At 43.8% G+C, this 72,089-nt stretch overlaps 1 protein-coding gene across 1 annotated transcript; it reads left to right on the top strand.

Moving 5' to 3' along the window:
* The first annotated feature begins 17,664 nt into the window (after window positions 1–17,664).
* Window positions 17,665–59,571, top strand: LOC124775881 (antifreeze protein Maxi-like). Its single transcript, XM_047250715.1, has 2 exons — window positions 17,665–17,838; window positions 59,089–59,571. The coding sequence occupies exons 1-2, from the start codon at window positions 17,665–17,667 to the stop codon at window positions 59,569–59,571; spliced, it is 657 nt and encodes a 218-aa protein (XP_047106671.1).
* Window positions 59,572–72,089: the final 12,518 nt, after the last annotated feature.

The raw sequence follows: 72,089 nt of genomic DNA, 5'->3' as shown, positions 1-72,089 counted from the left end.
CGTTCGTTGTTGGAGGGGCGTGGCAGCGAGTCGAGATGGCGGCGGCGGCTTTTGATGTTGCAGATGCAGTTATTACAGCAACTTCGTTGTCGTATTTCCACGGATAAGTATGCCGTGGAGTCTCTTCTCGGTTATGCTGTAAATTATATGCAATGGCCTTTAACAGTCCACTGGCTGAACATATGTAACTCTTGGTGGTAACCCACAGGTTCAGCATGTGCATGTTTATTACTAGTTATACACATCTAGTTCTCATTTCAGTATTTTATACACTGTTACTGATAATTTCCGACCGCGATATAACTATTCGTCAAATCTGCATATGACTACCGTAATTCACTAAAACCGTTCTTACACCTGATTCACAACTATAATTTAGTTCACCGCGACAGTACGGCTTCAAACACTCGGCTGTTCGCTTAGAAGTTAAATACAATGCACAATTTGACGAAGACTTGGCTGTTATGGTGTGGTTAAATGTAAAAACAGTTTCATTTAAATCATAGCAATAACTATTTGCCTATTCGCTAAAGCACTGTCAGTAGCGGTTGAGGCGCAGTACATTTCGCAATACTCAATCTGCACTGTGTTTATGTTCATAATTATCACTTTAACTTCCATTATGCACAGCGACGGTAATCCCAATCGTCAGTCGAAAGTTCTACGATTCACGGTCTCCGCAATCTCAAATCAACATCGCGCCTCCCGCCATACTACCGCACACACACACACACACACACACACACACACACACACACACATACACTGACTAGCGCTCCCTCACTGTATATCGCAGCTACACTGTTACTCTCGATTTAGCTCTCGGTGTTTTCATGCCTACGATTTACATAGACCCGGAGACCAGTTAGGTCATATTTACTCAGCGCGGGCATTAACTGTTGATTGCAAGGAGAAGAGATAGGGAGTTTTAGCGGGGAGTCGTAGACGTAAGCTTGTACAGAAAGGACGCAGAATATGGTGCTCTTGGGAACTGCTTTATTCATATAATGAAAGATATTATTATCACAAAAGGTTCAAATGGTCATCAGTCACCTACAACTTAGAACTACTTAAACCTAACCAACCTAACAACATTACACACATCCACGCCCGAGGCAGGATTCGAACATGTGACCGTAGCGGTCGCGTGGTTCCAGACTGTACCGCCTAGAACCGCTCGGCCACCCCGGCCGGCTATCAGAAAAGGAGTAACATCATTATGCCCTGAATGAGGCACATTTATTATGGTAGACACTATAATGACAAGATTGAGGTTTAAGGTAACAAAAGAACATGTCAGGAATTTCTTGCTATTTTTCTAAAGTTTTGTCACAGTCAACGTTAATGGATCTGAAAAGATGAAAGGAATTTAATCATTAGTATAAGAACTTTCGCGCTAGAAGAAATATTACTGTTGGCCTACTACTTTGTATTTATACAGCGTTGATCTTACGTAATCGTAATTTTTAGTGAAATATTTTGTCATTCCTTCTGAGCTTCCGCTGGCGAAATTTTGTACTTGGGGTATGTCAAGAAATTTTTTCGCGATGATTTTTTAACACAGCTTCAGCTACAGCTGACGGCCTCCTACATCCGACTAGATGACTGTTGGGCTGCTACCCAAGTCCCGCGTCAGTTGCACAATTCTCAAACATTTGAAAACATTTCGCACGCTTTCACGTGGGTAACACTACACACAGACGGTTGGGATGCACTAATTTCGTCCCTGGGGTAAAGTTGTGCTGCCATACGGTCACCCTCAGGCAGTAACAACGCGAAATTCGATAACAGAAATGCCGACTCCGTGTAAGTATAGGATAATGGAAAAAGAAGTAAGTAATACTAGCTAATTTCTTTTTGCGAGCAATGTCCTGTTCATCTATGATAACTACTGATATCATAGATACCACTCTTGCTTCACATTTCACCAGTTACTTTGTTACCAAAGTAACAGAATTCTTTAACTTTTTCTACTTCGTCATCACCAGTTTTGATAAGTTCGACGCTAGTCTCATTTTTGCTACCTCTCATGCCTTTCCTCGCTAAATATTATCTACTAACTGACTATTTATTCCGTTCAACAGGTCCCGTACTATATCTTCACTTTCACTGAGGATAGCAGTAGCATCAGCGAATCTTCTTATTGATAACCATTCACCTTGAATTTTATTTGCACTTCCGACACTTTTTTATTTTCGTCACTGCTTCTTTGATGTCCATATACAACAGTAGGAGATAATTATCGTCTCTTTCTGTTACACCTCTTTTAATTCGAGCACTTCGTTCCTTGTCCTCCATTTTTATTGTTTCCTCTTGGTTCTTGTAGAAGTTTTGCAGTTGGCACGATACGGTCATTTATCTGTAAGTCACGGCAGTGAAGTGGTTAGTAAGTGGCAGTTGGTTGAACAGAACCGGTGCAGTAAGAGAGGTGGATGTGGAGACGCGACAGAATGCCAGAAAGAGCTGTCGCACTTCAGAGTGCCCATGATCACTCCATGCCGATTTGTTACTGTATCAACGCGGACTGTTCAATCATTTTACTGCGAATGATGTACCCTAGAAAACAGGAACAGTGACGGTAAAAAGCTCCTAAATTACAGGACCGACAATGAGCATCATTTTTGTCAGTGACAATCGGCCTAAAATCCAGACGAAATTCTAACAGTCTCTGAATGCAGTTTATCTCAACCAACTTCCGAACGAACATTACAAAGGAAACGGCATTCAGTTTACAATTGGATTCGGGTGCCTCGCAAGAGATCATTGCCCACAGCAGTTCGTAAGGCTATAGTTCAGTGAACCAAACAATAACGTAGCTGCAGCGTCGGCTGGCGTGTAATCCTGCGAGTCAACATTTCTCCTCTTTTCAAATGGAGAAAGAGTAGAGTAAAATGGTGACCCACTGATATGCCACACGCCCCCCCCCCCCTCACATCTCGACTTCCTCTCCTGCACCGACCTCTATATCTAAGAGTACTTCTACATAATGTCGTCAGTGATTTGTTTAATATATTCCAATCTCTGTCTTTTCATACAGCTTTTGTCGTCTATTGCTCCCTCTAGTCCTATGGAAGGTATTCCCTGATAGGAGTGGGACAAACCGACCGGTGAAAACCGATACCGGTATTTTAGTTATATATAACAGGTATGTTTCGATTTTGTTTTGTCACGGTTATAACAGATGTTTATTATTTTGGACTAATAACAGAGTTAAAAGAGAGAAAATATCTATTAGCCATAGCACCTGTGGTAAAAAATTTTATATTTATATGAACCTTTTCTTAAAAACAAAAAAAAAACAAAAACAAAAAATCTTTGTAAAATTTGCATTGATTTGAAGCGTTATTATAGAAGAGCGATCAGTACTATGTTAATAACAATGCCTACAGATATGAGCAACAACCACGTATCGTAAACATTGGTACAGCCTTGCTCAGACAATAATGAGGTGGCTTAAGATACGCGTGTTCGTGCAGTGTGCGAGAGTTGCTCCTATCTCATTTCGCTGTGGCCGCCGTACATCCGTTTTATTGCAAAATGGCACCAACCCCATTCTGGAAATATTTTTACAAAGTAACGTAGCAATGAAGTACAACATTTTATTTGCTTTAAGAAATTAAAGATTTTTCTGCCATTGCTATGAAATAATAAAAGAGGAAGGAAATTATAGTAACAGTAATAAATTAAAAAACTTAATTCATTCATAGTATACAATAAAAATAGAAGGTAGCTGATATACTGTCTGTGGCTACATAATGTGCCTTTATCTGCTTTTCGCCCGTGAAAGCTGACGAATTAACACGGAACAAAGTTTTCCAACCTCAGTTTTCATCGATCAGCAATAACCCTTCTAACGGCCAAATAGTGATACTATTCCTGGTTACAAGATGATCTTTGAGCAGAGTTGCAAAAACTTAGAATCATTAGGAGAACACTGGTGATTTTTTGTAGTATTCAACCACTTATCACTTTTCGTGAAAAAACAGCAATGATGGACAGATCAAGTTTTTTTTCACTTACATATTTAATTTAATATTTTGATTATATGTTTCTTGAAACTGAGTGAGTAAAACTTCTTCACTCTTTGATCGATCTCTAAGTTTATTACAGGAAATAATAGGCATACAAAACAGAAAAGCGCTTATTTCAGAGACTTATTGCTTTGAGCAGTTTTAACTCATGGTAAACTGGCGTGAAAAAGAAACGGTGTAACTGAAAACCGGTTGTTTCAGCGGCAGTTGTCGTCCCTATTCCGTGTCGACACATACTCTCTAATTCTCCCCGTTTTCCTTGTCAGTGATTTCGAAATATTTCTGCCCCCCCCCCCCTCCCCGATCCTGCAGAGAACCTCTTCATTGGCCAAGCGGTTAACGGCGTTACAGTCTGGAACCGCGTCACCGCTACGGTCGCAGGTTCGAATCCTGCCTCGGGCATGGATGTGTGTGATGTCTTAGGTTAGTTAGGTTTAAGCAGTTCTAAGTTATAGGGGACCGATGACCTTATAAGTTAAGTCCCATAGTGCTCAGAGCCATTTGAACCATTTGAACCTCTTCATTTCTTATCTTATCAGTCGAATTAATTTTTAGCATCCTTCTGCAGTATCACATCTCAGACACTTCAATTCTCCTATTTTCTGGTTTCCAAACAACACAAAACTCTAGATGTACATTCCTAGAAATTTCTTCCTCGATTTAAGGCTAATGTTTGGTCCAACTCTTTTAGCAAGGAATGACTTCTTTGGCTGTCCTAGTCTGCTTTTTATGTCATCCTTGTTTCGTCCGACGTACTCTATTTTGCTTCCAAGATAGTAGAATTCCTTCACTTCGTCATCTTTGTGGTACCCCATTTATGTATCACTAATCCCTATTTTGCTACTTCCCATTAATTCCTCTTTCTCCCAGTTACTCTCAGTCTGTATTATGCACTAAGAAATTTGTTTATTACATTCGGTATATCCAGTGATTCTTATGTACTTTCAGTGAAGATAGCAATATTATCAGTGAATCTTATTATTGATATTATTTTAGCCTGAATTTTAATCTCACTCCTGAGACAACCTTTTACTTCCATCATTTCTTCTTCGATGTGTAGATTGAAAAGTTGGGCTGAAAGGCTACATCCCTTCCTTACACCCTTTTTAATCCGAGCACTTCATTGTTGCTCTTCCACTCTTTTTTGTACCCGCTTGGTTCTTATTCATATTGTACGTTATCGACCTTTCCCAGTAGCTTCCCCCTATTTTTCTCAGAATTTCGAACATCTTGCTCCATCTGACACTGTCAGATGCTTTTTCCAGGTCAACAAATTCTATCAATGTTTCTCAATTTTTTTCAGTCTTGCTTCCATTATCAACCGCGTCAGAACTGTCTCTCTGAAACCTGTACCTTTCCTGTAGCCAAAGTGATCAGCATCTAACATATCCTCAACTTTCTGTTCCATTCTTCCTATACTATTCTTCCCTATATTACACTTGTCAGTAACTCGGACGCATGACATTACGATATCTTCGGAATAGTGTGGATGGTTCTTTTCCGAAAGTCTGACGCCACGTCGCCAGTATCATAGATTCTGCACACCATCTTGTTTGCCATTTCTCCCCAACGAATTTAGTAATTCTGAAGGACCGTTGTCTATGAAATCTCCCTTACTTCACTGCAAGCCTTTGACAGCTTTGTCAAATTCTGACTGTAATACTGGATCTGCTGCGTCTTCCAAATCGACTTTCATTTCGTCTTCTATTACGGTTTCACATTCTCGTAGACGCCTGCAATGTGGTCTTCCCCCTATCCTCTCCTCACTCCCGTTTACAATGAAATTCCTCTTGAAGTCTTGGCTTATAGTTCCAACGAAGGTTGTTTTTATTTTTCTGTATGCTGAGTCTGTTCTTTTTTTCCATATCTTCACATTTTTCACGCATCCATTTCGCCTTAGCTTCACTGCACTTCGTATTTCAGTTCCTAAGTGCCATGTTTCTGTACTCCTGTCTTTTCCTAAGCATTTCTGCATTTTCTTTTCTTATCGATCAGTTGAACTATTTCTTCTGTTACCATCTTCGCCGTTAATTTACTTCCGTCTATGTCTGTACCACTTCTGTGATTAGAGATGTCCATTCTGCTTTAACTGAACTTCCTACCCTGGTATTCATTATCGCAGTATCTACAGCTTCAAAGAACTTCAGACATAGCACACAACCCATCATCATCACTAAATTGTGATCTGAGAGTACGTTTACCCTCGGGTACGGCATACAATCCAATATCAGATTTCGGAACGTTTCTTTGTCTCACGACGTTGTAATTCATCTGGTATCTTCCCGTGTCTTCAGACATTTTCCAAGTATATCTCCTCCTCTTGTGATTTTTCAACAATGTGTTCGCATTTATTGCAGAACTCTTTTCGTTGTTCTCTTCTCTCAGTCCTACTACCGAGCCTATATTCCTCCGTAAAATAATCTTCGATTTCTTTCCCTACTACAGCGTTCCATGGACTGCTTAGTTAACCGTACAATGCCTTCACGTCTTCATGTTCTGCCTGTGACGTAGGCATGTACAGTCGTGCTCAAAAGTATCCGAACGACTTAATTGCTTTTCGCCTGATTCGCATACAACGCTCATAACGCAGCTGTCTAACAGGTGCTCTAATCGCTCCTCGGTACAGTCGTTTGACTATTGAAAATGGTTCCAACAAATCACTACTAGAAAACACTGCTCTGTATCACAATAACTCAAGATGTAAAGTAATACCACGATACTACAAATATCAGGGAACACCTTACCACAATTTCAAGTGATATTGCGATAATTTTGAAGTTGGATAACTTAGAATGAAAATCCTTCGGTTTATTGCAAAGGAAAACAATTGATTTTCTAAAACTTTCTTGTCATACACAACTTGAAACGGGTCACGTCGACCAAATCTTATGGAATAACTGACAGTGACGTATATCGGAAGGCAGTAAGATCCCTTGCCTTTGGGTTGGCGGTATTCGACAGCCATTTCTAGGCGCAAGTAAATGAAGAAAGACAGCGCATTTTTGCTGTCAAAGACTTTTCATCAATTACTTTAGTTTTAATGCAATCTACGAGTAATTGATGATGTTTGATATTAACACGGAAAGAATTCCGTAGACAGTGAAAGAACCTGTTCTTGCGCAACTACTTCTATAATGACCAAAAGGCATTAAATGATGTTCAAGCACATGTGTTCCAGCAGCGGTATGAAGAAAACGATAGTAATAATGACGGTAATAGTCGAATTATCCGGTAACTTCACACTTAACAGTGGATTATCTAGAACTAAGAGATTTGCTGCCGGCCGAAGTGGCCGTGCGGTTAAAGGCGCTGCAGTCTGGAACCGCAAGACCGCTACGGTCGCAGGTTCGAATCCTGCCTCGGGCATGGATGTTTGTGATGTCCTTAGGTTAGTTAGGTTTAACTAGTTCTAAGTTCTAGGGGACTAATGACCTCAGCAGTTGAGTCTCATAGTGCTCAGAGCCATTTTTTTAAGAGATTTGCTGAATTAGTGAAAATTTCAAAATGGCTTCACATCGAGGCTATGATGCCTAGATGGGTCTTTACATCCTGCTGACATGAGAATAGCATAATCTCCACGTCAGAATCTTGCTTCTACCCAACCATTTAATACACTCGCATTTTTTCCACCGTGACTGATTTTGTAAGCTAAGCACATCATCCGTAACAGCACACTCCTGGGGCTGGGAAATGTGGCCACAATGGTCTGGTGGAACGAACTATCACAGGTGTAATGCGTGGGTTCAGGCATTTACTTTTAAGAAGCACAAACAGATTTACTTTACCTCTGGTAACATCGAGAGAAAGACGTTATAATTCAGAATCCGCATTAAACATCACGTTCCATCATTACCAACTGGGCAGAGCCGGTTTACGTTGGGAAATGGCATAGGCGGAAGTCATGATAAAGAGAAATACTGTCGCCAGCGTAAACTTACTTACATTAGAATGTTTTATTTTAGTTGATGAACTGATAGCCATTTAAAGGAACAGGGCTCTTATTTTACTTGTGCTTGATTGAACTACAGACGTTGAAAAATTTGGTGCTGGACTTTCATTTGAATTCGTATCTCCTCTCTCGAGGATCTGAAACTCTCGGAACAGTATAGTTCCATCATTTCGTTCTTTTTCCCAAGACTGCAATCTTCTATGGGTCTCCTCCAAAGGTAAGTATGTGGGTCCGAATACTGCTCCAGTACAGTTCATTTCAAGCCCTATTACGTGCACATCGGCCTGCTAGTGAAAATTAACATGCATTTTTAATGTCTGTTCACGTGTTGCCAACATTGGCAATAGATGTCGTTATTTCTGGTCAAACACGCACACATCTTACTGTTGGTGAGTAACCAATTGACACTTAAGCTATATTCGTTCATGATAAAGGACGGTAGGTGTGCGGTTCGATTGTCGCTCAGGCGTTATTACTTATTTTAGATTCAAACACCTAGCAGCTGGTAAGAAAAACCGATACATAACATTTGATTTTACTTAGTTAACAATCCGATTACGTGTTGGGTTCGTATCTCCATCACAGAACTTCACATCATGCACTTCATCTTTAAATGTATGCACACTTTGTTACTTCTGAATGGAGGTATATCAGACATCTTTCGTGGTTAGATAACAGGGTCGAAAGGGTCTTGATAAGAGTACCGGTTAATTACAAAAACTGTGGTCTTTTATTTTCAAGTTTAGATATGAGTTACTGATATTGGCGAAAATTTCGGTAATTCATGACTCTTCATGGTTAGTCAGAAATATGATATGATTAGATTAGATTAGAGTTGATTCGATTAATATATGTTCCATAGATCATGAATATGACACTTCGTAATGATGTGTAACGTGTCATTTTAATGAAAGATTTCTTTATACACCATGATGCAATTTCTTTACAACAATTATTTACTCTCTCTCTCATTCTTTTTTATATTTATCTCTCTCTCTCTCTCTTTCTCTCTCTCTCTCTCTCTCTCTCTCTCTCTCTCTCTCTCTCTCTCTCTCTTTTCTCCCTCATACACATACACACACACACACACACACACACACACACACACACACACACACACACACAGACAGGCACGAAAACGCCCATGAATGAGTTTCTTAGTTATGAGTACACTTACGAAAGAAATAAAAAAACAACTATGAGAATTACTGATTTATGATGCTTAGTTTACAGTCAGTTCTGAGTATTATTAGTAACTCTGCTCCAGTCCCTAAACCTAGTTACAGAAATGTGAATCAGACGCATACCGTATTCCAGGCCGTGTCAGCCGCGTCTTTGAAATGCCAGCTATGGTCACTTCCCAGCCCTCTGTAGGAACGCATCGGTTGGTCTTCTTCCTGCTGGTACTGTAACTGAGATTTGGCAACAAGGCAAGGTATGTTTGGCAACTCTGTGATCGACGAGTTACTTCCTGGTGTGTACTGAATTAAGCCTCAAAGTTCACTTGATTTTTCCTGTCATTTCCATTGAATAATTTGAGTTACTATCGCTTGAGGTGTAACAAAAGATTGTAAATTTACGGTTTTCAGCCCAGGAAAGTCGTTGCACGTGGAAATCGCAACTCATTTTCTCCTTTAAACAGCGATTTACGAGTTCTAGCCACTATTAGCCTCGGGATAGGAATCCCAGACACATACCTCTTCGTTAGTTGTGTGGTAACGTACTGACCTGGTTTGTCCTAGTTCGCGGTTCCAGTCTCGCTGACGATGACGTTTTTATCTCTTCTGTGAAAGAGCTACAAGCAGTCAGGTCAAACATCGATAAGGAAAACGCAAGAAAATACATTCGGCTCATAGTGCAATGGTGAAAAACTTACAATGCTGCACAACAGGTAACGCCTCTTTCCGTTGCTGACAAGCAAATTTTGGGTTTCTAGGAATACATAACTTTATTTATGAAATTTGCATACCTCTTGAATATGACACAGCATACCAGTTAAACACAGACCCAATCGAAATCTAAGTGAGTAGCATTTTACTAATTCAGTCCGACAGAGGCACGCTTGTGTACAGATACACAGCTTTATTAAAACAGACATTCGTCGTAAGGTTATCATGGGTAGTTTTATTTCATTTCTTATAATACAGTGCACAATTTTCGTAGGTTTTTTTAGTGTTGTTTAAACAATAGCAGACATGAGAGAGAAATTAATTATCAACGATATATGCGAATTCTCTGATGTTATCTGTAACAGTCTGACAATACACATGCAGTTTATTGATTGCATGCATGTAGAACACTTTTTCGGAGTTAAAGCTGCCAATCAAGGTTTGATGAAGAATAACATGCCATTACCACACGACAGCTAATGTAGAAAATACTTTTCTGACGTATTTTGGCACGATGCGCTCTCCCCATACATAATACAAAAGTTTCGAGATGCATCTGCTGCCTGGCCGTCTATTAAACCTGAAAAGAACAAAATGTCGCAGTAGCTGGCCCTTTTTCCAAATGCGAGCATTTTGGGTTGATAAGTAAGGGGATTTAAGTTCAAAGTTCCATTAGATTGATAACTTCAGCAGACAGCAGAATTGGGCTTTAAAAAGCGTAGCAGTGAATGTATTTGAACTCGCGACGTTTTGTCTACGGTGTACTACACTTACTGTTACACTGCTAGCTGAACCGTAGCTGCAGCAGCTCCAGAAGTCAACAACAATGCATCCAGATCTTCCGCATTCCATAGTGTTGTGAGATAATTCATAAGGAGAGACGTAGACGTCTGAGAGACCGACAGCTATAGCTTTTCTTTTGCACTTCACGACGTTTTCAACAAACATATAGCGCAATAGAGTAGCTCAAGTGGAAAGGAACACTTCCTATTTAAATTTCTGCATCCTACACTGTTGGCAGTTCTGTGTAGGTGGCAGTTACGTGATTTTATTTCGTTGGTTACAAAACAGTCGAATGTACGCACTGGGTAGCCGAGGCTGCTAGTTCATGGCGATTCGGTCAACCAAGTAAATGAATGTACTGAGCACGCTGCAAACCATTACAGGGAGCCCGTGTGTCAGAATTCTCGTCCAGTGTGGCGCAACGGCGTTACAATAGAAAAATGAGCCACAGAGAAGAGGATTTGGTGGTCTGTTGGATTGCTGTTAGATTGATATGCTCATGGTCTGGGTTCGATTCAAACTTCTGCTGATGATTTTTGATAGGGAGAGACAGATTCTATTCTCTTTTGGCTACACCAAGTGAAGAAGGTATAATGGCATTGTGGTCTGAAATTCAGATTAAACATGATATTCCTTCTCTACTAAGTAGACATTAGGTTGAACCACAATAAAGTCAGGAGTGGCGACATGTAGAATCTCTATCACCAGTAACATTTCTTATACTAGTTGTTTATTTCTAGTGACGAAACAAACGCTATGTAGAGTCACAGGACATTTATTCCATCTTTTATTTGAGCTTCTGTATGTCGATAAAATTGGTTCTGAACTCAGACTGCCCTTAACGCGGAATTTGATCCCTTCGTGACAATACAGCTCGCCTACAATTTGTTGTTTGTTCAAAACTGCAGATTCCTCAACATCTCCACATATTGCGCGTGAATGGGTTCGAATCCTGGCCCGGCACTAACGTTTTCATTATGTATTAATAAGCTCTAGCATGAGAACACCTTTCCGCTAGTGGATAATAATTTTGATTTTTAATTTATTTTCATTCGTTGTCAACGTAACGATATCTGACGTTTTTGACTCCCAGTGAGACACAGAATTATTTGCGAGATCACTGTAAGTACAAGGATGTTATTCCGAACTGCTGGTGGAGAAAAATTTGGCAGCTGACGTCTCTTTGTGCGTAGTCAACAACGATATGTGTGGGGTTCGATTACCAGTCAGCACTGAACTCTTCGTCATATTATTTCTAGTTCAAACATGCTCAGATGTCGCTGCTGGTGTACCAAATCCATATTTAACGTTCGTTTTCTCTAGAATATAACAGCGATAGGTGCCGGGTTGGAGTCCTGGGAAGGAAAAAATTAATGTTTCGTCTCGTCATTTCAGTTAGAATATCTTCCTACTGCCGAGAAAATCCGATAGGTCACAGTTGATTGTGCTTTGATAACAATCCGATTAGGTTCTGGGTTCGAATCCCTGTCCAACACAAAGCTTTACCTCACTGCATTTCAAGTAAGTTACTTGTGAAGAAGCAGTATTTAACATCTCTCGTAGTTCGTTAACAGGATGCTGGGTAGGAATTCGCGTCCGTAAAAAACGTTTACGTTATGTAATTTAAAGTTGATATTTCCTAACTGATACTGTCTAAAATCGAGGTATATCACTCTCTGTACGCCTAGTCATGAATGACTGTTAGTTTCCGTCAGTCACGAAATCTTTGCTTAGTCTGCATGACCTGAGTTTGAATCCATATGCAGAACGAGACGGTTCGTCGTGTAATTTGTTCATTCATATTCTCAACTAGCAGCTCGTGAATAACTTAAATTTTTAATGTCATTTTGTGTTAAATAATATGTACTTTGAAGAGGAAATCATGAATACGTCGAACTTACTACGTGCATTACCTATCTGACGTAATAATGAGAGTGGTAACATTTCAGGTATGTCATTTATTGTAATAAATGTGAGCTAACAAGCCTTAAGGACAATCTTATCTGTGATAAGGTGTTCCCTGATATTTGCAGTATCGTGGTATTACTTTACATTTTCAGTTATTGTGATACAGAGCAGTGTTTTCTAGTGGTGATTTGTTGGAACCATTTTCAATAGTCAAACGACTGTACCGAGGAGCGATTAGAGGACCTGCTAGACAGCTGCGTTATAAGGATTGTATGCGAATCAGGCGAAATAGAATTCAGGTCATTCGGATACTTTTGAGCACGACTGTACATCAGGACTATTGCTGCTGGCGTTGGTTTACTGTCGCTTCTGATCAGAAGCGTCTGACATTCCACGCTCCGACTGGTAATATGTTATCTTTTCGTTGAATATTCAGTTTGTGTGTGTGTGTGTGTGTGTGTGTGTGTGTGTGTGCATGTGTGTGTGTGTGCGTCTGTGCTAGCACACTGAACATTCGCCAAGACGACAGTTAAAAAAATCCCCATCCTGCCATCCAGATTTAACTTTTTAGTGATTTCCATGATCGCTCCAGGCAAATACCAAGATGGTTTCTTTGGAAGGGAACGACTGATTTTCTCCCCTAATATTTCGTAAACCGAGATTGTGCTCCGTATGTAATGACTTCGCTTTCGAGGGGACGTTAAGCTTATCTTCCCTTCCTTCTTCCTTCGCGGAGATCGTAATGGGGACTAACCCGAAATCTTTTGCGAGTAGACAGATCATCATAACACTTTCACAATGACTTCTCACATGTATTGTGGATACAAATTAAATATGTTTAATGCAGTGGTTCCCATTGCCTTCTGCACCCATATTCCATTGATCATTGCTCATTCTTCCGTCATTTAGCGGTAGTTTCTTAACACAGAGAGAAGAGAGTGGCCTGAACCTCTGTCCGCACATTCACCCTTTTTGACAAGATCGTTGGCAGACCGAAGATAATTCCTTCTATAGGCAGTCTTCGACAGTCATTGCCGGTAATTTTTAATTCAGAGTTTAAGCAGTAACTGGAATCGAACTTGGGACCCAGAATGTTTTGATTACTAGTCAAAAATTCTGCCCCGAGATGACTCAGTGAGGCGTTTATTCTGTGGTGTGTGGACTGTGTGACTCAGGCTTCTTGTGGTCGTCAGCTGATTTGTTGTCTTGTCTTCTGTCCACTCATCTTCGTTACCGTTAAAATGAATCAGGATGTTTATTCAAACATTCTCGGTGATCAAGTGTTGCTCTTTCTTCTACATTTTCATGTGTAAGTGGTGAAAATTGCCATCTTAAAAAGATGACAATAGCTGTGATGTATACATACAGACTGAAGCGACGAATAAAAATTTGAAGTACGGCCTGGATTCGAAGCCAGGTCTGTGTGCACTAGGCAGATGCGCTAACAACTATGCCACTCTGGCACAATGGCTTTGACAACTGCACGCTGACGTAGGATCCGTCCTTCCTCAATCAAATTTCCATTCACGGCCTCAGCCCACCCTGTATACCGCCTAAACACGAACAGCATTTCAAAGGCCCCCTAAGTACCTATGCCTGTATTTCATACAGAGTCCCCTGCTTCTGTACCACTTCAGTTGGAGAACTTCTGCAATGCTGTTTGATTTTATGGGGAGTACCAAGTGCGCTGAGCGTCATTGGGAAGGAGGCACGCTAGGGTGGTCCATGCAGTTGTGCACAGCGGTTGTGTCAGGGTGGCGTAGTGGTTAGTGCCTCTTCCTAGTGAATGGCAGACGCATGTCTGAATCCTGGCCTTGGTACAAATCTTCATTTTTCGCGTCAGTATATACAAGCGAAAAATCAAAAATCAAGTACCAAATATCTACGATTTTGTATATATCTGGAACCCTATAGTTTCAGTTCGTTTTTCTGTTTTAGTAAGACTTGAATTCATTGGCAGGTTTAGTGAATTTAATATCTCTATCCATCTCCTACTTCCTTCTCACTCTATCCACTTCCTCCTCAGCCCTGTCTCTGTCCATGTGCTTCTCTTTACTTCCTTGTTCACCGCCGGCCGGAGTGGCCGTGCGGTTCTAGGCGCTACAGTCTGGAACCGAGCGTCCGCTACGGTCGCAGGTTCGAATCCTGCCTCGGGCATGGATGTGTGTGATGTCCTTAGGTTAGTTAGGTTTAATTAGTTCTAAGTTCTACGCGACTGATGACCTCAGAAGTTAAGTCGCATAGTGCTCAGAGCCATTTGAACCATTTGAACCTTGTTCACCTCGTCCTTGCCGCGTGGGGTAGCCGCGCAGCCTAAGGCGACCTGCCACGGTGCGGGCGGCTTCCCCCATCGGAGGCTCGAGTCCTCCTTCGAGCGTGGATATGTGTGTTGACCTTAGTGTAAGTTACACTAAAAAGTGTGTAAGCCTAGGGACCGATGACCTCAGCAGTTTGGTCTCGTAAAAACTTATCATCACCACCTCCTCCTCCTCTTCTCTATGACCATCTCCTCTTCCCTATCTTTGGCCACTTCCCCCGCCACTCTCCCTATACATCTCCTCCTTCCCCTGCGCATCTCGTCCTCCCTCCCCATTCCCTATCCACGTTGTCACCCCTATCCCAATAGGAAGTTGCTGGTTCGTACTGCCAGAGTATTTCTCTGCAGATAGTAAGTACTCGTAACTCGTGTATCAAGTTTGGTTGAAAGCCGTCCAGCGGGTTTAGGACGTGATGTGGAACATACATACATAAACAAGTACCTACTCTTTTTAATATGTGTGGATCTGAGACAGAAAGTATGTTGCTTAAATATCAAACAGTAACGACTTATTATGAAGCAATTTCCTTTACTTTACGTCTATGATCGCAAAGTTTTTGTCATCAGACCATAATGACCATCTTCAGATCTGTTTTATAAAAACATGTCCTACTGCACAGCAGCCACAGTGGCATCGTCACTTGTGAAACACAAAATCAACGCCAACATCGTCAAATGTATATAAATAACAGCGTATGCAAGATTCATCTTGTCAGCAGCTTATGTTATTATGAATCTACTTACACTTACTTGTGTTCATCAAATTGCACGTTTTAAAATACACTACTGGCCATTAAAATTGCTACACCATGGAGATGATGTGCTAATGACGCGAAATTTAACCGACATGAAGAAGATGCTGTGATATGCTTTTCAGAGCATTCACACAAGATTGGTGCCGGTGGCGACACCTACAACGTGCTGACATGAGGAAAGTTTCCAACCGATTTCTCATACACAAACAGCAGTTGACCAGCTTTGCCTGGTAAAACGTTCTTGTGCCGCCTCGTGTAACGAGGAGAAATGCGTACCATCACGTTTCCGACTTTTATAAAGGTCGGATTGTAGCCTATCTCGATTGCAGTTTATCGTATCGCGACATTGCTGCTCGCGTTGGTCGAGATCCAATGACTGTTAGCAGAATATGGAATCGATGGGTTCAGGAGGGTAATACGGAACGCCGTGCTGGATCCCAACGGCCTTGTATCACTAGCAGTCGAGATGACAGGCATCTTATCCGCATGGCTGTAACGGATCGTGCAGCCACGTCTCGATCCCTGAGCCAACAGATAGGGACGTTTGCAAGACAACAACCATCTCCACGAACAGTTCGACGGCGTTTGCAGCAGCATGGACTATCAGCTCGGAGACCATGGCTGCGGTTACCCTTGACGCTGCATCACAGACAGGGGCGCCTGCGATGGTGTACTCAACGACGAACCTGGGTGCAGGAATGGCAAAACGTCATTTTTTTGGATGATTCCAGGTTCTGTTTACAGCATCATGATGGTCGCATCCGAGTTTGGCGACATCGCGGTCAACGCACATTGAAAGCGTGTATTCCTCATCGCCATACTGGCGTATCAGCCGGCGTGATGGTATGGGGTGCCATTGGTTACACGTCTCTGTCACCTCTTGTTCGCATTGACGGCACTCTGAACAGTGGATGTTACATTTCAGATGTGTTACGACCCGTGGGTCTACCCTTCATTCAATTCCTGCGAAACACTACATCTCAGCAGGATAATGCGCGACCGCATGTTGGAGGTCCTGTACGGGCCTTTCTGGATGCAGAAAATGTTCGATTGCTACCCTGGCCAGCACATTCTCCAGATCTCTCACCAATTGAAAACGTCTGGTCAACGGTGGCTGAGCAGCTAGCTCGTCACAATATGCCAAGTCACTACTCTTTATGAACTGTGGTATCGTGCTGAAGCTGCATGGGTAGCTGTACCTATACACGCCATCCAAGCTGTTTTCGACTCAATGCCCAGGCGTATCAAGGTCGTTATTTGGGCAGAGGTAGTTGTTGCGGACTATGTATGTAGATTTAGATGTAGAAATAATTATATGGCAATTACTGATGATTTCTCAGGATCTATGCACCCAAATTGCGTGAAAATGCCCCGGGTTAGATTCCCGGCGGGGTCAGGGATTTTCTCTGCCTCGTGATGACTAGGTGTTGTGTGATGTCCTTAGGTTGGTTAGGTTTAAGTAGTTCTAAGTTCTAGGGGACTGATGACCATAGCTGTTAAGTCCCATAGTACTCAGAGCCATTTGAACCATTTTTTTCTTTTTTTGCGTGAAAATGTAATCACATGTCAGTTGTAGTATAATATATTTGTCCAATGAATACCCGTTTATCATCTGCATTTCTTCTTGGTGTAGCAATTTTAATGGCCAGTAGTGTAAATTCATAATAACAGTTCGGAAAGAGCTTTTTAAAAGAATTTTTTTTAATGATGAGTTATGTTTTTCGTGGTCTAGTACCTTACTGCTCAGTGATTTTTGCTGGCTAACGCTTTTCATTTGCCACGCTGTAGCCAGCACGTGCATGCAGTCCTTGCACACAAGGGCGACCTGCAAAAATGACCGACACAATGGGCTTTATTTTACACCATGTCGCATTCAGACAGTCAGACCCGCCGAGTATTTTTCTTTTCCGTGGCTCGGTCACGTGGTGGTAGGTCCGTCGTGGAACAGTCGGACACTATCAGCAAATTCTTTACGCCCGCCGGTGGCGTTTATTAAAAACGAGCAGCGGGTCCGCACGTCGGTGTCCACCACATGCTGCTGTGCGGCCGGAGCGTCGGGCGACGGACGTCCGCGGCAGCCGGAGCGGTGGCCGCGGCGCAGCTGGCGGTGGATTTAATTAGAGCCGCCGCTGCTGCCGCTGCTGCCGCTGCTGCCGCTGCTGCTGTTGCCGCTGCCGCTGCGACTGACACGCGGTCGCTGCAGCAGGCAGCGCGGCGCTGACCAGACCAGGGCAGAGCAGAGCCGGGCAGGGCAGCGCGTCTCGCAGCCAGCGCGGCCGGGGGCGCTGGTCCGCACCGCGGCGCCTCCCGCGATAAGACGCGCGCCGCGTTATTTCATTCCGGCCCGGCCGGCTACGGCGGAAATCCAGTTGACGCCCCACCCTAGTCACAGCGTGCCCCTCCGCGCTGCTGCATTCCGGAGGAAGTACGACGGCGTCGCGGTGTAACGAAACGAATTTTGCTGCCAATTCTTTTTCTTTTTCGACGCTACAGCATTTACGTTATACGTCCTATGCCCCAAACCTAGGGTAAGCATTTCTATCTGACGCTGCTCCGACCGCCTGCGTATCAATTTCTCTACTTATTCCATCGGGTACATTAGCTAGTACAGAACCTACACTAGAGGAAGAGGTAATAGAGATGCAGAAGAAACGGAAAGTAAATTGACCAAGAGGAGCTGTGTTGGAATTGTGGTAACATGGACACTCTCAAATGGTGTGACTTACATCTAATCAAATTGTGGAGGAAGAGGAAATACCAAGATTGTGGTTGTCTGTCATACATATCTGCTGTCTGTCAAAAAGGACACAAGAAGCACTGAAATCAGGTCGGATTGAGGGAGGACATAGAAGCAATTCAGAGGCGGGCTGCTAGATTTGTTACTGGTAGGTTTGATCATCACGCGAGTGTTACGGAAATGCTTCAGGAACTCGGGTGGGAGTCTCTGCAGCAAAGGAGGCGTTCTTTCCGTGAATCGCTACTGAGGATATTTAGAGAACCAGCATTTGAGGCTTACTGCAGTACAATTTTACTGCCGCCAACTTATACTTCGCGGAAAGACCACAAAGATAAGATAAGAGAGATTAGGGCTCGTACAGAGGCATATAGGCAATCATTATTCCCTCTTTCTGTTTGGGAGTGGAACAGGGACAGAAGATGCTAGTTGTGGTGCGAAGTACCCTCCGCCACGCACCGTATGGTGGATTGCGGACTATTTACGTAGATTTAGATGTAGAAATAATTATATGGCAATTAGTGTTATGGTTTCTGTCAGCTGACGTTTTAGCGCTGTACTGAAAAATTGGTTGGAGAATGAAATGGAGGGAAACATGCGAGAGGAACAGGGAGGTTTTACAGTCGGACGATCTTGTATGGATCACATTTTTAGCCTTAGACAAGTACGTGATAAGGTGTTGAAAGGTGGCTACACTGAGCCACAGCGCCAGAGAGTTTTGTTTCGACGCCTCCACTGGCTGTGATTATTCAGAAGTAGCGGAGGGCAGTGCTTGTTGAGAACTCGTAGTAGTGAGTGCTTGCTGACATGTCGTAGTGAAGAGTGCTTGTCGAGATGTGGCAGTAGTCAGTTCTTGTTGAGATGTGGTAGTAGCGAGTCGGTGTGGAGATTTGTAATGTTTAGAGTGCTTTTCATCAATATAAATGAAGGTAACAAACTACTTTTCTTTTTTTTCTCATTATTTCAATGTCCTGAATAATGCGTCATTACAGGTTCAGTCAACAAAGCATCTGGCTTGTGTTCTTGTAGTAGAGTGTAATTCTGGTTTTCTTGCGCAATTATAGTATTTCTAATTTTTTTTATCACGTCAGTATAAATGGTATTTGAAATTTCTTGTCTCATTGAAGAAGAACCGTGCCAGATGTGTACGTTGAGTCATACTTCCACACACAGAACAGTTATACTTGTGCTTTGGTTTCGTAGGTTTTATAGCTGCTGGGGACTTAATTAATTAATTGTGTTAACGAAAATTTTCATTTCATTCTTTGTTATTGTTCTATGCAGTCAGATTGCGTAATAATACTAGTCAGGGCCAACCGTTTACGAGACACAGCGTAATCGGACATACAGCTACGAAAAATAAAAAATGATTTTCAAAATTAATAATTAAGCCCCCATGCAGTGTATTCTAACGATTAGGAAGTACACATAATATTTGTATGATTCTGTACTGATCAACGGACTACGGGAAGCGATGGAGTATATAGGTGTAGAAGCACCACCAGTCGTACGCAGCAGTTAAAGGAGGGAGAAACTTGACTGAGATATTCCAAACGTCTAAAGGACTTAGACAAGGTTGCAGTATGTCGCCCACCATGTTTAAAATGTACATGCAATGTATATGGGAACAGTAGAATCAGTCAAGAATCCATCATAGTGCTATTTACTCATTATTGTATGTGACGATGATCGGGTACTGATAGCAAAAACTAGGGAGGATGTCAAATTTATGATAAAGAAGTTAATGGAAGCATTTGAACAAGGTGACTTGGAATAAATATGAATAAGACTGAATATCATATAGTGGAAGAGATGGAATGGATATAGTACTGCTGCAAGGAACTATTAAAGCTGTAAAGCGATTTAAATACTTAGGATCGATTATCCATTCCTCCCGAAGTTGTGAAGCAGATGTGGAACGCAGGATCCAGCAGGCAAGAGGAGTAATTAAAATGGTGAATGGAGTACTGTATAGCTGGGCAATATGAAAAGAAACAAAGAAGAGGACTGTGCGAACAGCAGTGGAAAGTACACTAAAGTACGGCGCAGAAGGACGGAGCTTGAGGGAGCGGTGGAGAAGCAGAGTACAGGCAGTAGAGATGGATTGAATAAGGAGAGCAGCCAGGAGTTGCAGAACGGAACGGAGAAGAAATGAGGAAATTATGGAGGTAATGGATATAGAACAATCAGTCGTACGAAGAAATGAGAAGAGAACTCTTCAATGGTATGCCCACGTGTGGTGAATGGAGCAAGGACGGTGGCCAAAACCAATCCTGGAAAGCTCGCCGCCAGGAAGAAGGAAGCGTGGACGGCCGAGATTAACACGGAGAGCAGGAGTGATTGGAATGATGAGGAAGAGAGATCTGAAAGAGGAGGCGGCCATGATCGAGAAAGCTGGCGAAAGAGAATACAGGCAATTGCTGAAGAGTGGAGAAGCCCTTAAATGTAAAAGTAAGTTATGTTCAAATGGTTCAAACGGCTCTGAGCACTATGGGACTTACATCTGAGGTCATCAGTCCCATAGAGCTTAGAACTAATTAAACCTACCTAACCTAAGGACATAACAAACATCCGTGCCCGAGGCAAGATTCGAACCAGCGACCGTAGCAGTCTAGCGATTCCGGATTGAAGCGCCTAGAACCGCTCGGTCACCGCAGCTGGCAGTGAGTGAAGTATTCTATCGGAAAGCTTCCTTTCAGTTCTTCATACAACGCATTTTCAGAGCTTTCCCCTACTGCGAAAGTTGACGTGGTCACTGGAAATCGAGTAAGAGGGCAGAATTAGAGGACAGAATTAGTTCAGTGTCTCGTCGACAATGCGGTCATTTCAGACGGAGGACTAGCCCGCGTTACGAATGGTTGGGACAGACGAACGGCGATTTGAACCGTCGTTCTCCAGAATGCGAATCCAATCTGCTCGGTACTGTAAATCGAAGACGCCTCTTCCACTTTGGTAGCGAACAGTTTTAACCACTGGACTACAAAGTCAACCTATTACACAGTTCCGTGTTCTGGCCATAAATGGGCCAATCGAGCGCGACCGACCGCCGTATCATTCTCTGCAAATGACGTCATCAGATGCGGCACGGAGGGGCACGTGGTCAGCACAACGCTTTCTTAACCCTGGAACCTCTGCTAATCGGGCGATTAGCCCCTTAATTGTGTTTGCTATGCTGAGGGAACCTCTTACCATTCCTCTTACCAAGCAAAAATCCCTGGCAGTACCGTGAATCGAACCCGAGTCCACCTGCATGGCAGTCAGCTGAGCTCACCATTCACCTACGGACGTGGACATTACGTAGAGCTAATCACCTACAGTCATCACCTTAACAAAATAAACAACTAGCAGTAATAGTATGGTGTAGCTGCTGTTCAGTTCACATGCATTGCTGCCATTCAAAATCGCAACACCAAGAACAAATACCCAAAAGTTTACAGTTTAGCACGAAGAATACATAATGCGCTGGGTACGAAATTTACTAAAAAGAGCTGCGCGTCTCTGGCAGCAACAGTGTTTCTAAACCATCCGAACATCGAGTCGAGCCGGCCGCGGTGGCCGAGCGGTTCTAGGCGCTACAGTCCAGAAGCGAAGGCTGCTGCGGTCTCTGGTTCGAATCCCGCCTCGGGCATGGATGTGTGTGATGTACTTAGGTTAGTTAGGTTGAAGTAGTTCTAAGTCTAGGGGACTGATGACCTGAGATGTTGAGTCCCATAGTGCTTAGACCCATTTGAACCATCGAGTCGAACTAAGCTTAGATAACAGATGTGGGTGCGGTTTTGTACGCTACTTCAGCTTTATGACGTTTATTTTTTATTTTTATTTATTCTTCATAACTGCAATCTATTATCAAGAAGGCCACTATGCTGTACTGAATTCCAAAGTATAATGGACAGCGTGTGACTGATATGCACCGGCGTTGCACACAAAAAGAACATCTAAGTACTTTTTGCTGCCCTCTGGAAATATTTCCTCTAAACGCCTGCAAAACGGACATGCCCAGAAGAGCACTGTTTCCCACTTGAGAGACTTTACTATGAAAGTCTGATACACTGAAGCGCCAAAGAAACTGGTATAGGCATGCGTATTCAAATGCAGACACACATAAACTGACATAATACGACGCTGCTGTCAGCAACGCATTTAGGTATGACAAGTGTCTGGCGCAGTTTTTAGATTGGTCACTGCCACTACAATGGCAGGTTATGAAGATTTAAGTGAGTTTGAATGCGGTGTTGTAGTCGGCGCACGAGCGATGGGGCTCAGCACCTCCGAGGTAGCGATGAAGTGGGGATTTTGCGACGACCATTTCACGAGTGTACCGTGAATATCAGGAATCCAGTAAAACATTAAATCTCCGACATTGCTGCGGCCGGAAAAAGATCCTGCAAGAACGGTATCAACGACGACCGAAGGGAAGCGTTCAACGTGAAAGAAGTGCAACCATTCCGCAAACTGCTGCACATTTCAATGCTGGGCCTTCATCAAGCGTCAGCGTGCGAACCATTCAACGAAACATCGTCGATATGAGCTTTCGAAGGCCCACTCGTGTAGCCTTGATGATTGCAAGACACAAAGCTTTACGCCTCGCCCGGGCCCGTCAACACCGACATTGGATGGTTGATGATTGGAAACATGGTCGGACGAGTCTGGTTTAAAATTGTATCTAGCGGATGGACATGTACAGGTATGGAGACAACTTCATGAACCCATGGACCCTGCATGTCACCAGGGGACTGTTCAAGCTGGTGGAGGCCCTGTAATGGTGTTGGGCGTGTGCAGTTGGAGTGATATGTAATCCCTGATATGTCTAGATACTACTCTGATCGGTGACACGTACGTAAGAATCCTCTCTGATCACCTCCATACAGTCAAGTCCATTGTGCACTCCGACGGACCTGGGCAATTCCCACATGTTCAGAATTGCTACAAAGTGGCTCCAGGAATACTCTTCTGAGTTTAAACGGTTCCGCTGGGCACCAAACTCCCCAGACATGAACAGTACTGCGCATATCTGGGATGCCTTGCAACGTGCTGTTCAGAAGCGATCTCCACCCCCTCTTACTCTTATGGATTTATGTGTAGCTCTGCAGGACTCATGGTTTCAGTTCCTCCAGCACTACTTCAGACATTAGACAAGTCCATGCCACGTCGTACTGCGGCACTTCTGCGTGTCGTGGGGGCCGTAGACTATAATAGGCACGTTCTTTGGCTCTTCAGAGTGATTGATTGGGAGGACTCGTACCCAGTCAGCTTTCTGCACCAGGAAAACAAATTACTTCGATAAACATGAGCCTTACTGAGAAACATAGTGAGGGGACTAACCTTCCTTCAAGCGTCTGAGACCATGCAGCCACCTGAAGATTTCTCGAGGGGATAAGCTTGTTTGCGACACGATGCGAGACATCATCTTGCCGGGCAAAGCGCGAGAACGATTGCGGGACGCTTGTACCGTTCCGTGAAAGTCCGTTCACAACAACTGGCCAAGTGAAATAGTTTATGCTGTTTCGTGACAGTTTGCATCCTGGAACGAGAAACCGGGAAATGAAGATCATCAGCCAGTGATAAGGTAGCATCCTTGAACTAGAAATCGGGAGATGAATATCATCAGCCAATGATAAGGTGGTATGGGTGGAACCCTTTCGGTGAAGTCATGAGACTCAGTGATTATTCACTGAACTTTTTCGCTGGAGACACTCGCCGAGGAGTGAGACATATTGATGATTTTTTCGAGAGACTTCGTGTTGGGATTTCATCTGAAGGTTTGACAGTCAGGACTTAGTTCGCTCTTACCATTGGTGCTGATTCTATTATGCGATGACTTCAGTCTAATCCACCTTGTTCTGATTCCTGTTCTAGTCTTTGCCGAATTTTGTTCCAGTCCAAGGTTTATTCTAATGAACATTTTACTTCCGTTTCTGTTCTGAAACCAGTCTTTCGTTTCTCTCCTGGTGGTGCTTTTGCACAGTGTTTCACATACTGGTCCGAGTCTTGACTCTGCTATCAACAAGTCATTCTCATGATCACCACTCTTCTTCTTCGTCGTCTTCTTTTTGTCGAAAGGTGGCCGGATGCCATCCTTGTCACTACTCCATTACCCTCCCCCCCCCCCCCCCCCCCTCATCAGGTTGGAGTATCGTGTACCCCAATATCTCGTGAAAGTGGGCTGAAGTTTTCAGAATGTTGGCGAATCGTGTAGCAGAGGTGGAGCTTGGGTACCATCCCGTTAATCGCCTAGTGGGATGTAGGAAACCGCCTAAAAACTACATCCAGGCCGGTCCGCACTTCAAATCTCGTCATTAATTCATTGTGCAGTTTCGATTCGAAGCTGGTGTATCTCCCCGTCCCAGTATCGAGACTTTATCACGCACCGCTATCAGAGCGGGTCTCATTATCGCCATTATCTGGTTCAAATCCGATTTCTTGGGTGCTGCCTTTGTGTTTCGGCAGCATGTGAAACTTCAGTTAGAGAATCGGCCTCTCGTAGTGCCGCTAGCTCAACGGTGAAAGTGCTGGCCGTGTAGCTCTCGCAGGTGGGTCGCTGCACTAATCTTCTCAGCCAGCACAAAGAGAACAGGCCAGTCAACCACTGACTGCTGTTAATTATCCCTTGTATAGCCCAACAGCCACGCTGTCGCAGATCGACGCACACTGAAACTAACTGCCGATGGCCAGTTCTTGGCTAAGGGGAGAACCGATTTGTGCCATGTATGCCCAGTCCAAGAGCCGTGATATCTTGTTTCTTTTTTTGTTTTGATAAATAGTTTTGATGTTATGGCAAGTTTTTGGCTGAATATTACGCGCGTTTGGCAAGTGGTGGTGTGCCAGTCTGTCTGCAACCCTTGACCAGGTGTTCTCAGTGGAGAAGTTGCTGACCAGTCCAACAGTCGAACACCCTCTGTATCGACATATGTCAGAACAGTGCAGTCAACATATGGTCTTGCGTTGTCTTGTTGAGTGGTAACGTGAAAGAGACATCGAAGGAAGGGACATCTACCGCCTTAACACGACGGAAATTTGTCGGCTGCAGTCCATATTACCGGCAGTTCGGAAATGAAGTGATGGTGTTTTGTACCCAATGACATCTCCTACCATCACGCCAGTTGGTGGACCTATATGACGATGATAAATGCAATTGGACAGACATAGTTTCCGGAGCTTTCACTCACGGATACATCCACTATTATGCTGAACACAAAACAGGGACTTGTCTCATAATGCGACTTGTTTCCACTCCTGTGTGTCAGTGTGCCCCTCTGTGTTGTCCGGTAAAGGGAAGCCACAACACTGATTGTCAAGCTGACAGTTCATAGTCGCCCATGTGGATATTTGCCTTACTATGAACAAGCTCCTTTCCCAACTCAAGGTACATGACACGTCCATATCACTAGACCTTTGAACAATAAATACGTCTGTCCTATCAGGTGCTAATGCCAGGGGCACTGAGTTCGTGCATGGTGTTGAGTAGGCACTGCCTGAACACACTGCTTTCAATATGCACGGGTCTTGGGATCCAGATCAATGCAAGCAGCAATATCACAGAACAGTAAACCACAGTATATATAATCTTTCGATGACATTGGAACCATGGCCTATCGAGACAGTGGTTTGCCATTGAGTGACATTGCTGCTTGGATTAGTCTGGAACCAAAAACTGTCATGTCAGCAACCCCATGTGACTATTGTTTTCTTGGACGTTTAGGATCATACGTCCATGACATGTGCCTAGTGTCAGGTAAACAGGCTTGTTTACAGTAAGACAAATATCCACATGAATAACGCAGTGATGAATCGAGCACCACATACTGTCACATGGCGACCTTTATTACGGCTTCCTTTAATATGAAAGCAGAAAGAGAGGAAAGCTTAAAGTGTTGCACCTGACAGTATGAGGTGAACATTAAAAAACTGACAGATTGCAGGGACGGATCCTGACTGGGAATGGAGGGGAAAAGGTCCTATGGACATGTGTCCAGAAACGCATCGTTGCCACAGTAGATGGTGCTGACGAATGTAAGTTCTTTTGACCATGTGCCGTGTGTTCCTCGTGTGTTGCAGTTTATGTGATTGACACAGTGCACTGTAAGCAGCAGAATGGTCTGGTATTCACGTCAGGAACAAGCCTAGGTGATGTCTGAGTAAAGCCAAGGAGATGAATACGGTTGAGAGGCAGCACGGTCCTCCAAATCAGGTGTACACACTGTCTGCCACACACAAAGAACACATGGCATGTGATCAGAGGAACTTTTATTCATGAGCGCCATCTACCCTGGCAATGAAGCATTTCCGTACACGTGTTCATAGGACCTCTTTTCTACTATTTCCAGGCAGGAATCCGTCCCTGCAGTTTTTTGGTTTTATTGGTGATCACCCTGCATGACGGGGCACAATCGTTACCAAATATCTCAGAATGTTTTTACCGATTTACGTCACACTCTTACATGATATTCTAACAAACCCTCAGATGGATATGGGATGGATAAATTTTAAATATATGTACTCTATAAATATGTATTTAAACTCCATACTTCTATATAAAAAGACGTTGATGTTGAACGTTGTTACGAAAAACCTTGAAAAGTTCTTGACCAAATAATTTCAAAATTTTGATGATGCTCTAATAAACGTTTGGACAATCATAGGCTACATACTTTTTAATGTAGGGGAGAGATTAGCAAACATCTCGAAAAGTTCTTGAGAGATTTACAGCAGGCCCCAAAAAAACTGAAAATAACTGTTTTTCAATCCCCTCTTGTGTAGCCTGTCCTGCAAGACAGGCATGTTGTGGGAGTAGTGTCAGCACACCTTATTGAACTGCATTCCAGGCGCTACAAATGGCCGGCAAGTGTGGCCGAGCGGTTCTAGGCGCTTCAGTTTGGACCCGCGCGACTGTTATGGTCGCAGGTTCGAATCCTGCCTCGGGCATGGATGTGTGTGCTGTCATAGGTTAGTTAGGTTTAAGTAGTTCTAAGTTCTAGGGGACTGATGACCTCAGATGTTAAGTCCCATAGTGCTCAGAGCCATTTGAACCAAGCTACACATGTCAATAAGCATGGCTGGAGAGAGGTTGAGATGGATAGAGTGGGGGATGGATATAGGGAGGGGGTATTAGGAATTGCACAGAGAGAGGGGAGGAAGGGGATATACATGAGGCAGATGGGAAAGGAAGATGCAGAGGGTGAGATGGGAAGAGAGAGAGGGGGTGGAGGAAATGGAGAATGTTTGGTGGCGAGGAGGAACTGAAGAGGCAGAGACAGTGGGTACGAGAAGATAAGACAGATAGAGGTTGGAGGAAAGAAGTGGACAGAGAAAGGGGGAGGAGGAGGGGGCGTGTTCAGTAGATGTGTCAAACACATGTGTTTTCTAAGCCGTGAGGAATCTATACTATTACATAAGGACAAGTCGTTTTTAACATTCTCACCAAAAGTCTCGAAAAGTACGTGACCGATTTGCTTCAAAATTTTGCCCAACACTCAAATAAACATTGAGATGGACCTACACTTTTTACATATGTATGATATAAAGTATAATATATGGCACAAATTGCAAGACATATTCCTCTTATGTACAGGATGAAATTATGTTTTGACATGGGCCTGGAAATGCCTTGTTTCCATGTTACAACCCATTTTCTCGAACTCATTAGTCATGGGACCGATACACGATCAGAAAGCACCAGCACGTGACTTGCAACTCTTTCTCTCAGGATGTGTTCAGTATGCCCCCTGTTGGCATTGATACATGCGTCAACCTAACGTCGTAGTGAATCTCGGATGCACTGATGTATCCCTTGAGTTCTGCATATGGTTTCACAGCATTCCATAACATGGGCACAGAAACACTAAACATATTGTACTGGGGTTCCATACAGACGAGTTTTCAAATGCCCCACGCTCCAGAGTGCGTGGAGGCCACGTAGGTGGTCCATCTCTACCTCTCCATCTGTCACCGAATCTGTTATTTAGAAGCTAATGGACATTAACACTAAAATGAGGAGGCGCTCCATCGTGCGTGAAGTACATGTTTTGTCTCACAACTGAAGGCACATCTGCTAACAGTTCAAGTAGAACATTCTCTACAAAATTATGAGAATTTTATCCCTGGTGGAAGAATGTGAAGCCCTACCAAACAGTCATCAACAATGCTGGCCCAAACATTGATACAAAATCTTTCTTGATGACTTGCTTGAACAGTTGCGTGAGGATTAACTTCTTCCCACACATGCCGATTGTGAAAATTTACAATCGGATCTAGCTGAAAAGACGCCGCCTCACTTGTGAACAGCACCGTTGCACTAAAATTAGGTTTGACACTTCGTTGAATAAACCTTTCACAGAAGAGAATCCGTGCAGGAAAATAGTCTGCTGATAGTGCCTCCACTCGCGGTTAATGGTATGGGTACAGCTGGTCTTTGTGTCACTCTCACCAGATAGCCATGTGGTCAACATTCAGTGTTGCAGCTACATGTTTTGTACTGACACTATGGTCGCCGTGAAGTGCATGAAGAATTGCCGCCTCCCGTGGCGGCTTCCTCGTCCTTCTAGGCCTCCCATGGTCGCAAGTATCAGGCTTAAATGACCCCCGTTCCATACGTCGAAGGTCAATGGCTTCAATTGTTTTCCTGTCGGGGCACCTTTGTCCTGGAAATCTTCCCCGGTTCAAACCAGGGCGCAAGCGCCATTGCCGTCAGCTACTACTTAGAGTTAATCACAGACGTGGCTCGTGCAATAGCAGTGTGCACAAATACAGAGTTGGCAGATGCCCATTTGATGTATTGATTTTGTCTGCAGAATAAGACAGTTCTCCAAGTTCTGGAACAACACTACAATTAAATTACTTCACAGGAAAGGAGATTTACAAGATACACTAAACTTTTGTAGCCTCCTCCCTGTAATGTATTTTGCTGTTCAGTAGATTTAGAATGAACTGTGTAGAAGAAAAAAAAATCAGGTTTAACCAGCCAAGGCAACTAGTTGCCTCTAGAAGCGAATGTAGCTCACTGGATCATTTACAAACTGTTAGTTAAATTGTGTTTCAACAGAATGTGTAGTGAAATTCTTTGAGAAAAAAGGAATTTTTTCAGTCTATGACAATATACTAGTGAAAGTATATGCTGCAGCGTCCATTAGGTTGCAGTAGGATAGTGGGAAAATCATAACTGAGAAAGAATTCAGGTAAGGTGATTCTGTATCACAAAAACTATACTTATCACAAAAGTTTCCATATCATTAAAATGACAAAAAGAGTTAGGAATTAGTGTTAATGGAACATATCGGAACCACCTAAGTTTTTACGATCTTGTGCTGTTTTCTTGTAGTGCAGATACACTTCAACAATACACACAATAACTTAATAGACCAAGGATGACTGTTGGCCTGAAAATTAATTTTAATAAGATTAAAATAATGTATAGATCTAAAGAAAGTTGAACGTACTGATAATGAAGCCACGGAACTAGATCCTCTTTAATTTAAGGCGACTGCCGGCCGCTGTGGCCGAGCGGTTCTGGGCGCTTCAGTCCGGAACCGTGCTGCTGCTATGGTCACAAGTTCGAATCCTGCCTTGGGCATGGATGTGTGTGATGTGCTTAGGTTAGTTATGTTTAAGTAGTTTTAAGTCTAGGGAACTGATAACCTCAGATGTTAAGTCCCATAGTGCTCAGAGCCATTTGACTGGATAGTCGAGATTGAGAATGAACAGAAGGGCAGAATCCTGGTCTGAAGTGATTTCAGAGTACCATGTTTCCCATGGGTCTCACAAGAAAAGTTTGCAATCTAAGCATCTTACTGGTTTCAGTTATGGCAATGAGACATGTACATTTCACGCAAAAAACATAGAGAAAATGAGGGATGGTGAGCGAGGAATGGAGAAACGCAACTTGGGAATTACTGAAACAATCAGGAAAAAAAATAAATGGAAAAATAACAGATTGAACTGAAAGACGTAAACTAAAATAATTAAAGGGCCGAAGCCCGCGACCAGGTAGAATGTAAATGGTCCAAGGAAGTATGCTGCGATAAAGAACCGGTACGATGACATAATGGAAGATGAGCAAATGGCATTCAGCAAAGCGGATACGGTAACAGAAGACTGTTATACCTGGAAAATTCTAGAGAATTGGCTTTATCGAACAGTGGGTGTAAATAATTGACAATTATGATGATGATGATAATAATTATGATTATGATGCTAATGTTCGTCTATTATGTGTTGTAAAATAAATATGTTGTTATGGAAATATCAGATGAATTTAAAGCAATAACAAATAGTGCGAACATCAAGCTCCGAAAATACGGCTTGAATTTCTGGTGATGAGCGTTGGCTGGTGAAAGAGTGAACCAACGTATCAAAGCTGCTGAAGTGGACGTGTCAGTTATCAAACGGCTGAAGAGCACTTGTTTCCTCGTGTCACGAACATTCCTCGCGTACGTTAGCGAGCGGGTGTGAAAGGGATATTTATCTTACACACACACACACACACACACACACACACACACACACAGGGATGCTATTATCATCAAACATTCAAGAAATAAGTGTTGAATTGTAATACCTGTCCATAAGATGCCTTTCTAGAATTTATGACTCTATAAAATAATTAGTTAATTGCTTATTCACGCACAGTTCGACACCAACGATGTTAGATGTGTCAGTTTAATAAGGCTTTCGTAGTTAAAAGTTGGTGGCCCATCGCATGATTCTCTTAACGGTCTGTCCCCACATTCCCCGCTCTCCTGCATCTCACAGTAGCTGGACAAATGTTTGGTATGTCTTCTCCTTTGTCTCTATAGTCTTCGCTGCATTCTTTTCTCCCTTCAGCTTTGCTTAGGGTGGTCATCTTTTTTAAATTACTCTCCTATTTGACTGTGTCTCAAAGAACTGCCGGAATGACTGAAAACAAGTACTGGACAACCTCTTCTCCGTCTTGAGTTCTTGAAGGATTTGTTGCATCTTTTGTCCATCCTTGATATTCTTAGCATCCTCCACATATCAAAAGAATTAATTATTTTTCGATCTCCATCAGTATTGACAAGTTTCAACCCCATAACGGAAAACTAGAAAAACCGGAGATCTCAGAATTCTCAGTTCAGTAACTTAGGCTAGGGCTTGGTCTTTCCAAATCACTGTCAGTTTCGATGTTATCACGACGAAGTTACGCCTTAAATGGCTCTGAGCACTATGGGACTCAACTGCTGAGGTCATTAGTCCCCTAGAACTTAGAACTAGTTAAACCTAACTAACCTAAGGACATCACAAACATCCATGCCCGAGGCAGGATTCGAACCTGCGACCGTAGCGGTCTTGCGGTTCCGGACTGCAGCGCCTTTAACCGCACGGCCACTTCGGCCGGCAGTTAAGTCTTAGTTTCCCTGTTATCAGGGCGATGACCTCCGCATTCTGCTCTTTTCTGAATTGGAATAAAGACCTCTTAACGGTTAAACAGTTTTATCAGAGTTGGACGAAGGAAGTCGGATCATCTACTGGCTATAGTTTGAAGTAAATTACGAAATAAATCTGTATCCTTCAAGATGTGACTCTAAGGCCGCGAAACTAGTTGGATCACAAATGAAGATTTACCATGCTCCTGAAGCGATCTTATTCATCATGATTCTATAATAACATACAGTTCTAATTAATTCCGGAACAAATGTTATGCCATTTATTAGCATCTCACCACGAGTCACTGCAAATATTGGACTCACAGCGTACACTACATACACAGCTTTAGGCTGGCATCGGCACCATGCTAACACCCCTTCCCCCTTATTAAGTTCTTTGTGCGTTCCTATGTGTTTGTCTGAAAAACTGAATAAGTGTCCGTTAATAACGTGAGAATTACTGAGTTCAGGAAGATGAAAGGAGGCGATCATTTTCCATCGCAGGTCCTGGGCACACAACTTTCCACTAACATTCATTGTACTCGAAAATTATACAGTGGAATGACGTAAATGATTTCTTTTCAATTCCTACGAATTTTTATCAACCCTCGTTTTGTGTTATCTAAATAAGCAGTATTATTTAAGAGGTGATATTTAACTGCCTTCTTATACATATTAGTTCTTGCTACCTCTTTCATTTACACGGGCAGTTAATTTTAATTTTGAATCCCTCATAGAGAGTACTGTTTCGAATTAATTATGTAAATTTTCTTATCATGTATAAGTTCATTTCAGCTTCTGTTCAGTGACCAAGAAAAAGCACAAAACAATGTTAACACAAAATGCGTAAATAATTTATTGATATTGTTGTGGTCTTCAGTCCTGAAACTGGTTTGATGCAGTTCTCCATGCTACTCTATCCTGTGCAAGCTTCTTCATCTCCCAGTAACTACTGTAGCCTACATCCTTCTGAATCTGCTTAGTGTATTCATCTCTTGGTCTCCCTCTACGATTTTTACCCTCCACGCTGCCCTCCAGTACTAAATTGATAATCCCTTGATGCCTCAGAACATGTACTACCAACCGATCCCGTCTTCTGCTCAAGTTGTGCCACAAACATCTCTTCTCCCCAATTCTATTCAATACCTCCTCATTAGTTATGTGATCTACCCAACTAATCTTCAGCATTCTTCTGTAGCACCACATTTCAAAAGATTCTATTCTCTTCTTGTCTAAACTATTTGTCATCCATGTTTCACTTCCATACATGGCTACACTCCATACAAATACTTTCAGAAACGACTTCCTTGCCATTACCAGTCTACATTTTATATCCTCTCTACTTCGACCATCATCAGTTATTTTGCTCCCCAAATAGCAAGACTCCTTTACTACTTTTAGTGTCTCATTTCCTAATCTAATTCCCTTAGCGTCACCCGACTTACTTCGACTACATTCCATTATCCTCGTTTTGCTTTTGTTGAAGTTCATCTTATATCCTCCTTTCAAGACAAAGCCCATTCCGTTCAGCTGCTCTTCCAGGTCTTTTGCTGTCTCTGACAGAATTACATTGTCATCGGCGAACCTCAAAGTTTTTATTTCTTCTCCATGGATTTTAATTCCAACTCCGAATTTTTCTTTTGTTTCCTTCACTGCTTGCCCAATATACAGATTGAATAACATTGGGGAGAGGCTACAAACCTGTCTCACTCCCTTCCCAACCACTGCTTCCCTTTCATGCCCCTCGACTCTTATAACTGCCATCTGGTTTCTGTATAAATTGTAAATAGCCTTTCGCTCCCTGTATTTTACTCCTGCCACCTTCAGAATTTGAAAGGGAGTATTCCAGTCAACATTGCCAAAAGCTTTCTCAAGAACTTGAATATGCTTCTGCCACAGTTGTGTTGTACAAAACTAATTTATGAGAAACCAGCAGTTCTGCACTCCGCTTGTGTCATCTGTGCGTATCAGACAGCTGCGTCATCATGAGTAGCGTGGCAGACGGCATACAAATTCCTAGCACTACATCGAAGCGTCATCTAGCGCATGATTTTAATCAGTGACCAGCCGTATGTGGAAGCACGTCACATCCAGAGATGGCCAAACGGTTCATGACTTAGGCTGATCTTACGTGGTGGCAACAATTCCTAACCCAGGGCAGATACATGCTGTGTCTGTTGGTTCAGTGGCTAGATATGAGCAGCCCATAGTGGCTCACCTTCCATGTATTCTTTTTTTAAATTTTTGTAACTAAAGCTTTATCACTTGATATCTATCTTATACGTGACATGTAAGTACTGTTTCTTTCTTGTACTGTTAGTCAGCACTTACACTTTTACACAAAAATTTTCCCATGATTTTGTACTTCGTTTACAGGCCAATTTGAATATTTAATTTCTGATGAAGGCACTCGTAGAGGGTCAAAAGACTTAAATTTTGCCACCGAGGGCTGTAATTGTTTTAACTTTAATTTGTAAAAGGTCGCTGACTACGCAGCCATGTTTATAACTTTAACACTGAGATACACCCGCAGACAATAAAGGTGACCCAATGATAACGCGATCTGATTCTTTATTAGTAATAAGAGAATGTCTGGCTTATGCACAGCGCAACGAAAGTGGGAGGAGGATTATTACCCGTAAGTAGCACAAGTGAACATTAAATACGCACATGAACTACTAACCACATACCACAGAACTTCAGGGTGTACCTTATAGGTCCGATTTGTGCGCGAAAATAAGTTTTGTTGTCCGTCATCTACACAGCATAATAACCTGTGAACATTTAGCATTTGTGTTAAATATAATGATTTGTAGTTATGTAGTCTCAGACCTAGCTGGTTTGTTGAAAAACTTTTAGAAAACAGAAATTCTATTAGCGAAAGCATGTATTGGGCAACCCCAATCAATTACAGTACATATGTAAGAAGATACGCCACGCCATGAAAATATGAGAGAGGTCCGATATAGTGATAGATACACTTGCCGGAAACTGCTAATTCCAGGGAAAGGTGAAAGTTAATGAATTCTCGAAGTAGAAAAATAACAGAAGTTCTGTATAATTTGGAGGTATATTATGCATACAGTTTGGGCACGGTGGCGTTGAATAAACATGGAGTCGGAGTATCTAGCATCCCTTCTGAATAATATCTCAGAATCACAAAACACTACAGACCATTTGAAAACATCGTCGCGAATGGGGAAAGCTGCTTGTAAGTGGCTTGAATTTAGAGATGCCCAACATGGATGAATGATTCAGATCATTACGTGTGCTGAATCAATTGAACATATGAACGATGTATTCTGCATACAAACGAAAAAAGTCACGAATTTACCTAACTTGAATATTGCCATGGTTCCCAATCATATGAAAGCTACTGCAGTTTTCGCGACTTGCTGGGGTCTCGCCACTACGTCGAAAATTACTCTTCGAATATGTCGATTTCAAAGAGAAGACGAGTGTCTGAAACATTTTTTGCTTCCTACAGCGTGTTGCGCTGGGTGATGGACGAGACGAGAGTGCCTTCCTCTTCAAAGCATGCTGTAATCCAAACGTTTTCTGTTGCACAGTGTTCCTGTTGACCAACACCAAAGGTTTTAGCCTTGCAGTAAGATATACTGGCCTGTCTTGTTCCTAACGAAAGTGAGCCGTTCTCACAGTCAGAGGACGTTCGTTACTGACTCACCAAGTGACTTACTGAGATATATATATATATATATATATATATATATATATATATATATCGTCTATTCCTTTGGATATATGTGCGGAAGAACAAACACCTTATCAGATGCAGCGGTCATATGACAATAACTGTTCAAATGTTTCATTAACGTTAGCCGTACGTGGGCACTGAAATGAATCAGTGGTAACAGGCGAAAATTTGTTTCAGACTGGGACTCGAACCCGGCTTCCCCACTTCACGTGAGCCGTCGCCTTAAAGAAAGAACATATTCCCCATTTTATCGATAAGGTGACGATGATCGTCGATCCTTTGCTTCAATGCAGATGCACAACACGCCCCATCTGTTACTGGAATCAAGGAACTGCGAGTATGGGATTCATGGGTAGGTGACGCTACATCAGTAGTGGGTAGCAGACTGGGAATTGGATGGGAAGGGAAGTGTGCATGGAGGGCCGGTGCGATTAAAGCGACCATTCACTTAAAGTGGGAAGTTCTGGGCCGAGTCCCGATCCAGCACAAATTTTCACCTGTTACCGTCGATTCATTTCAATGCCCAAATGCGGCTAACGTCAACGAAACCTTTGAACGTGTGATTTACACCGCGTGCGGAGGCATGAGAGGCGCTGGTTCAGAAATAGCCACCTTTCAACGTGTTCTTTAGACTGGTTTTGCTATACACACGACGACTTCTCCTTTCGGTTTCGGTCTTGCTGGGACTCGCAAAGTGAACAGACACGGATCACACCCTTCCTGTCCATAGCATTCTGTGTTTGTGCTGGACTACAGGCCCGTTGCATTTGGGGGTGGTGCTCCTTCGGAGCTGCCTCTGAGTGCAAGCTGTGTGGTACAACATAGCTGCAACTCAGTTGGTCTCATTTGTGACTGTTTGAAACATGTGTGTTTGGAGTTTATTTGCATTTCTGGAATTTGTACGTACTTTGGACGTCCCAATTGCTAAGCGACAATACTGAATTGTTTATTATTCGCGTGCAGTCTTTGGTCAGAGTAGCTGAGTCACTGTAAGATACGCTTGTTTTTGTCATCGCTGCTTGGCAGCAAGAGCGTGGGAGTTCTATAGTTAGAGGAGAAGTGAGAGAGACGCCGAGTTTTAATATTGTGAAACAGAGAAGAAACATTCGATTAGTGAACTGGAATGAAATCAGATATTACGAGATTAGAACAGAGTATGAAGAGGAATGAAGGTGATATTTTTTTTATTTAGTGGCACTACAGTTGCTCGTAGTTTGTAATAATTGTTGAATGAGACATCCTTATTAGACTATTTTGGACTTTTCATTAAAGATTGTGTAATTTTCGCTGTAAAATACTTTTTATGTTTATAAATAATATGTGTGACATTTGTAAGAATCCGATATCAATGTTACCCCTTGTCAGTGTTAGTGATTGCATACAAGTAATAATACATCACATAGTCCAAAAACAGTTTGTCGAAGGAATATTTCACCTAATAGCATTATTCACATCCTCGATTCCCAAGTCACTTTTATTTAAAAATGTCTGAATCAGTGATGCGTATAAAATAGTCTACTTGTTGTCTGGAACATTCCACTAAACTCTCAGCAACTGTAGTTAGAAATTTGCAGCTAGCGCTCAGAGAGGAGCAAGTACCACGCTTCCAAGGAATTACATTACGACGTAAGAGTTTTCATTTCTGAATCAGTTTGCTACGGAAAATATCAAACCACAGAGACCATTTCATGAACGGAAATATTAGGCAGATCATTAACGCACAGGGACCACTTTTTTCAATCAAAGAGATTATAGTAAAGTTCAGGATTTAATGTTTGTACCTTTTTTTCAGAAAGATTGGAAAACAGGGCGAAATTCATGTTGTATTCTGGCATCATCATCAGAAACTAAAGGGTATGCCTTGTGGATTTAGTCACATCCCTCTCTCCATTGTCATCCTCTTCAATTCGTCATACGATTTTATATCCATATCTTCTTTGATGTTATTAAAATACGTTGCTCTTGGCCTGCCTCTTGGTTGGTTCCCTAAAACTTTTTCTTCAAATACATTCTTTAGGAACTGGTTGTGTCTCATTATGTGCCCTATCACTTTTTATTTTCTTCTTCCCATATAATTTAGCAGCGTTCTGTTCTCATTCACTTCTCTTAAGACCTGTTCATTACTTTTTCTATCTACCCAGCTTGATTTTGTCATTATTCTCCATATCCACATTTCCATTGCTTCCAGTCTCTTTTCCTCTTCCTTTCCCAGAGTTCACGCTTCACATCCGTATGTTAAGACATTCCAGACAAAAGTTTTGGCGAACTTTTCCCTACTTTCTAGGCTTGTATGATTGTCTGTTAGTAAATTCCTGCCGCGCAGTATTAGCCGAGGGGTCTCAGGCGCTGCAGTCATGGTTTGTGCGGCTGGTCCCGGCGGAGGTTCGAGCCCTCCCTCGGGCATGTGTGTGTGTGTGTGTTTGTCCTTAGGATAATTTAGGTTAAGTAGTGTGTAAGCTTAGGGACTGATGACCTTAGCAGTTACGTCCCATAAGATTTCACACACATTTGAACATTTTCAGTAAATTCCCTTTATTTTGGAAAGCTTACTTTGCCAAGGCTATTCTTCTCTTTATATCCCTGATACATTTATTGTCGGCAGTGATTGTGCTCCCCAAATAGCAGAAGTTCTCAACCTGCTCTAGAACATCGTCTTCTAGTTTAATATTAACTTTACCATTTTCTTTTATCTTCCTTACTACCATAGCTTTTGTGTTCTTCTTATTTATTTTTAGATTAAATTCTCTTAGGATTTTGGCAGACGGATGTATAAGCTTTCTCTCGCGGTTGGAAATGAACAAAGTCACAAAAAGCTAAACAACAGCAAAGTTACAACCAACAATCCAAGCTAGTACGAGTTCAAAATCAAACGAAAATAATATTTAAAGGAAACTTTCACTGTTAGTATGAACAATTTTTGTACCCAGCCTGTGTGACAGCAAAAGTTCTGCACACGAACAATTAATGTATCACCACACCACAACAACGCAACAGTTCTTGCCTTCGCAAATTCCTTGCAATGTATTAAGGAGCTAAGGGGACGAGGGCGCTCTTGATAGGAGTCATCTGTCTGGCGACACAAAAGAGATTTCTCCGGGTAGGATGACAAGCAACAGGGGAGACGCATCCCTAGGCAGCGGCGAGAATGCCGGCGTCGTCATTCTCGTCTGACGCCGAGCGTAAACGGCTTTCCTGCTCGCCGGCTGGCTGCCTCGGCCGACACGGCGAGAGCGATTACCCGCGACGGAGCGGCCCCGTCACTGGAGACGGCGGCCGAGCGCCGTTCCAGGCTGCGTCGCAGGGCGCGCTCCGCTGCGCGAAATGAGACGCAGCCGGCGGGGGAGCTTTTGTTGCCGTGAGCAGGCAGCCGTCGACGAGGGGCGGCCGACACGCGAGATGTGAGCAAACTCGACGCGCGCTTCGCTGCATCTCTGGCCGCTGCGACACCTGACGTCAGCTACTTTGCAATTTTTGCGCACCTGTGCAGGTTCCAGCAACAGTGCGGCTGAGCTCGGACCGCACGCCTGCAGCCAGCCACTGGATGGAAGATGTCACTTCCACTCGAGTCTTGTGAGTCTATGAGAAGCAAGATGATTGAGTGAAATCCACAACATAAGCCTATGCGATGTGTTATACGAGGGCTATCCACAAAGTACATTACGTTTTGGAATTAAACATAAATAAAGTACTGGAAATTTTTTTTATTATATACAGATGAAAGCCACACTTCAATACTACTTTTCTACATAGTTGCCACTTAAATTAAGGCACTTATCGTAGCGATGGGCGGGCTTGGATATTCCTTCGTCTTAAAATTCGGCCGCCTGCGACTGCAACCACGAGGTTACCTCTTCTTGAAGCTGTGCGTCGTCATCAAAACGCTGCATAGCCAACCACTTCTTCATTGCTGGGAATAAGTGGAAGTCGCTCGGTGCCAGGTCGGGACTGTAGGCGGATGAGGTAACAACTCCCACTTATAAGATTCGAGAACTTCACGAGTGGCATTTGCCGTGTGCGCCCGTGCGTTATCGTGAATCAGCAAGATCTTTGAGCCCAACTTTCCCTTCTGCTTGTTTTGTATTGCTCTTCTGAGGTTGTGCAGAGTTTGGTAATACCATTGAGAGTTTATTGTAGTGCCTCTTTCCAGGGAATCCACAAAAATCGTATTTCTACCGGGTTACTGATTAACCACGTGGTTGAAGGCGCAGGCGGCCGAATTTTACGACGAAGGAATTTCCAAGCTCGTCCATCGCTACGATAAGTGCCTTAATTTAAATGGCAACTATGTAGAAAAGTAGTATTTAAGTGTTGCTTTCATCTGTATATAATAAAAAAAATTCCAATACTTTATTTATTTTTAATTCCAAAACGTAATGTACTTTGTGGATAGCCCTCGTAGAATTCCATCCTGAGTGTGTACTGAACGATTACATTTCACTTATGAAATTCACTGGCTCTCTTTACTTTGTTTTATTACTCGCGTAACAACTAACATATGATACAAAATATGTTGCTACGAAAAGAGCCCCGAAATACTTTTTGGTGATGCTGTGCTGTGACTTTCTTTGGATAATTAATTTTCAACAAAACAAAATATATTATGTTCTTATTATTCTGGATCTGGCTATTTATTAAAGGAACATTTTCTCGTTACTTTAACTTGCATAAAGTTCAACATATCTTCCTTACTTTATAGTTATTGAAAAGGTTAATGAAAATTATTTCGTTATCAATACTGATGTTACAGTACGCAATGATTGTTCAACATCAAAATTTTGCCGTGGATTTTTGTTAACCGTAAAACACCAATAAGTACCACGACTAACACGAGAACATGAGACTATTATCAGAGAAAAAGATGTTTTTACTATAATGTCCGCCAGACCAGAACTATGCACAGCAAGATTTCTTTTATGTTATGAAGGTAAATTATCTTTTTGCACTGTTAATAATATATCATCCGCAGCCGCGTTAACCTGTAAAACACATCATAAAATCTGCTGCTATGCTCTGCAATTCCAAAAGCTGAAATAAGTAATTTACCTGTCCGCTTCTTTGCGGTATGATTGGTTTCATTTAATGCAGTTTGAATGCGCCGTGGCAGCGGCTCGTTCGTTCGTAGCGCACCTCTGCACCAAGAATAATATTTAAATGACTGAAAATGTCTTAAAATGATGGGATAAAATACCAGGCAAGCTTATTACAAATCATAATGCAAATTTTCACTAAGTAACTCTATTCAAAACATTCAAACAGATTAAATTATTACACACCTTTACAATGAGTACGTAATGGCGTACGTCTCTCAATCTTGACAAAAGAATGCTACGCAAGCGTACAATATAACGTCACAGGCTCTTCCTATTCACGTAACTCCAAGAAGACGACAGAGAAATTAATGTTCCGTCACTACTATTTATACTTGTTACATATTCTCATCTTTGTTTGATATTTAATAAGTATCGTCTGTGGCGGTTTCAGTACTCGCCGACACAGATATTATCTTTAAAAAACATCGGTACATAATTCTATAAAAGTATAACACAAGGCACATAATGGTTTCTCTTTATTACATAAAGTTCACACAATCTTTGTCCACGCAATTACAATCATCCAGTTGAATTATTCTTTTCTCCTTTTTTTTACCATATATAATACGTGTTTTGGTAAGAGACGTTACAATCTCTGTCGCTTTGTCAACACTGTCCCAGCTTACCTTACTCCTAATTCATTTATTTATTCTTCCACCTTCATTTCGTTGTAACACACCCTAACTCCTATTTCAGTCTTGATTCTTTCCATAATACTTCCATGTCTTTCCGTTGGTGGCACTTGACAGAAACGTTATATTAAGCGATATGCACAAACATCAATAAAAGTTTCCCATCACCTTTTCATTTTGAAATTCATGACACAGAAAACAAAAATGGCTCCAACGAATGGGTATATATTCACTTACAATGTGTCCAGATAACAAAAAGAAGAAGAAAATTGAAAAAGAACTGTGTAACATCGTCTGTTTCCAACAAGGTTCTTCACTGCACACCTGACAAAAGCCCATCAAGCCAGCGGAGGCCCAAATTGTCCCACCCTACGATGGCGATCCTACGTAAGTCGCGAAGAGTACGCAGCTGTTGTCGACGTGCAAAAACGGCTCGTTTCAGTCGATCTCACACATCCATTCATTTCATGTCCGGAGAACAGGCGGGCCAGTCCATTCAGGTGAACCTAGAATACTGAAGGAACGTGTTATTATCTCCCAAGATGAAATTGTCCCCAAATTTTTGGCTATACAGTCACTCTGTTGATTACATAATCTCTACCCTCTACCGTGGGGCAGTGAAATTACCCTCAACAAACACGAGAGGTATACGGTGGCTCCATGTAATGCCGCCCAAGAACATCATTGTTCCACTACTTTGTTTCACGTTTGGGACACGGTATTGCAGGTATTCGAAATTACGGGGTTGTCTCCACACATGTTGTCTACGGTTATCACAGTACAAACAGATCCGACCTTCGCCCATAAACAATACCCGATGCCAATACTGGGGCGTCCACTCTGCATCTTTTCTATCCCATCTGTAATGGAGCAATTTGGTCTATGATCACTGACAACGGAGATTCGCATAATGCAACCGTCTTCTAACAGTCGATACACGACGTCCTGGAACCTCTTCGAACGCCGAATTCAGTTCTAGACCATCAGCCCATCGTTTCTTTGACTCAAAAGTCGTGCATATCGATCACCCCGTGCAACTGTCGAACCTGGATCGCGGCACGTTCAGTGGCTTCCCTTATTGTCAGGTCTGCAGCTCGCCACGTAACGGTGCAGCGGTGCAGACTCGATCACTGGCCGCGATTGTCCTATGTAGCATGATTGATGTTCCCTCTACTGTTCCCCATGTGTCTAATGCGTATTTGGATACACGTGCCTACACCACTTTCTTTGGCGTTTCAGTGTGTATTTATACATATACATGCTGCAGTGCGGTCGCCTCCTGGTTATAGCTGCGGCTACACCGCAGGAGCTGCTGCATGGATCGAGTCTGCAAGCCGAAAGCGTCAACTTCGCCCTGCTCTTCCTGCAGTACGCCGTTCGCTACACCGACGCATCTCGTCGATTTGGTCAGTATCGGTAACAGTGACTGTCACTATCACACTTGTCATTCGTTTATTAGTTGTGTCTTTGTTTGTTGCTGAGATTTAAATTCGTTTGGCGCCGCTGAACGACATAGCTGATGTATCTGTGCAGCCGCTGTGCTGGTTGTGGCACGTAAAGAGAGGACGATATTATCATGAAGCAAGTAATGTTGACTGGGTTGTAGATACTAGAACTTACTGTTGAAGAACACATTTTGACAACTGTGAATGGTGTTGAGTTGTAATGTTCTAAAATGGTTCAAATGGCTCTGAGCACTATGGGACTCAACTGCTGAGGTCATTAGTCCCCTAGAACTTAGAACTAGTTAAACCTAACTAACCTAAGGACATCACAAATATCCATGCCCCAGGCAGGATTCGAACCTGCGACCGTAGCGGTCCTGCGGTTCCAGACTGCAGCGCCTTTAACCGCACGGCCACTTCGGCCGGCTGTAATGTTCTCTCATTAGTAAATTAGACAGGTAGCGTTACCAGTGTGCCTTGCAGAATAGTTATGCAGGCACGCTCTTCAAAAATGGAGTAAATGGCAATGCACTGTTCAGTTAAAACAGTTTTATATCAGGGCTTCTTTTGGTTGGAAGTCAGTGTCTGAAATTCTGCATTGTTATAATTGTGTGAGAAACTACACTCATGCTCATAAATTAAGGATAATACTGATACATGGTGAAACAACGCTCTAGTGGGCAGTTTGCGGGTTTAAATCACCTCAGGGTATGACCATGCGGTGCATTTGACCTGCGGTCGTCGCACGGTGGCGTTGGCAGCAGTCCACATACGCAGAGGTGTGTTGCTGCATGTCAGAGTACGATGCAACGAGTACGTTTTCAGACGTGCTAATGGTGACTGTGTGTTGAAAATAGCTCAAAGAACACATTTTGATGACGTTATGAGGGGTCGAATACTAGGGCGACTGGAGGCTGGTCAAACATAGCAGGTCGTAGTACAAAGTGTGATCTCAAGATTATGGCAACGATTCCAGCAGACAGGAAACGTGTCCAGGCACCACAGTACGGGACGTCCACAGTATACAACAAGAAGACCAATTCCTCACCATCAGTGCCACGGAGTACTGCAGGTAGCCTTGCTCGGGACCTTACCGCTGCCACTGGAACTGTTGTCTCCAGACACACAGTCTACAGACGACTGAGCAGACATGATTTATTCGCCCAGACACCTGCAAAGTGCATTCCACTGATCCCTGGTCACAGGAGAGTCCGTAAAGCCTGCTGTCAAGAACACAGTACACGATCATTGGAACAGTGGTCCCAGGTTATGTTCACGGACGAGTCCAGGTATAGTCTGAACAGTGATTCTCGCCAGGTTTTTATCTGGCATGAACCAGGAGCCAGATACCAACCCCTTGAAAGGGACCTGTGTGGAGGTCGTGGTTTGATGGTGTGGGATGGGATTATGAGTGGTGCACGTACACCCCTGCCCGTCTTTGACAGAGGAACTGTAACAGACCAGGCGTATCGGGACGTCATTTTTCACCAGTATGTCCGCCTGTTCAGGGGTGCAGTGGGTCCCACCTTCCTCCTGATGGATGATAACGCACGGCCCCACCGGGTTGCCATCGTGGAAGAGTACCTTGAAGATATCAGGCGAATGGAGTGGACTGCCTGTGAGTATGTCAACCCACTGTGCGGCCTGTGTACGTGTGCATGGTGATCATATCCCACAATGATGTCGGTGTACATGCGCAGGAAACAGTGGCGTTTTGTAGCACATGTGTTTCGGGACGGTTTTTTCAACTTACCACCAATACCTTGGACTTACAGATCTGTGTCGTGTGTGTTCCCTATGTGCCTATGCTATTAGCGCCAGGCCGGCCGTGGTGGCCGAGCGGTTCTAGGCGCTTCAGTCTGGAACCGCGCGACCGCTACGGTCGCAGGTTCGAATTCTGCCTCGGGCATGGATGTGTGTGACGTCCTTAGGTTAGTTAGGTTTAAGTAGTTCTAAGTTCTAGGGGACTCATGACCTCAGCTGTTAAGTCCCATAGTGCTCAGAGCCATTTGAACCATTTATTAGCGCCAGTTTTGTGTGGCACCACATTCTGCAGTTATCCTTAATTTATGAGCATGAGTTTATTTGTAATTAAGCATTCCAAGCTTCTGTCTTATTGTTGATATTATTGTGTGAGAAATTATGTGAAGTACTTTCAAATGTTTATTATTATTATTATCAATATTACTCTTATTGTTTGAGGGATCGTTACAATGAACTTACCAGGTACGCTGAGATTTTAAAATTCTTACACAGAAATTGTTAGTGGGAATTTTTAAAATTACTTTAACGAAATGTTTGTTGGCTTTTAATATTGTAATAAATGTATTTGTCTGAAATGAATGGCACACCCAGTTCAACCTAGTCGTTCCACTCACTGAAAGTGAAGAGACGAGGTACTGGCAGAAGTAAAGCTGTGAGGACGGGGCGTGAGTCGTGCTTGGGTAGCTCAGTTGGTAGAGCACTTGCCCGCAAAAGGCAAAGGTCCCGAGTTTGAGTCTCGGTCCGGCACACAGTTTTAATCTGTTAGGAAGTTCACTAACTGAAACTGTAATACATTCGTAGCAGTCAGTAATGTTTGGATGAATTAATACAGCTGTGAAATTATTAATACTGTTTGACATGCAGATGTGTCTGTTCAGTTTAGCAAATATTACTTGTTGTGGTTGTGTTTCATCGTGGCTCCCAGAGAGGTGTTTGGGGTTGCAGAACAGCGAAAGGGAGAATTAGTTTATGATTGAAACATTCACGAAACTGATACAGCGGGCACTGTGGCCAAGTTAGCGCGCTGTCTGCGGGAGGTTATCGTCCTTCCAGTGGCCCCACCGGATTTTCAGCGCGGGCGGGTGATTGACGTTATTTCCAGCATTTGTGTTAGTGGAATTACAATCAATAGCTCCCTTCTCTGAAGTTAGTGAGCCGTGTGACTCCCAAGTGAACGGAATTAAACCCCGGTTATGTGTTATGTTTGGAGAACGCAGGATCTATGTAGCACCAGACTCCGACTCAGTGGGCAAGGCATTTCGTGAACGACTAAACGAACTGCTGGTTCCAACCCCAGGGATGTTATCCCACGTCGGGGAGGTTGCGCTAGGGGTTTGTCCACTAATGGGAGAGCCAACGCCTTATGGATCCCCTTCCATAGTGATGCCTGACTTGTTTGTTAAGTTACCCAATCTGTTAGAGGGATTCTTGTGGGGAGTCAGGGTGTTGTCATTAAACTCACCCGATGAGATACTCAGGGCTATAAAGTTCTTGTTGGAACCACAACATAGGAGTGACATTTTTGGAGTAATTGCGGAACACTGTTAGCAGTTACTGGGTCGTGTAGTGAAGGGTGATTGGTGCAGGGCTTTGATACGCGCGTTGCCTCATATACTGTCGTTCACTGCATTTAATGAGTTGATCTTAGTTGGCCGCACACACCCGAAATGAGCTTATCGGCAAATGCTATTTTGCGATGTAGCATTTTGATGAACCATAGAGTGCTTCGTCAAAAGGATAAAATATAGTGTTAGAACGTTGTGTTTGAATTATTGCGAAGGGGAAATAGATGAAGCCATTTTGCAAGGAATGGGATCCAGTGATCGCTTCTAGAGCGTTGTTTTGCAAGCGGCCACAGAATTTTCGCCAATTAGCAGTTGATAAGCTGTATGCAAGCTTAAAATAAGGTGACCAGGGGCAGGAAAAGGGATTTGTCCTTAGGTTGCAAGGAACAGCAAATAGTGATCCCAGCCAGCAGCTGGTGTCATCTGCAGTAAGGAGCTTTAAGTGTAAGAGAAACGGGCATATTGAGAAGTATTGTATAGGGCAGCCAAGCCTTAAAGACGGTATCTTAAGTAGGGATCGCAAAGAAGGGCATTTTGCAGAAAAATTGTGGTAATTCCCATGGCTCGTGTCCCTTTTGTGAGTGCGTCTACAAACGAGGAGCCTCTTTATGCACTTCTCGATACAGTTAGCTCTGTCCCCCTAATTAAGGAGTTGGTGTTAATTCATCCAGAGCACTGAAAGTTGCCCAATCTGTCAGGTGAAATTGAGTCCCGTCAGCTAGCCAATTCTGAACAGAAGCAGATATTGTCGTCAATTAAGATTAAGATTCGCATTGGTGATTTTACATGGAAATTCCCAATCAAAGTGGCTCATATTCTATCTGTGTCGGCAATAATGGGGGTAGATTTTATCTTTAATGTGGGTCAGTTCCCCAGTGGAGTAAGGGAAGCTTTCATTTTAAGTTTGCCTTCCAAAAGAGTTTCAAGTGTTGAAAGCATGTAATGAATGGCAGTGTAGACCACTGAAAATTTGTAATTAATTTATTAGATACTGATGTCACCATCTATGATCTCACACATTTTCTGTTAGAACAGAGGCTGCAGATTGTCTAGTTTTTTAGATAATTTAGTGATGTACTAATTGATAGCTTAGGCAAGGTTGAGGAAGGCGAGTATAATATAGAATTAACGAATAATGGCCCTGTAAGGCACCCCCCATACAGGTTGTCACCACCTTGAATGAAAGTGCTCCGGCTCACTATCGATGAAATGCTATGGGAGGGAGTTATTAGGTCATCCCAATCCCATATTCCTCTCCAATATTTGTGGTGCCCAAGCCACAGGGGGAGTGCGTCCCGTTGTTGATTATTGCACCTAACAATCTATACCCCTTCCAGATTTGCGTTCGTGCTTTTCATGGTTCCAAAGGGCAAAGATTTTCGTGACACTCGATCTAAATCATGCTCATTAGCAAATACCACTTGCTGAGAAGTCCAAATACATCACGGCCTTTGCTACTGATTGGGCACTTTATAATAGAGTTCCTTTTGGACTGTCTATAACAGCACCAGTGCTGTCCGGCATCCTGGATAGTGTATTCTCTGATCTTAAATTTGAGTGTGTATCATTATTATTTAACAGTTTTTAGTGAGAATTTCCAAGACCATGACGGTCATGTTAAGAACTAGCTTCAGCGGTTCAAAATGATGGGTCTTACCGTTACACTTTCGAAGATAAAATTTGCTCAGCCTCAAATTTCCTTTTTAGGCCATATTGTTTCTAGTAAGAGGGTTATAACAGATCAGATCCGCAGAGAGGCGATTCATTCGTGTCCCACTCCTAATAACATTAAAACAGTGGCTCTTTTTATTGGAAGAAAAGAAAAAATTTAGACGGAGTCCGTCACAACAAGTGTCTTTGGAGAAACGTCATATTATGGGCCCCGTTGTCCCATGCTACTTTTTTCCCACAAACTTTTCAGCTCCTATCATACTTTCGGAGTTATTCTTGGTGGCAATAGTTAATTACTCACCCTGTATATAGAAAGTCTCTCCTAAAAGTTGTCAGGTGCACTTTCTCCGGTGTTTCGTCAGGTATCTGGAACTGTGTTTGTAATGTGTGCAATGTGTGGCTGGAGTCTGGCCAAACAAATATGACTCATCATGTCATTCGTGCGACTTCCGGTGTCGACAGAAAGCGGAGATTTGTTTCCTATTTCAAGAAAAATGATTTTTAAGGTGGGACTTAATATGCTCATCTGATAGAGCGGTCCCAGTATTAGTCAAATGCGACAATATAAACTATGAGTCGAACACTGACTGAGCAGCGCTGATGCATAGTGCTAGCACTCAGTGCGTGGCAGAATGGTGCTGTCGCACGTGGAGTATTAGTTATTCTTAGTCTTACTATCCCTTTTAATATACATCGACTAAAACAAATATCGCAGTAGAGTAACCTGAAACCACCTTGTAGAATAAGCTCGTAAGATTTCGCTTTAAAAATCACTTTGTTTGTAACGGGAAACAAACCGTCGACGCAATATTTGTTTGGGCTGACTCCTGATACACACTGCGAAAGCGAATTTCAGGTATCTCAAAAAACTGTAGTAAAAATGCTCCAGACAACTATTAGCAGAGATACCCAGTATATGAACAGATTATTTACATGTCTATTCCTTGTACTCTACATTAGCTACGTCTTCGTCTACTTTTATACAGAATTTGAGTTTTTGTTCTACTTTTATTGAAACTATAATTTTTTAAACTGTTGCTACTGTTTTTATACGCAATTTTTACACGTATTTTGAAATTTTCTTTCGCTTACGTACTTCTTCCCCTGCGCAGAATTTAAATGATTTCTTCATCCTGCTTCCAGCTTATTTTTTCACCGATCCTGCGTTATGATAAGTGCCGTAGTTATTTTATTTTTCCACCTTTGCCTTTCCCAGTTTTGATGGTTACCAGGTTAGTCTTACTGGTGCTTTATTTACGATTTTTATTGTGCATGTAGTTCTTTACCTTCCTCACTTCCCGCTAGAAAGGCAACTTTTTGCCAGTCTTAACACTGTTATCCGTCTCCCTGGCATTTTTATATATGGTCTGAAAATTTCTTTACCCCCTCTTGAGCCTCTTAGAATTAACAATGAAGCAGAAGATGCAACTATCAATCACTGGAACCTCTTTTTTTTTCTCCTCTATTACACCCGCTCAGGTGTTTGTTACATCATATTATTTGTCTCTCTCTTCACCCACATTATTCTAAAAAAAATTTAAAATTTAATTCCAACTCACAGTTTCGAATGCTCTAGGTCTACAAAAGTCATGAGGAGTACATTTTTCTCTATTCCTCTGAGTACCAAGAACGCAGGTCTAAACTGTCTCTTTTTGCATTACTTTTTAAACAAAACTGACATTGGTACAGTACAGGCTTTCTCTGCTTTTGTATTCTCTACATGAAATTAAAAAGTGTATCAGACTGAATATCGTACAGTTTTTCCACTTATTTTTTATCGCTTAACAAGTCGTTAGATATTTCTGCTGCTCTATATATTTTGGAAACCAGATCAGATAACTTATTTTCCGTGTCTCTTACCGATTGTTAATTAGGTGAGGTCATTCAGTAGGCAATTCTGTATGCTTCAGTCTGACCACACTGTAATAGAGGTAAGTGTGTAAAACTCCCTTAAAAGTCCTATCGTATCCGCCGGTCGCAGTGGCCGTGCGGTTCTAGGCGTTGCAGTCTGGAACCGCGAGACCACTACGGTCGCAGATTCGAATCCTGCCTCGGGCATGAATGTACGTGATGCCCTTAGGCTAGATAGGTTTAACTAGTTCTAAGTTCTAGGGGACTAATGACCTCAGAAGTTGAGTCCCATAGTGCTCAGAGCCATTTGAACCATACTATCGTATCCATGAGAAAACGGTAATTATTCTCACAGCTTTCTTGCTTTTTCTGTCGCGTCAATAACAGTCTCTCAAATAAGGGTTGAGAGTTTGCCCTTCATACGAGATCTTCTCACGGTGTTGTTACGTATCAGATTAATGGTCCCTCGCTTTTTTTATGCATGTCTGTCGCCTCTGTCACTAACTCTCCATCTGTTAAGTTGATGTAAGCTGTGTTGCCCTTTTCATAAATCATATTTTCTAAACTTCTCCTCAGTGCATTATTAATAAGTGTTTGTGGGTGCGTCAAAATTTTGACGACCGGCAAGTAAATCTGTTCTAATCCTGAAGGTTGCTTTGAACTCCACAGTGCTAAATATTGCTTTTAAATTATGCTTTCTGGAGAAAAATGTTTACACTCATTAAAACGTTTCAAAATAAAATTTTGATATTGGCGTGGTCCAAACATATTCTGGAGATAAAAGCAGTTATAATAACCTTACAAATTATTTCATTTTTATTGATTTAGAATACCATATTCATGAGAACTAATTTATCTGACGGCAATTTGAAGCATTTGCAATTGGTGTAAGTTAACTGCTCGAGATGTGTGGCACAATAAATCCATCACAACACAACTGGAAAGCACATTACGCTGTATACATTTCTAAGATAGTGATAGCAGTTTGTAAAGGAGTCAAATGTAACTAAGTTAACCTGGAGAACATATCCATGACCTACTCGATTCCTTCGTACTTCATAACATAAACGACGAAAGAAAGTGCACAAACAGAAATGTGAATTCGACTGTGCCTTCTCTACATTTTTCTTCTGTACGACTCTTGTCACTTGCTAACTTTTTCACTTCGCTTTTGTTCGTGTTGTTTAAACTGTTCGTGTACCTCGCGCAAGCTGCAACATTTGCTGAAGGTCTTTGCTTCATGACCTGCTATCTCCGTATACTGTTTGGCTAAGCCTACAGACTACGGGCGTCGAGGTAAATCAATAAATTGCAATGTATTGGAAAATATGTTTCCCCAGAGACGCAAACCGTTCCGCTGTATAACCGTAGTCTAAGGGCGTAGAAGTTTTTTTACAGCTTCTAACTCTGACCTTATCCATGTTCCGTACTTGCCTAGAGTTCACACAAAGTAAAAGCTAAGAAAATTCTCTAGCAATATCGGAGAAACATTATTCTCGGCTCACGGAGTATCGTCTACAATATAACCTCTAGGCTTTACGGGCTTGTGAGGATAGAGTAGAGGTAAAAGGAACATCGTTATAACGTCAGTAGCCTCGTAGCAAGTTTTACCTCAGTTTTCCTCAATAATTTACTTTGAGAATGCCGTTGTCACAAAAGATTCTAGATAATAAGCACACCTAGACAACCTTCATCTCTTTTATGGCCACATGCGTGTCAGGTACTGCATATCCCCAGCTTAGTGATTATTTATTTGTACCCTTGCTATTTAGATACAAACGAAATGGAAACAGTCTAAATAGACGTATGTCTCGGCATGGATGTGTGTGATGTCCTTAGGTTAGTTAGGTTTAAGTAGTTCTAAGTCCTAGGGGACTGATGACCTCAGAAGTTAAGTCCCATAGTGCTCAGAGCCATTTGAACCTTTGTTTTTGTAATGTGGCTCTTTATCATTTTTCCCTATTCTGCCTATCTGTTTTTTTGTTTTTGTTTTTGTTTTTGTTTTTTTTTTTTTTTTTTTTTTTTTTTTGTCAGTGAGGTATATGCGAATATGCGAATGCTGCATACCACCTCTTGAAGGTCATCGTTGAAAACTTCACTCGTTTTTTTTATTGTTTCTTTTTTTTCCTTTTTTACAGAGGGTACCAGTTCCCCGACCAAATACGCTAAGCTGCCGTGGCGGCACATTAATGAGCCACCATGCCACGTTTTCTGATGGAATTAAGTAAACTCATTTACTATCTCCTACATATTGAACTTCTCCACAAAGTTTGATAAATATCGGACTGGTGCTTCATGGCGTGGCACTTACTTGCTTCAGTAACTATAAGCAACGACAGAGCACACCAAATGGAGCCCCCTAATACATTAAGTCCGAGTGCTTCAAATAATGTTCCAATTGCTATGCGATGGACATCTAACTGAGATACTCTGCCTCCTGTCGTTCTGATAAGATAAAAACCACGAATTTGCTGTGTTACGATTAAGTATTATGTATTGCGATATGTAATCCAGAATTTACACTATCTGCTTTATATAGTTGTTGCTGTTGTTGTTGTTGTGAGGCTATTACTTCGATGCAGATTTCCATGAATGACCTGTACATACCTCTGCATCTCTGCGTGACCACTGCAACATAAATCTGGCTGAACCTGCTTGTAGATAGATCTCTTCATTTAGTCAGGTTGCTTCACAAATTTTGGTTTTCCTCAATTAGATTCGGTACATCTGCATTAACATCCGCTCTCTCCATTTCATCTTCAGCATTCTGCCGTAGCACCACATTTCAAACACTTCCACTCTGTTCTCGCCTGGACAGTTTATTCTTCACGTTTACCTTCCGCAGAAGACTACACTCCAGACAAACATCTTCAGAGAAGACTTCCTAACAAATAAATTTATATTCCGTGTTAACAAATTCATCTTTTTCAGAAATACTTTTCTCGCTGCAACGAGACTCCATTTTGTATCCTCTGTACTTCGGCCATCTTTAGTTATTTTGCGTCCCAAATAGCAAACCTTACAAACTACTCTTACTATCTCATTTTGTAATCTGTAAGCATCATGAGATTTAATTCCGCTGCATCCCATTAGTTTTATTGGCATTCAGCTTGTAGCCTCGTTGCAAGACCTTCCATTCCGTTCAACTGCTTTTGCAAGTCCTTTGCTACTCCGATAGAATCACGCATACCGCCAACACTATTTCCCCACTTCCCAAATGTCTTCTTATTTCATTTACTGCTTGCACAGTGCGCAGACTAAATATCGGGGGAACCCTACAACCCTATCTCACCCCTTCTTAACTGCTGCTTCCTTTTCATGTGCTTCGGTTCTTAAAACCGTAACCTGGTTTCTGTACAAGTTTCAAATAACTTTTCGGTCCTTGTATTTTACCCCCTCTATCTTTAGAATTTTGGAGAGGGTATTCACGTTTATATTGTCAAGGGCTTTTTGTAAATCTCCAAATTCCACGAACATAGGTTTGCCTTCTTCGAGACTCATGAACTCTGCTGTTTGGTCTCCTTAAACACTTATTTCCGTAGTCTTCTTCAATCTACACTGTCTAATAAAAAATATCCTGACGTCCATATGTAATGCGGAATTGATTATTATATGACACAAGAGTAACACTCGCCGGTAAAAAAGGAGTCGGAGAGTATTGTGTTGTCAGTAGAGCAACGTAACCAGACATTGGGACGGACAGGACAACTTCAGTAACAGATCCGTCAGGGACAATTCAATCTACACCTACTCCTCAAACCACAGTACAGTGCCTGACGGATGGGTACCCTGTACCGCTACTAGTCACTTCCTTTCCTGTTCCGCTCGCAAACAGAGAGAGGGAAAAATGATTGTCTATACCGTACGTCTCTGTATGAGCCCTAACTGCCAGTATCTTTATCTTCGTGGTCCTTATGCGAAATGTATCTTGGCGGCAGTAGATTCGTTCTGCAGTCAGCTTCAAATGCCGGTTCTCTAGATTTTCTCAGTAGCTTTCCTCGAAAACAATATCGCCTTCCCTTCAGGGATTGCCATTTGAGTTCCCCAGTCATCTCCGTAATGTTGTTCGAACCTAGTGGTAACAAATGCAGCAGCCCGCTCCAGAACTTTTTCGATGGATTCCTCTAACCCGTTCTTGTGCTGGCGCCAAACACTCGAGCAGTACTCAATAACATGTCCCAGTATCATAGTATACTTGGTCTCCTTCACATATGAAACAAACTTCTCCAAAAATTCTCCCAATAAACCGAAGTCGACCATTCGCCTTCCCTACAACGGTTCTCACATGTTCGTTCCATTTCATGTCGCTCTACAACGTTCCGTTCAGTCTTTAAACGACGTGAGTGTGTAAAGCAGGAAGCTACTAATGCTTCATCCGAATATTACGGGTTTTTCTGTGTTCATTCGCATTAAGTTACATTTTTTTATTTTTTACGTTTAGAGCCAGCTGCCTTCATCACCCCAACTAGAAATTTTGTGTAAATCGTTTGTATCATCCTGCAGTTATTCAGCTTCGACACCTGACTGTACACCACAGCAAACAACTGCAGACTGCTGCCCCCCCCCCACTTCCCCTACCCCCCCCCCCCCCTCCGTCCGCCATATGTATAAAGAAAATAATAAAGGTCCTATAACAGTTCCTTCGGGCACTCCTCACAAACTCTTTCTCTAATGCACGCTCGTCGTCGATTTAGTACTACTTTTCCCACATTTGACTAAATCTTCATTAACTTAGGTTTATGTAGCTTCCTTATCCTTTTTTAGGGTTCTGTGCCTCTGTCAGTGAAAACAGATTCATAAGATCGCTTTGTTTTCTGTCAGTCTGCCTTTCTATCCGACTATTAAGAATCCTTTTTCTCAGGAACAGGTTGACGCACCAGTTTTAAATTTATATCCCATACTAGCATTAAGATCTGTAGCCCCCTGACGATGTAAACATTTTAAGCTTCTAAGCCACTTCAATCAAAAGATACGGTCACTTGTGTCACACATTTTGATACTCGAAAACTCACTCATCGAAACCCGTAGGGCGCTTTCCGTTAACCCAGAATCACGAAATGAGGCAAGGAGCAAGGTTTCATAGTACAAGTACAAGAAAAAAAAATCCGAAAATTCTTAATTTGTAATCACATAACACAAAAAAATATTTTGTTGACATTTTTGATCCGTCTGTCTGTTTGTCCGTCTGTTAAGACCCATTGCCACTGGAACAGCTTGGCATATCGAGTTCAAATTTGTCACATATTAAGGTCTATGGTTCCTTGATAGCGTAAAACTTGTCAGCTTCTAAGTCATTGCAATCAAAAGATAGCCAATTATGTCACATTTTGTTACATTTTTATACTTCTAAATCACACAACAAAACTTATAGGGTGCTTCCCGTTGACCTAGAATCATAAAATTTGGCAGTAAGTAAAGTTTTATAATACAAGTAAGGGAGAGTATCTGACAATTGCTATATTACATCCGTCTGTCTGTCCGTCTTTTGAAACCCCTTTCTTTCTGGAACACTTTGGCATATCGAGGTTAAACTTATGTCACATACGAAAATGTATGAACCTGTTGGTCCTCTTCTTAGTTCTTTCTGCATGTCCAGGCTAGTCTGAGGAACTACAGCAGAGATTTTCCTGGAGAAGCAGCCAACCGCTGACTCGCATATTACGGTCCAGAGAGGAGTATATCGTTGTCCTCCTGACTTGTTTTTTCCTGCGGCTACTTTAGCCAGCATATTTTGAGTTTCCGTTTGGCCCTAACACATTATCTGGATGGCCCAAACGTTACAGTGTGTCCGACTAGGGGCCTCGGTTAAACTAAGAGAAATCCTTTTGTGTCCCAACATAGAGTATTTATGAGCCGCCATAAATGTTGCTCTCCATTATAAAATTTTTTCGAAGGCGTGATTCTCCCCAGAAACTGGGCAGGTAGAGAGACATCACCACCTGACATCTCCCTCGATAGCGTCCGGTCCACGGTGAACATGAAAACTCGCAAATTTGTATGGTCGATATCCCTCTTCATAAAGTGTGTTTACGGCACCGTGAAAACGCGTTGATCAAGTGACCCAAATTTCTCTCGTGCCCCTGCTCCTGCCGTGGCTAGAGGTGCCTAACAGGTAGATCCAGGTAAGCAGTTTTTGCACCTCTTTGGCAGGAAGCATTGTCTGCACACCGGTTCGAGAAATTCTTGGGACCAGCATTCTGTCCACCGAAAGTGCTTCGAGATGTTCTTTTCCTAATAGCTGCACGTGGCTTCCAAGCCCTAAACATCCACTGCCAGATTTGCTGTTAAGCGACCAGACTGCCTACATGTTCTCATCTCCAGAAAATAGTATTCGAAGGAGAGCCACCATAAAAATCTCGCATGCATTAACAACATATATGCTCCTATCAATGCCTGTTCGTGTTGATAACTTCTGGTCTTCTCACAAAAATGATGTCTTGGGTGTTAAATCAACATTAAAGAGTAGTTAGCCCTGTGTGGCTCACGTTCATGCCGTTTGTTCTTTGTCATTTTGTCACGTCGAGTGGTGTCTTATTTCTTCCTTACTTACTGGTGTAACGAAGTCGCTGGCTTGCCTCCTTGAGAGGCAGCAGCAGCGCTTATCGATGCTAGTACTGTCTTACTATCTTTGCTGTGACCGCTAGTATTTCCGGGTGGTGGTGGTGGTGTGTGTGGTAGTCAGTCAGTTGGGACAGAGCAGCGAGGAACTCTCTGCGGCGCTAGGCCAGGCCGGGACCGCTGGCGGCGTGCACGCGCTGTCGGACCGTGAGGCTCTCGCTGCAAGAGCGACAAAGTTCGTTGCCCACTGTACCTGGACGCTGAAGTTGAGGGATCAGTTAACCTGTTATTAAGCCTCAACTATTGTGACATCTCTTCATTCTTTTGCGGGTTGTTGCTTCCTGGGCCGTTCGGGCTAGCAGCAACGTATGATGTGTTGGGGTTGGCGAAAACTTGCAGCTACCTTCCCATATTGTGATTAATTATTAAACTGAGTGTTACTTGCCAGTGAAGTGCACCAGTAGTATTTTCTGTCTTGTGGCCGTTAACGCCCCAGTTACAGCACGTAGTTCGACAGCCTTTTAAGCTGTTTGGTTCATATTTGCTTAGAGTGGTTATAGTTCCCTTGGGTGCTTTTAAACGCCAATTTCTGAAGATGTAGTCCTGTTCGTGTCCTCATCCTCGGCCGATATTTTCCATCATTGTGCCATTGGTCAGATGGAAGGGAATTGGTTAAATTGTTGGTCGGTCCTTGGGCCATCCCTAGTTTGGGTTGCCATCTGATTATTTAACTTCAACTCTCAGCTGCCTGTCTCACCTCACCTTACGTTTGAGCCACCTTCTCAGGCCGACCCTTGGAACACTTCTGAGCACCACTTGTTCTGTTTGCTTGAGATTGTGATTTTCATTTTAATTTGAAGTATTGTGCGAGGCCTTCGGCTGTGTTCTTTTTAAATTTTACATAAAGGCCTTCAGCCATGTTAAATTAAAATTTTGAAGATTATTTTATATTAAAAATATTTTTTCCTTAAAATTTGTTCTATCTGAAATTGTTTGTAATCCAGGCCCTAAGCAGTTAGTTGTTCGATGTGTTACGTGTGGCCTTCTGCCGAGGATTTACGTGAACCCCTTTTAATATCTTCAGCCGTGTGTATTCTTTACGGGAAAAATTTTTTATAACAAGGAAAGGGTTTATTTTAAATAGTTTGTCTGACTTGTTGTTCAGGTCTTCAACCGTTGTTTAAAATTTGTTTGTGGCCTTCAGCAGTGCAATAAGTTCATATTTCATTAATTAGGCTTCCGGCCATTCTGTTGTAAGTTTAAAAAGAAGTTTCTTGGTTGGGAAAAATTGTTTATTAATGTGTTTTAATTGTAGTTGTCCTTCAGACGTGTAGTGTAGGCCTTTAGCCGCTAATTGTTTTCAATTGCATGTTTTTTTTTAAAAATACCTTCTATTTTTAATTGCTTTTGATTTCTAAGCCAGGCCTTCAGCTGTTCTTTTTTTTTAGTGTGGTTTTGGGCCTTCAGCCATGAAAGCATCTCAAGTTCTTTAACTAGACCTTCAGCTGTATTGTTGAGTTGTGGTCTTTTAAAGCAATGTGTAAATGAGTGATTCTTAGAAAAATAAAATTGTTTGTTTGATTGTGCAACTCACAGTAACTATTTACGGCTCCATCCACAATCATAACCTTATCCTGTGCGGTCGCTGAGTACCTACCAAACTGGTTTCAAGTAGCGTTGAATAGGAAAAATAGTGAGGGAGTGGCTCGTTATAAGGAACAGAGGAAATCTCACAACCACACTTTAACATTTTAATGTTCTGATAATAAGTTGCCGTCTCTTTAATCTAAGAATGGATTATCAATGCAGCTAGCCGCTATCTCTGTGTAATGTCTTGTCTGTATAGAGGTGTATCTGTTGTCTTTAAGATTCCTTCACCTTCACACGTAAGTCTATACAGTAAAGTAAGGCCCTCCCAGTTCTTGGCCGATCCGTGATAAGACAGGCGAAAAATTAGACTAATGGAGGATTATTAGTATTATCTCTATTTTCATTCGCTCTCTCTCTCTTTCTCTCCTTTATCTATGTACAGTTTTTAATATAATATTTCATTACGTGATATAGTGATAAAAGGAATCAGCCAAATATAATCTTTGGTGGAGTCCTTCGTCTTGGTAATCAGCGGCTGGCTTGCTGTAAGAGATCTTTACAATTATTGTTAGTGTTAAACACTGCAGTCAGTCGAGAGAATTAATCGTTTGGACAATTTGTTCCTTTTATGAAAGATTGCGAATTCCAGATGTGTACGAAGCCCTTTTGGACGATTTAACACAGACGCAGTGATTGCAGGCTCTCTTCGGCACAGCTGAATTTTCCCCACTAATTACAGGGCCAACGTAATCAACAAATGATTCAGAAAAACTCATTCGTTCATTCACTCCAGAATAAAAAAGTCACAAACCTTATTTATGGAGGAAATCGCGTATTAAATTCATCTCTATTACATGTCCAGATCTCCGGTGATTCCACCCCTTAATTATTTTCCTTTTACAATCTCTTTCTCTTCAAAACACACCGCTAGCGGCACAAATGTTAATTGGCTCGCTTTAGCGAGAAGAGAAGCAGAATATGTATCTCTCAGAAACACGTCAATCCTTCAACAGATACTCAAGAAGCTGTCCTAGTTACCACTCTAACAACCACGGAGAATGCATATATGCATCTCTGTTATTTCAAAGAATAAATGCATTAGAAAATACTTTGGCGTCGACGAGCTGTCCCTGCATATATTACGAGAAAATCAGATAAGATAACTTTTCCAAAGTGAATGAATGTGGATGGTTTGATTGAAAATGATTAATTGGTGCGTGGTAGAGGGTATTTGCTGTGGGGACATTACATCACATAGAAAAAACATCCTAACTTGAGCTCATTCACCTCACGGATCAGTTTTTCTTGGCAGTGCCGATATCGATAAAAGGCAAATATCTAGATTCCCAGGACGGATAAACTGTACGTATACATACAAATAGTTAAGATTTTATGGAACCCTGAGTGCGCGTGTCCTACTCCAACTTGGACATTTTTTTTTAAGCTATTCGTCTTTCTGCTGTAGACCTTGCGGAGAGCACTGCTCGCACCGGAGGTGAGGGGCGAATCTTTGAGTGAGGAGGCAGCGCTCGCCCGGCTGATGGGAGAGGCCGCGGAGGCCCACCCAGCCACTGTCAGCCCTGCCGCTGCTGCCGCCGGGCGACCCTTTTGTCTGGCGACGGCGCGCCTGCCCCTGACGACGGCACAAACTGCCGGGATATTCCCCCTTCTCCCTTCGCCCTCGCCATCCAGTGGCAAGAAGCCCTGGACGCGGGCGGCGGGAGTGGGTGGAGGTGTGAGGCGGACAGGACGGCCCGGAGTGGCGGCGCGAGCTAATTCGCGAGATGCAGTGCGCGCCTCACTCCACCCATCCTACCCACCCGTCGCTCCGGAGATAGACTTGCCAGCGCAGGTGGCAGCTACTGCCGTGTCACGGCAGCTGTCGCGCCCTCCTGCCGCTAGATATGGAATCACCCGGCCTGTTCTCGCCGCTACCCAGTCAGCGTAAAAGAAGTCGGATCTCGTTTCGCCGAATCCTGGAAGGTGTCTTACCGAAATAGACTGCTTGGCAGTTGCGTAGGAACAGGGATAATTACAGGCAATGGTGGGCGACGTGAAGCGCATTATGTACGTTATAAAGGTGCAGTGGTATATTATTGACGAAAAATGGTACGTATTTCAATACATGGGGAAACAGGATAACAGATGTAAATAATGTACCGTGATCAAAAAGTCAGTATAAATTTGAAAACTTAATAAACCACAGAATAATGTAGATAGAGAGGTAAAAGTTGACACACATGCTTGGAATGACATGGGGCTTTATTATTATTATTATCATCATCATCATCATTTAAGACTGATTATGCCTTTCAGCGTTCAGTCTGGAGCATATTCCCCCTTATAAAATTCCTCCATGATCCCCTATTTAGTGCTAACATTGGTGCCTCTTCTGATGTTAAGCCTATTACTTCAAAATCATTCTTAACCGAATCCAGGTACCTTCTCCTTGGTCTGCCCCGACTCCTCCTACCCTCTACTGCTGAACCCATGAGTCTCTTGGGTAACCTTGCTTCTCCCATGCGTGTAACATGACCTCACCATCTAAGCCTGTTCGCCCTGACTGCTACATCTATAGAGTTCATTCCCAGTTTTTCTTTGATTTCCTCATTGTGGACACACTCCTGCCATTGTTCCCATCTACCAGTACCCGCTATCATCCTAGTTACTTTCATATCCATAACCTCAACCTTGTTGATAAGGTAACCTGAGTCCACCCAGCTTTCGCCCCCATACAACAAAGTTGGTCGAAAGATCGAACGGTGCACAGATAACTTTGTCTTGGTACTGACTTCCTTCTTGAAGAAGAGAGTAGATCGTAGCTGAGCGCTCACTATATTAGCTTTGCTACACCTCGCTTCCAGTTCTTTCACTATGTTGCCATCCTGTGAGAATATGCATCCTAAGTACTTGAAACCGTCCGCCTGTTCTAACTTTGTTCCTCCTATTTGGCACTCAATCCGTTTATATCTCTTTCCCACTGACATTACTTTCGTTTTGGAGATGCTAACCTTCATACCATAGTCCTTACATTTCTGATCTAGCTCTAAAATATTACTTTGCAAACTTTGAATCGAATCTGCCATCACAACTAAGTCATCCGCATATGCAAGACTGCTTATTTTGTGTTCACATATCTTAATCTCGACCAGCCAGTCTATTGTTTACAACATATGATCCATAAATAATATGAACAACAGTGGAGACAGGTTGCAACCTTGTCTTACCCCTGAAACTACTCTGAACCATGAACTCAATTTACCGTCAACTCTAACTGCTGCCTGACTATCCATTTAAAGACCTTTAATTGCTTGCAAAAGTTTGCCTCCTATTCCATAATATCGTAGAACAAACAATAACTTCCTCCTAGGAACCCGGTCATATGCCTTTTCTAGATCTATAAAGCATAGATACAATTCCCTGTTCCACTCATAACACTTCTCCATTATTTGCCGTAAGCTAAAGATTTGGTCCTGACAACCTCTAAGAGTAGGCCTGATTTTCATCCAATTTTTTTTTCTTTGTTATTTTGAAACCTGTTTACAGGCAGGCCTGCAGCAGCATACTACGCCGGTCTTTGGCCTCAGAGAAACACAAAGATACAAATGAAGACAATTAGAGAAAAGATGGTGGACATATAAACGGAGACACACACTTTTAAAATACAAGGTGCCGCTCACGTGCGCAGAGTCCAAGATAAAATTGTTCAGACACTTGGACACAGACAGAGAAGAAAATTGTCACACGTGAACGTAGGTGCACAAAACGAATAACACTCAACCACTTAAGCACAAAACGATGGCACACACAGAACACGAGGCATTGATCTCCGGCGCGCGAATGTTCACTAACTGTGTACGAGTCCGGGGACCTGCCAAGAGAGGAGGAGGGGGGGTGGTAGAGGGAGAGGGGAGAGCAGATGCCATGGGCAGGGGAGATAGGGGGAAAGGGGGAAGGGAGGAAGGGGAAGGGGAAGCCCAGGGGAAGAGGGGTGGAGGGAGGGGATGGGGGAAAAGGAAAGAGAAGGGAGGGAGGGTGCCTAAAGGAAAGGACACAGGAAGTGTGGGGTGGAGGATCAAAGTTGATAGGAGGGGTAGATGGAGGGGAGGAGGACATCATCAGGGAGGGGTAGCTGGCGGAAGCCACCTTGGGAGAGAGTAAGGAGGGTGGAGAGATGGAGACCAGGCGGGACGTGGGAATACAGGTGCGGCAGCGGGCGGGGGTGGGAGAGGATGGGTGAGACAAGCAGATGAGGAGGATCGAGTTTGCGGGAGGTGTACAGGATCCGTATCCTTTCAAGGAAAAGGAGGAGGTGGGGGAAGGGGATGAGATCGTACGGGATCCGTTTGGGGGAGGGGGATGGTTGCGATAGGTGAGGCGGAGAGCATGGCGTTCAAGGATTTGGAGGGATTTATAAAAGGTAGGGGGGGCGAAGATCCAGGCCGGATGGGCGTAACAAAGGATAGGGCGGATGAGGGATTTATAGGTGTGGAGGATGGTGGAGGGGTCCAGACCCCACGTACCGCCGGAAAGGAGCTTGAGGAGATGGAGTCGGGAGTGTGCCTTGGCTTGGATTGTACGGAGATGGGGAGTCCAGGAGAGGTGACGGTCGAGGGTGACGCCAAAGTACTTAAGGGTGGGAGTCAGGGCGAGAGGACGACCATGGTGAGATAGAAATCAAGGAGGCGGAAGGAAGGGGTGATTTTGCCTACAATGATCGCCTGGGTTTTGGAGGGATTGACCTTGAGCAACCACTGGTTGCACCAAGCAGTGAACCTGTCAAGATGGGATTGGAGAAGGTGTTGGGAGCGCTGCAGGGTGGGGGCAAGGGCAAGGAAGGCGGTGTCATCGGCAAACTGGAGAAGGTGGACGGGGGGGGGTGACGGCGGCAGAAAGGATGGAGCCTTGGGGCACACCAGCGGAGGGTAAAAAGGTGTAGGAGCCTGTTTTATGGATGGTGACGTAGGAAGGACGGTGGGAGAGAAAGGAGCCGATCAGATGGACGTAGTTAATGGGAAGGGCGAAGGTTTGGAGCTTGAAGAGGAGAACGGAATGCCATACATGGTCATAAGCTCGTTCGAGGTCCAGGGAGAGAAAGATTGCGGAGCAACGAGAATTAAGCTGGTCAGAAAGGAGATGAGTGAGGTGAAGGAGAAGATCATCAGAAGAGAAGGACAGCCGAAAGCCACAGTGGGTAACGGGAAGGGGGCAGTGCTGGCGGAGATGCTGGTGGATGCGTCGGGTGAGGACAGATTCCAGGACCTTGCTGAAGACCGAGGTAAGGCTGATGGGACGGTAGGAGGAGACGGCGGACGGCGGTTTGCCAGGTTTAAGGAACATCAGGATATGGGAGGTTTTCCACAGGTCGGGGTAGTAACCGGTGGACAGGACTACATTGTAGAGCCTGGCCAGGGTGGAGAGGAAAGAGACAGGAGCTTCACGAAGGTGACGGTAGGTGACATGATCGTGACCAGGAGCGGTGTTGCGTTTTGTGCGGAGTATAGCAATGAGATCCTGTGTAGTGATAGGGGCATTGAGTTCCATGTGTGCAATGTTGTCCAAGTACTGGAAACCAGGTGCGAGGGGAGGGACAGAGGTGTCAGTTCGATCGCGGACATCCGGGAAGAGGGAGTAATCGAACTGGGGATCATCGGTGATGGAAAATACATCGGAGATGTAGGAGGTAAAGTGATTGGCCTTACTAAGGGTGTCAGGGAAGGGGTGATCATCATGGAGAAGAGGACAGTAGGGGGAGGGTTTAGTTCCGGTAAGGCGACGGAAGGCTGACCAGAACTTGGATGAGTTGATAGGTAGGGTAGCATTTAAATGGGTGCATGTCTGTCGCCTGTCCCAGCGTTTCTTAGCCATGAGAAAAATACGAATGTGCCGCTGGAGTTGCCGATGGCGTCGTAGTGTGTCCGGGTCACGCATGCAGAGGAAGGCATGGTAGAGACGGCGGGATTCACGGAGGAGGAGGACAGCCTGTGGGGGTAAGGTAGGACAGTGGGGGTGGATGGCGACAGTAGGGACGTGGGCCTCCACGGTCTCAGACAAGGTCTGCTGGAGAAAGGAGGCAGCATGGGTTACATCATCTGGGTGGTGATAGGTGAAGGGGTGGCTGTCGACCTGGGTGGAGAGGGTATCCCGGTAGGCATTCCAGTTGGCACAGGAATAGTCATGGATGTACTTCGGGGGAGGGTCATTACGAGGGTCGGGGCAGGGGCAACGACTGTCTGAAACGGTGAGGAGGACAGGGAGATGGTCGCTACCAATAGGCTCCAGGACATCCACTGTTATGCGGCCAAGGAGGTTGGGGGAGGAGAGGATAACATCGGGAGTGGAGTTGGATTCGGGACGAGTGTACTGGGGGACGGAGATGAGGTCGCCTTGAAGGGAGGAGAGGAACCGATGCCACCGCCGTAACTGGGCAGTGGAATGACTATGGATGTTGAGGTCGGCGGCAGTCACATAGGAGGAGAAGGTACAGTCAATGTGGGAGAGGAAGTCGAAGGGAATAGGGGCGTTAGGGCATACATAAATGGTGGCTCAGGGAACGGTAAGGCCGTGGAAGAAGAGACTGAGGATCACGTGTTCGGTGGGGTCGGGAAGGAGAGATTGGAGCCGAATGGGGATCTGGCGGTGGTGACCAATGGCAACTCTGCCACGTGCAACCGGGAGGGGATTATCAGGATGGTGAAGGAGATAGGGCGAAGTGTGGACGGTGTGGGGTTGGAGGAAGGTTTCATTGAGGAGGAAGGCATCCACGTGGTGGGTGGCAAGGGTGTGCAGGAAGAGGTTCTTGTTGGCGGGAAGGGAGCGGATGTTGTTGAAAAGGATATGGTGCTGTCGCGCCATGACAGGGATTTAGACGAGGGTGTCAAGATGGGAGAAGGTGAAATGGGCCTGGTTGTTGGAGTAGGTGGCGTACATTTTTAGGTGGAAAACGGAATGGGCGGCGAGGGAGATCTGTTGGAGGGTTTGGGTGCGCTGAAAGGAGGAACATTCTGAAGGACGATGGTGAGGAATCTGATGATGTCCTCAGCAGTAGGGGGTGGGTGAAGGGAATTGCCGGGAGGGATGGGGGCGTCCAGAGGGCAGACAGGAACGGTGAGTTCGGGAGTGGTAGGAGGGGGTTGGGCCTTACATTTCTGAGAATAAGTAGGATGAGGGAGGTTACAGGTATTGCAGGAGGGGGGGGGGGACTGGAGATTGGGGCACTGCCGTAAGAAGTGGGCTTGTCTACAGTGCGGGCAGGTTGCGGCCTCACGGCACTCCGATGTCGTATGTGCATTATACTGCAAGCACCTCTGGCAGCGGAAGGATTGAGGAGGAAATCAGGAGGGGTCAACTTTATAACATTGGTTAAAAAGGAGGGCACCCTCCTTCAGGAAACGGCCTATGGAGGGGGCGTGCTCGGAAAAGACCCGTATAAGGCGGGTGGGGCTGGCAGAGTTGTGGATGTGGCGAACCGCACGCACCTCCAGATGGGGATGGGCCTGAAACTCCGCCAACACCTCCTCCTCCGTGATCGTCGGACTAAGCAGAGTGATCACGGCGGTGAGGGTTGGCGGGTGACGTGGAGGTTGGGGTTGGTGGGAGGGAGGCGGGGAAGGGGCAAGAGTGAGGGAGGCATGAGCGCCAAAGCGGGTGACAAGGATGCAGGAAAGGAGATCCGTGTGAAGGGTAGGGCTGGTGGAGATGATAACCGAATCACGTCGAGGAGTCAGGAGGGAGATGGGGGCACCAGGAAAATGCTGGCAAAGGAAGAGGGTGAGGTTCTGGGTCTCAAGAAGGGAGGGATCAGGACAGGAGAGGATGTAGCGGAAGGAGTAGGGGGAGGAGGAGGGGGAGGAGGAGGGGGAGGAGGAGGGGGCAGGGACAGGCGGCGAGACATCCATGGCATCCTGGACAGGTGAAGGGGGACAAGGTGGAGTCTTTTTAGATGCAGAAGAGGCAGGGGTGGCACTAGGGCGTTTGGCAGTAGCAGAGGAGGTGTGGGAGATGGGAGCAACTGGAAGGTGGTGTGGAGGGGCAGGTCCCGGTGCTGGAGTTGGCGCCGGAGATGGTGATGGCGATGGCGATGGCGACGGTGACGATGAAGACGATGATGAGGGCGAAGGGGAAAGTGGAGCATGGGCCGTGGCCCTCTGGGCGACCACCCCAGTGGGTGCCACAGAAACGGAAGGAGCAGAGGGAGGGAGTGGCGGGAAGGGATCAGATGAGGTGCGGGAGGAAGGAGCCGGGGATGGGGCGACAAATAGTGAGGGAGATGGGAGAGTGAGGAGTGGGGGGTTGGACTGGGGGGGGTGACTGGGCACACCACGTGATAGTGGTGGCAGTGGTGGAGGGGGAGGTGTATACGATGGTAGTGGTGCTGGCTGTAGAAGAGGTGGTGGGGGTTGACATTATGATAAGGGGAAAAACACAGGCCAAGACAAAGAAGCAAACAAGGGACGGGCAGAGCAACGAGAGACACAGAGTAGAAGGAGACAGAGAATGAGGAAAGACGAAGGAGACTGGGGCCGAAGCCCCACTCTGCTGTCGCTGGCGGGGGGGAGGGGGGGGGCGACCCGGCAGGCTGGCCGGTGGGGAAGCCTCCGCTGCTGCTGCTGCTGCTGCTGCTGGTGGCAGGTAGGACCACTGCTGGCTGCTGGCTGCTGGCTGCTGGCGAGGACCGCTGCTGGCTGGACTGCTGCAGGTTAATGGGCTGGCTGGCACCTACAACACCTATCTCTTCGATTGGTACCGTAATAGCACAATCGAAGGGCGGTATTCAAACGAATTACCGCCGGGGATGATTTTCATCCAATTGGTCCTCAACTAATACTCGCAGTTTCCTTTCAACAAAACCTGAGAAGATTTTACCCATAACGCTGATTAGAGAGATACCTCTGTAGTTGTTACAATCTTTTCTGTTTCCATGTTTAAAGATTGGTGTGATTACTGCTTTTGTCCAGTCTGATGGAACCTGTCCCGACTCCCAGGCCATTTCAATTATCCTGTGTAGCCAGTAGCCATTAGAACAAAAAAAAAAACATAGTTCGCAAAATGTCCGGCAGATGGCGCTGGACAGCAAAGTATCAGTGACTGCTCATGACAATCGTGTATAAAAGGAGCTGTAATGAGAGAGAGAATCAGATGCGCCAGCAGTCGCAGCATGTTGACGTTACCTGAAAAGGCGCTTTTAGTGAAGCTGTATTATCAGAATGGGGAATGCGCTAGCTCAGCGTTACGATACTATCGCCATAGGAAGGGGATTCGAATGGGTAAAGGTCCGTTGACAAATGCAGCTGTGGCGAGAATGACTTCGAAGTTCGAATCCACGGGTTGTTTAGACGATAGACCCCGTAGTGGACGACCGAGCACTAGGCGTAATGCTGTTGAGACAGTTCAGGAAGATATGGAGACTGTAGCGGGTTCATCTATGCAAGGGGAAGTCAGCGCTCGTGCAGTCGCACGTCGCACCGGCATTCCATACACTACTGTTTGGTTGGCGCTTAGGCGTACCCTCCGATACTATCCGTACAAAATCCATCGGCATCATGAACTGTTACCTGGCGATTTAGTGAAGCGGAGGACATCCGCGGTGTGGGCGTTTCAAAAGATGGCGGAAGATGACGATTGGTTGAGTAACGTGTTGTGGACCGACGAAACTCATTTCACGCTCCGAGGGTCTGTCAACGCCCATAACTGCAGAATTTGGGCTACCGAAAATCCTAGAACTGCGTGGAAACTCCATTGCACGAAGTCACAGTATGGGTTGGATTTACCACATCTACCGTTATCGGGCCTTTTTTTCTTCGAGGAAATGAGTGATTCTGGTTTTGTAACTGCTACCGTGACGGGTGAGAGGTACGCCGATATGTTACAGAATCGCATCATCCCCAGCCTGGCTGATAAACACCTGCTGTAACGTACGATGTTTATGCAGGATAGCGCTCCACCCCATATTGCTAGACGCGTGAAAGATCTCTTGCGCGCGTCGTTTGGTGATGATCGTGTTCTCAGCCGCCACTTTCGTCATGCTTGGCCTCCCAGGTCCCCAGACCTCAGTCCATGCGATTTTTGGCTTTGGGCTTACCTCAAGTCGCAAGTGTATCGTGATCTACCGACATCTATAGGGATGCTGAAAGACAACATCCGACGCCAATGCCTCACCATAACTCCGGACACGCTTTACAGTGCTGTTCACAACATTATTCCTCGACTACAGCTATTGTTGAGGAATGATGGTAGACGTATTGAGCATTTCCTGTAAAGAACATCATCTTTGCTTTGTCTTACTTTGTTATGCTAATTATTGCTATTCTGATCAGGTGAAGCGCCATCTGTCGGGAATTTTTTGAACTTTTGAATCTAATAAAACCCCATGTCATTCCAAGCATGTGTGTCAATTTCTCTCTGTCTACATTATTCCGTAATTTATTCAGTTTTCAATTTTATACTGACTTTTTGATCAACCGGTACATGTTTGACACAGTTTAGACTCCCAGCATTAAGGTACATATTGGTCTCTCACTAATGATGTGCCCTCCTCGGGCACTAGTACACATTTGTATGCATTTTGCAGCTCTTATTCATGCTGGCTACCGAACTGTAGGGATTCTTTTGGCGAGGGGGAGGTGGGTGTTATTATGTGACTCTTCTTTCAAGGCGGTTATCAGTTATTGCACGCTTCGGGAAGGGCGTCCCCGCCGTTTGAGAAACAAGTCTGTGAAGAGCATTCTAGGCGTGCACTATAGTGTTTAAATCCGTGGAGTACGAAGGCCATTCCATTCGTTCAATATTTTCAGTTTCCAGTGTGACACCTATTATTTCACCTGGAAAGCCGTCGACAGACGTAGTAGTACGAGCAGGCCTCAGGGAAGTGTGTTAGGATCCTGGCTTGTAGTGTTGTACGTTACTGACCTTCGGAACAACGGTAATAGCAACCTCAGACTTCTCGAAAATGTGCTTATTTATAATGAAGTAGGCCGGCCGATGTGGCCGTGAGGTTCTAGGCGCTTCAGTCTGGAACCGCGTGACCGCTACGGTCGCAGGTTCGAATCCTGCCTCGGGCATGGATGTGTGTGGTGTCCTTAGGTTAGTTAGGTTTACGTAGGTCTAAGTTCTGGGGGACTGATGACCTCAGATGTTAAGTCTCATAGTGCTCAGAGCCATTTGAACCATATAATGAAGTACTATCTGGAAAAGCTTCACAAATATTCAGTCGAATCTCGATAAGGTATCAGTGTGGCGCAGATATTGGCAATTTACGTTAAGTGTTCTGTAGTGTAAAACCTGCAGTTCACAAAACGAAAACTCACTTTCCCATGACTATAGCACCAATGAGTCACTTACAGGGTGAAAAAGAATTCGCGCACTCGGACGTCGCAGCGCGATTCCTCACAAAACTTCGTCCTGCGCATATTTCGGGCAGTAAATCGACGTCAAAGATTGGCAATCTGGCAGCAATGTAATCATACGTACGATAATTACCTCTGAGAGCAGGTACAGTGCTGTACAGTTGGTGCAGTGTACAGCGTTTTGGGTTAGCATGCAGAAGATCGAGGGTTCGATGTGGGTCGAGGCTTATTTGTTTTTATTTGCTAAAAGTAGTCTGCGAGATACAGTACTGGCGTCTTAATCGTCCTACAGCGGTTGCAGCTGGTCTTTACAAAACATTTGCAGTTACGTACTACGAACACAGAAATTGGATTACAATCATTTTCATTGGTCAGCTCTTAAAGAAATCTTTTGCACGTCGTGGACGCAAATTGTTTCGTGCCACTGCATCTACTAGATTCCAAACATGTTTTCTGTATAACCTCCCCCAATGGTCCCGTCGAAATTATTTGCAAAGCACATTGCTACTCCTGCCGGTGACGTAAGGCCCTAATGAAATGCAATGGACCAGAATGTGCGAGAATAATAGTTGGTATAATAATAATAATAATAATGTCGTGTGACTAGGGCCTCCCGCTGGGTAGACCGTTACCCGGCTGCAAGTCTTTCGATTTGACGCCACTTCGGCGACTTGCGCGTCGATGGGAATGAAATTTTGACCAGGACAACCCAACACCCAGTCCCTAAACGGGGAAAAATCTCCGACCCAGCAGGGAATCCAACCCGGGCCCTTAGGGTTGACATTCTGTCGCGCTGACCACTCATCTACCGGGGGCGGACATAGTTGGTATTAATCGATGGGACCTTTGGGAGGGAGGGCACACACAAAACAAGTTTGAAACTTAGTGCAGTTGTGCGAACCAATTCGCGTCCACGACTTGCATGAGGTTTCTTTAAAAGCTGACAAATGAAAACGATTATATTTCCATTTCTGTATTCGTAATATGTAACGGCAAATGTTTTGTAGAAGACCCACTGTAATCGCTGTATGACGATTAAGACGCCAGATACCGTGCAATTCCGAGTACTTTTAGCAAATAAAAGCAAATAAGCCTCGACCCAGGATCAAACTCAAGCATTTCTGCATGCTAACCCAAAACACCACCCATTGCATAAACTGTACAGCACTACTTATATATACTGACAGACGTGATTACAGCGTTGCCAGATTGCCACTCATTAACGTCCATTTACTGTCCGATATAGAAGCGGAGGATGAAACTTTGTGAGAGACATTTTTGGATTCCTAGTATGTGAGGAATCGCGCTGCGAAGTGAGAAAGAGCGAATTTTTCTTCGTCCTGTATAACTAGGTGCAACAGTTTGTAGGGATATAAAATGAAAACGATCACAAAAGCTGATTTGTAGGTAAAGCAGGTCGCAGACTTCAGTTCATTAGTAGAATACTAGGGAACCCAAGTTAGACTACTAAGAAGATTGTCTACAAAAGACTCCTGTGACCACTCTAGAATATTGTTCAAATGTGTCGAACCAGCATCTAATAAGACTAATAAACGATACTGAGCACATAAAAATAAGAGTAACGCGAATAGTCACACTTCTGTATGACAGACTGGAGAATGTCACCGAGATGCTCAAGAAACTGAACGTACAAGAGGCCTGAAGATAGATGCAAACCATCCCAGGGAAGCCTACTTATAAAACTTCAAGAACTACACTATTGGCCATTAAAATTGCTACACCACGAAGATGACTTGCTACAGACGCGAAATTTAACCGACAGGAAAAATATGCTGTGATATGCAAAAGATTAGTTTTTCAGAACATTCACACAAGGTTGGCGCCGGTGGCGACACCTACAACGTGCTGACATGAGGAACGTTTCCAACCAATTTCTCATACACAAACAGCAGTTGACCGGCGTTGCCTGGTGAAACGTTGTTGTGATGCCTCGTGTAAGGAGGAGAAATGCGTTCCATCACGTTTCCGACTTTGATAAAGGTAATATGGAACGCCGGCTGGATCCCAACGGCCTTGTATCACTAGCAGTCGAGATGACAGGCATCTCACCCGCATGGCTGTAACGGATCGTGCCGCCACGTCTCGATCCCTGAGTCAACAGATGGGGTCGTTTGCATGTCAACAACCATCTGCACGAACGGTTCGACGACGTTTGCAGCAGCATGGACTACCAGCTCGGAGATCATGGCTGAGGTTACCCTTGACGCTGCATCACAGACAGGAGCGCCTGCGATGGTGTACTCAACGACGGACCTGGGTGCACGAATGGCAAAACGTCATTTTTTCGGATGAATCCAGGTTCTGTTTACAGCATCATGATGGTCGCATCCGTGTTTGGCGACATCGCGGTGAACGCACATTGGATGCGTGTATTCGTTATCGCCATACTGGAGTATCACCAGGCGTCATGGCATGGGGTGCCAATTGGTTACTCGTCTCGGTCACCTCTTGTTCGCATTGACGGCACTTTGAACAGTGGACGTTACATTTCAGATGTGTTACGACCCGTGACTCTACCCTTCATTCGATCCCTGCGAAACCCTACATTTCAGCAGGATAAAGCACGACCGCATGTTGCAGGTCCTGTACGGGCCTTTCTGGATTCAGAAAATGTTCGACTGCTGCCCTGGCCAGCACACTCTCCAGAACCCTCACCAATTGAAAACGTCTGGTCAATGGTGGCCGAGCAACTGGCTCGTCACAATACGCCAGTCACTACTCTTGATGAACTGTGGTATCGTGTTGAAGCTGCATGGCAGCTCTACCTGTACACGCCATCCAAGCTCAGGCGTATCAATGCTGTCATTACGGCCAGATGTGGATGTTCTGGGTATTGATTTCTCAGGATCTATGCACCCAGATTGCGTGAAAATGTAATCACATGTCAGTTCTAGTATAATATATTTGTCCAATGAATACCCGTTTATCATCTGCATTTCTTCTTGGTGTAGCAATTTTAATGGGCAGTAGTGTAGCTTTAAGAGATAAATCTGGGAGCATACTACAGCTGCCTACATATTGTTCCCGTAGGTATTGCTAAGACAAGATTAGAGTAGGAAAAAAAAAGAAAAAAGAAAAATAAACCTGCCTGTTGCCCCAA

Source organism: Schistocerca piceifrons, chromosome 2 (genome assembly GCF_021461385.2).
Source record: "Schistocerca piceifrons isolate TAMUIC-IGC-003096 chromosome 2, iqSchPice1.1, whole genome shotgun sequence".
Lineage (NCBI taxonomy): Eukaryota > Metazoa > Arthropoda > Insecta > Orthoptera > Acrididae > Schistocerca > Schistocerca piceifrons.
Note: the sequence above shows the minus strand (reverse complement) of the source record. Positions and strands in the feature narration are given on the sequence as shown.

What these genes read in the sequence shown, in the direction of transcription:
- LOC124775881 (XM_047250715.1), top strand. Translation starts at nt 17,665, where the DNA reads ATGCTGCTGTGCGGCCGGAGCGTCGGGCGACGGACGTCCGCGGCAGCC. An exon ending in ACACGCGGTCGCTGCAGCAG is followed by an intron (nt 17,839 to 59,088) that starts GCAGCGCGGCGC and finishes TTTCTGCTGTAG; the next exon opens with ACCTTGCGGAGAGCACTGCT.